Raw genomic sequence first — 72,089 nt, forward strand, 5'->3', positions numbered from 1 at the left:
TTATTACTTTTCCATGGCTGTAGAGAATAGAGGAGGAAAAGGCAGCAAGGAGTGTAGGTGTCAGGATCAGAGTAGGAATAAGTAGATCAAGTTCAAGTTTAACAAGAGTAGGGGTGGTATGACTTCCCAGCCTCATTGTTGTTTGAGAAGACAATAAGAAAAAAAAAACATGAATGATGTGATATGTACAATATATAAAAGGAATAGACTAAGGCAGAAAGTCTGAGGTCATTTGAAGAGTAGCAAGGCTTGGAAAGGTAGTGGGTGAAAAAAAGTAGTCAGAGACAGTGAGAAGGGTAAATTATATCACTGTCTATCAATCATATATGTAGGACATCAGTTTAGCAAACCTTTGTCTTTATCTTTGCATACGATACCTACCCATCAAAGACTTTGGAAATAAACCACGTCACGGCCACATTTTAGAGACTGAATGATGATTTTCTTTAGAGTGGATGACTGGAAGGCATGGGTAGAGGAGGAGACAATGTTTTCATAATCTCTAAAAGGTGTCTGAAAGGAGAATGTAACAGAGAGGTTATAGAGAAGTTCGAAGTACAGCATTGGGATTTTCTGAAGGATGGAAAATAACCTATAAAAGGGAAGGAGTAGAGAAAACCCCACAGTATTTATTCTGATTTTCCTATTAAATAAATGCTTTTACTTTGAAGACTGAAGTCACCTATGTTGTTGATGTGCTAAACTCAACTTGTTATCAGAATATTTTCTCTTGTAACACCAGTGTGCTAATGTGTTTCAGAGTCTATTAATGAGCACCACAAAACTAAACTTACTTTAACACCTGCCAAAGAAATTTGCTAATAAAACAAAAGCTGTGAAATCAAATCAACTTTAAAAACCTCTTTAAAAACCTATTCTGGTTCTTAACTAGGTTAAAAAACAGTGGTGTAATTCAGTTGTCTTGTTCAAGTTGCAAATATCCTGAACCTGTCTGTGTTTTGCCACAGTTTTGAGTGTAGGGTTATTATTTTGTGACTTAAAATTGACCTGGCTGTCTGAGAGTAGTTACAAAACTGATTCATCACAGTCTATAAAGACAAGTTATTCATTTTTGTCCTTTCAAGGGAAATAGTTTTTAAACATTTAATAAGAATATCACTGCAAAAAGACAAAACAAATAATTACCAATGGAATTGAGATAAACCTCTTTACTTTTAATTTTAAAAATTAACCCTCATTCGTTTGTATGACACCCCTGCCTTTACTTAGTAAAATTAAATTCTAAAACTAATTTTTTATTAATATGCTCAAAAATCATGGCCTGTAACTGCCACCAGTAAGGAAAGAGAATGCCACAATGTATAGACACTTCAAATTTATGACACTTAGGAAAGAATTTTTCACTCAGGGAAAACATATCTTAGTTATTTGGAAATCCAAGATTTTTGTCTTCAACATAGGGAGAACAACTTGGAGAAATGAGTAAATTTGTGATTCATTATATCATAGCAAATGTCCATTGTTCATAATATTTGCCATTGTCTTTCCTTGCCCACTCTCCAAAACAGAAACATCTGTTTGAAAAGCAGTGGGTAAATTGTTAATGGAGATAGTTACATTTCCTGTTTGCTACAATAAATCCCTGACAGAAAAGAGTTTAAGGGAGACAGGGATTATTGTAGTCACAGTTCCAGCTCACAGTACATCATGACAAGAGAGTCATGTTGGAGGAGCATGAGGAGAAGGTGGTCTTGGAGCGTCTATAGTCAGAAAGTAGGAGTGATGAATGCTACTTATTTTCTAGTTCTCTCCTTGGACTGAGAAACAATCTCAAAGGACAGTGTCTTTCTCTTTAATGTGGTCCTTCCTCCTCAAATAATCCAATCCAAATAATTGGTGATAGTTTATCAAATCTAAATATTTGTTGATCGGCATGCTAAGAGGTTTGTATCCTGGAACAGAATATATATTCTGTCAAATTGATGGTGTCAACCATCTAATACAGATATGTTCCCTATTTTTCCTTGGTCTCGTGTATGATTTTGAGCACTTAAACTGTTCAGAAGAGAAAAGAAGAAAATTAAAAAGGAAAACAAATATAAATAATGAAAGAAACATTATTTTTAACTTTTTTTATTTTATAAATCATCTATTGACTAAATCCTCAGTCAAGAATCAGCAATCTTTCATACTGTGTCCAAAGCAAGAATCAGACATGTGTTCTCTAAAAGAGACACATAGCAAATACAAAGCACAAATACGTTCATTGGAACATCATAAAGAAATAACCACTCTGTAGACAGTAAGCTGAATCAATTTGGATAAGTCATCTGTGTTTCAGACAAACTCACTGAGGAAGAGGCCACTAAGGAGTGACAATAACACTAGTCCATCAAAATATGATTACAAATGCATGAATGTTAAGTATTAAAGACAGAGTTGGAAAAGGATATGAAAACATTTGTAAGCATTAATATTAATAAGTATTAATATTTTCTAGAGCTATTCTCAAAGTAATGGAAGCAACAAAAACCACAGAAGTTCTAAAGACTGTGTACTGGAAGCTTTGGTTATTTTATTTAAACATGTGCAGGATGTGGAAATGTTTTATTCACAGCTGATAACAACTTCCTGATTTTGTCATCTGGACCCTACCTTGTGAGGGGGCGTGGATTTTGCCAGTTAAAAAACATCCTTAAGCGGACTCTGAGTAGGTATAAATAATAGCCCAGAGAGAGCAAGAGTGAAAGGATGCATTGCTTCGAAAGGCTCTTTGATAGAAATGCTTTAGAGAACACTTTAAGGGTTTTGCTTCTGCCCCTTTTGCTGATGGTTCTTGTTGATGCTTTTGTTATTGCTGCATTGCTATCTCCACTAAGGGTCTTTCTCTTCTACCTAGAGGATTTAGTCAACAGGTGATTTGTAAAATTTAAAAATATGAATGAATAATGTTCCATTTGTCATTTATAATTGTTTTACAAATTTTTCTTTTTCAATTTCTTCTTTTCTTTTCCCAAGTGTATTTTTTATTCAGCTACTTTTAATATTCATTTTTAATTCCTATGCTTGTTTTTAGCTACATTTTTTGTTTTAATGAACAGAATTAAAGTCTGTACCTTTTACATTTGCTGATCTACTTAGTATAGAATTATTCATGAACACACACACACAAACACAAATTAAGCAATGCATCCCTAGTTATGACACTACTATGAACATTATTGTACCATAACTATAATGTGTATATGTTATTAACATCTTAACAATATCACAGGTTTTTCTCTCATTATTTAAAATTTTAAGTGTAGTAAGAAAATAAATTATGAACACTAAGCCATAAAATATGTTTTCCCATGCATTTACCATTTATTTTCAATCACTATCTCCTGAAATTCTTGTTGGCCTTTGGTGCACATTCCAGTTTCAGCTTTTTTTTGTAAGTTTCCACTACTTCTTCCATATTCCTTAGTTTTTATCTTGTCTGATACACATTATTGATTAATATGCCACTATTTGAAAGCACTAATGTTCTAGTCCTAGTGTTTTTCCTTCTATTTATGGCTTTACAAGAGTAAACATCTCTCATTCTGTAAACTTTGGGATATGTTCCAGTTCCTCTAAATATTTTTTTAAGTAACCCAGTTTTAATGATTATTATACATGAGAAGGTTTGAAAGACTTTTTTTTTATTTGACACCTTAGCTGAGAATCAGATGTCTCTATTGTGAATCATTTCATACTTTTTTCAATATAAAAATGACACCTTACATGTAAAAGGAAAAAAGTGAAAGTTCTGAGAAAATCCAGTCATATGAACTTGGTTTAAAATTTTAATAGAAAATAATGTTTCAAAATATTTTTTTAACTTTTTTAAATTTTTTATTAATTACACTTTATTTATTTTGTATCCCCCCATAAGCCCCTCCAATCCTCCCTTCCTGATCCCACCCTCCCTCTCCTTTCTACATGCATGCCCCTCCCCAAGTCCACTGATAGGGGAGGTTCTCCTCTCCTTTCTGATCTTAGTCTATCAGTTCTCATGAAAAGTGGCTGCATTGTCCTCTACTGTGGCCTGGTAAGGCTGCTCCCCCCTTAGGGGGAGGTGATCAACGAGCAAGCCAATCAGATTATGTCAGAGGCAGTCCCTCTTCCCATTACTATGTAACCCACTTGGACACTGAACTGCCATGGGCTACATCTGTGCAGGGGTTCTAGGTTATCTCCATGCTTGGTACTTGGTTGGAGTATGAGTCTCTGGGAAGTTCCCTGTGTTCAAATTTTCTTGTTCTGTTGCTCTCCTTGTGGACCTCCTGTCCTCTCCAGCTCTTACTATTTCCCAAAATAAATTTTTAAACTAAAATTGATCCTTAAATCTGATAACATGTTCTGCTGATTTTAATTTTATTTCATTTTAAAAGTCAAATTAGATATATTTTAATCTGAGTACATTTTATTTTTTAATTATTTTTTCTTTGTTTTAAATTACACTTTATTCACTTTGTATCCTCCTTTTAGCTCCTTCCCTTCTCCCCTCCCAATCCCACCCTCCCTCCTTCTTCCCACCTGTGCCTCTCCTCCAGTCCACTGATAAGAGAAGTTCTCCTCCCCTTCCCTCTGATCCTAGTTTATCAGGTCTCATTAGGAGTGGCTGCATTGTCTTTGCAAAGTTTAAATTCAGTGTTACTGCTTAGCAATTGATGAAAGTTTAAATCAGTAGTCCCAAACCTATGGGTCACAATAGTTCTTTGGAGAGTTGAACAACCCTTACTTTGGAATTGCCTAAGACCTTCAGAAAACACAGATACAACAGTGTGCTTCATAACACTAAAATTTTACAGTTATAAAGTAACAAAAAATTTGATTTGGGTCACTATTGTATTAATAACTGTATTAAAGGGTTGCCGCTTTAAGAAGGTTAAGAACTACTAGTGGAAATGCTGTTAAATATACAATATTGAACATATATATATATATATTCAAATTGATAACAAAGTAAACTTTGCGTTAAATTATTTGCAACCAAAGTACAAGCCTACAGACAAGTCGATAATTTCATATTTTGTTGAGGAAATAGTTTCGCCCTTTTTCTGTTCCTACAACTGAAGACTGCTGTTTGTAAACAGAAACTCAAAAGTTCTATTTTACCAATAAAGAAATAAGAGCCAGATGCTGGGGTGAAAACCTAATAGTTCAGAGGGGCAGAGAAAGCACCCAGTTGAACTTCCTATTCAGTTGCATTCTCACTCTCTATGTTATTTATTTTCCCTATGTTCACTCCCTGTCAACTTTTTGATTGCTCTTCCTTTTGACCTATGGTTTACTTTATTTAATCAGGTTCACAGAAAGTTCTTGGATTAAAGGTGCGTAACTAGGGCTGAGCCACACTACAATAAGAGATAAGTATTTCCAGTACACAACTTTGGGGTTCACAGTGACATCAAACATCCTGTAACACAAGACCATACGTTAGGCTATTTATGAGAAACATATATTAAGTAAGCATACAGTTGTGTGGGCTGGAAGATAATGGTACCAGCACAGTGAAAAGGCTTTGCTCGTGCGAAATGACTTTTTCCTATAATTCTATTTTTTTGCTTTGAAAAGTGTAATGATTGCTTCAATGATCATGAACCTGTATCAGTAAACAGTGTTATATCAAAAATACAAAATAATGAGCTTCTTGTTTTGAAGAGACATAGTGTGGTATTGCACATACACACACTTCATTACACACAAACACATATGCACTCACAATGCAATGTTGTCTTGTTTATTTGACTTAATATCATAGAATGCTAAATAGTAGAGAAATCTTGAAGAATATTTAGTTCTTACAGCTTCGGTTGTTCTGAAGTCCAAGATCAAATTATCAGCAGTGTGTGTATTCAGTGAAATTGCTTTTATTCTGGTTCATCAGTGACATGTGTTCAGTGTGTCCTCATATAGAAGAGGCTATGTATGTCTATAATGATCAGTGACAAAAACATTGATCCCATCTTGGAAGATTCTATCTTCATGACCTGCCACCTCCCAATGATCCGACCCCTCAATAACATATATGTTAATGTCATATATGAATCTCAGGAGACCCAAACATTTAGACTACAATATATACACTTTTTCATATACTGAAATAAAAAATATAGATAATGCATAGGATTTTAAGTGGCTTTAATAAAGTATCCATTTTTATTATGCCAAAAGAAACAAATATGGTTCTAGCCAGTAAATTTGGTTTAAATGATTGTTACCTATTTGAGTGAGGGTTTATTGTAGATTGTTGTGCTTCACCTACTATGAGGAGGCTGCACATTGCTAAGGGGAAATCCTCAGTGACAATGTCTCCACTCTTTCAAAATTGTAGGACACTTTTGTTTTTAGCTCTTAGATTGTTGGTACCTAAAAGGATGATTTTATTTTTCCTCCTAAAGCTATTTCTCTCCTGTATAAATTTTTAATAGCTACAACTATATTCATATATCTGATAACATTTCTTGGCTGAGAGAATGATTTGTACAAGTTACAGCAATATTACTGAATCGTGATGCTGCTGACTGTGGGATATTCTCCAATGTGTTGCCAGGGATGGGGAAGGGCCATGTAAAACATCCTGTCATTCAAACTGTTACATACTGTTTTGAACCCTTTAAAACAAGCTTCTTCCCCAAGTCAGATGAACAGAAGAATTTCAGATATAGTTCTATAATACAAACATTATCAACTCTCAACACTTACTCCAGCATGCATGGGAACTTACTGGGAGCCTCCTCATCATGTTCAAACACAAGACTCATGCTGCAAGCCTATCAGAAGAACTATGCTGTATATCAAGTTTTGTAGTAAATTGGTAAAGGCAAAGGAAACACACATGAGCATAACTGCATTTTTAATCGTTTTCAGTTACTATTGTCACTTAATAATAAAGTTCCTGTAAGGAGAAATCCACACCAATCTTAATGCCTGGGAGATCTCCTTGAAGAAGCCAAATACTTTAATTTTTTAAACACTATTACGTATGATATGTATAAATATCTGTTTCCTGTTCTCTTTCCCAGAGTATCAAACAAAATGCTAGATCTTGAGCAATAGCTCATTTTCTTCCTCTGTCCTTTCCTTTAAGAAGACATTATTTTTGACAAGTCTTACTACGTGAGCCTATCTCTCTGCTGTGCCATGTCATCTATTTATTACTCATCTGAACACCATTTAATATATGTCCCTTGACACTTGAACATGGCTGATATCCTCTGGTGTCTAATTCGCCAGTCTCTCTGGCACTGAATGCCTATTGCAGCTAACATTAATATTGATAAAACGGGTGCCTCTCAGCACTCACTGCCTTCCCCTCACACCAGGCTGTCCACATTTCTATCCCCTTCCCTTGGAGCAACAGTTTGCCACTGTGGTTGCCCCAGCAGCCCTCCTTGAACATTGGACTGAGAATATGTAGCCGTTGTCCCTGAAGCCTCATTTGTATCTATTACCTAAAGCCTTTTCATTAACCAGAATCTAATGGCTCAGCAAATAGAAGCCTTACCTACTCTTAGTGATTTCAGCTTCAGTCTGGTTTTCACTGCAGCAGAACGCAGAGAATTTACCGAGCTTGAATTAGGAGAGCAAATTCATGGTTAAAACCATTACACTTGAGGATATACATGACTTTTACTCTAAGCTGTGCAATGATTGACACCTTGAAAGCTCCACATACATGTGTGTCTGCGTATTCATTATTATGATCAGGACAAGAACTTCGATCTAATAGATACAGTGTCTCAATTAAATGATGGAAAACATGAATATCAACTGTGTGCCACACTGTTGCTTGCTAGTTGTTTACTAAAGGAACAACTTATCCTTTGTGATTTAAAAAAAAAAGAGAGAGAGCTAGAGAGAGGTATTAATGACCAAAATACTTCCCTTTCTCTGAAGTGAAATGTAATAATTTCATAAATGCATGTATTATTCATCTGAACCTTCCGGTGTGTGTGTGTGTGTGTGTGTGTGTGTGCGCGCGCGCGCGCGCACGCGCGCATGTTTGGCATTCATTCTATTATATTTAAATGATTCAATGTGTTGAATGTATTAGGCATGTTTGAGAAGTTGAACACATTTAATAGAAGTCTACTTCCGATGATGAGAAGTGTTTTAGTTTTATCTCTACTTGTTGCTACATGAAGTGCTGTAACATCTATCAAATCTCTGGTTTTTTATATCTCCTTTTTACCATTGCCAATATAGGTGACACATTAGGCACATCAAGAGTGAGGTGAAGGAGACCTTGATGTGTTGGACAAACAGCAGTGGCCTGACATAAAGCCCTTCATTTTGTGGTTCTTGTAACATTTCAGGTACATCCAGTTGTTTGTTTGTTTAACGTATCCAATGTATTGCATGAGAAATTCTAACCTGTCTTTTCCCTCATGTCTACACTTAAGTTTGACAGAAGAACTTCACATCCTGGAGACGCCATGTTTTCTCTCAGACCAGAACTTCTGTAGCATGTCTCACTGTGAAACCTTAGGTATTGTTTTAACTCATTCAACTTGGTAATTGCATTTTCCTGGGCATTTTTCTCTGCATTCATCATATTATTAATTCCCAAACATGTACTGAGTCCACTTACCTTGTCTGTAACACACAAACACTGGAAATAAATGGTTCCCTAATGGCTGGCATTGAGCTCTACAGCACTGAATTACTTCTATAGTTTCAGAAATCAGCTTAATAGCTACATCTTAATATTTATTTTTGATATAAAATTTCAATTAATGATTTTTTCAGTTTATACTTTGAAAACTATTTCCTTTTTTCTTTTAATTAATTATTTTTATTGATTACAGTTTATTCCCTTTGTATCCTAGCTATAGCCACCTGCCTCATCCCCTTCCAATCCTATGTTCCCTCCCTCTTCTCCTCCCATGCCTCTCCCCAAGTCCACCAATAGGAGAGGTCTTCCCTCTCCCCTTCCCTTTGACCCTAGCATATCAGGTCTCATCAGGACTGGCTGCATTGTCTTCCTCTTTGGCTTTGTAAGGCTGCTCCTCCTCAGGGGGAGGTGATCAAAGAATAGGCACTGAGTTCATGTCAGAGACAGCCCCTGTTATCCTCACTAGGGTACCCACTTGGAGACTGAGATGTCATGGGCTACATCTGTGCAGGAGTTCTAGGTTAGCTCCATGCATGGTCCTTGTTTGGAGTACCAGTTTCAGCAAAGACCCTTTGCCCAGATTAGAGAAAATAGGAAACAGGACAGGCACCTACTACAGGGCCTCTGAAAGGCTCTACCCAGCAAGGTTACCAAAACAAATGCTGAGAGTCTTAGCCAAGCTTTGGACCTAGTGCAGGGAATCTTATCAAAGAAGTCGGAGATAGAAAGACCTGGAGGGGACAGGAGGTTCACAAGGAAAGCAATAGAAAACTGTTTTCAAGACAAAGAACCAGACTGTGAAACTATTCAAATAATGTGAGAAAATATAATTTTTATTGTTCAAGACTCCTATAAGAGTATACAGTTCTTTTAGGTTAAAGTTAAGAATCCGTTTTAGGTTCCTGATGTGGCTACTTTATTAAGGAATGTTTTAGATGGTAGCATATTAGTGAATTTTACAATTACATCTCACTCATTAAACTAATATTGATTGCTCATAAGTTAAGATATTAGTAATTTAGCATCCCCCAAAAAACTAGCCAGGGTAACATTACTCAAATAATAATAGAAAGCATAAAATTCAATGTATTCCGCCTGCAGCAGGTATGGCAATAGCTACTTCTTACAGCCAAGAGAATGCTTTTATCTATTGCTAGAAATGTCTTATGCTAGTAGCAATTTATATGCTATTGTCTTGGGAAAGTCATTAAGAAGAAAAAGGCATCAAGAAATAATGTGTCATAACAATCTACAATAACATTTTTATGTGTCAATAAAGGTGAAAGTCAATGCCTGGCACTGTGAATGCAGAAAAAAAAATATCTTTAATATGAGATGTGTTTGGTTTTTCTCACGTTTCAAATCAGTGACTATCATGTTTTCACTTGACTGCTAGCTTTTGGGTACATTTGTCCTCCTTTAATAGGCAACACATAATTATACAAATATCTATAAAGATGCCTACAATACACCCATTGTTTTGTTTAAACATTGTTTGTGTAGAAAGTGGTTAGAGGCTACATTTATTATTCCCTTTAAGAAGTTGTTATTTAAATGAAGGAAAGGAAATTCTAAGAATAACTTAGAATTTCTGGGAATATTTACTAAACATATCCTGTCGATGGTGAAGCTCAGGTATACAGTTTCATTTCAATTTAGATATTGCAAATCATTTTCTTACTACCATGCTACATGCTTCAGGGAAATTTTATTTGTTGTTAGTGTGTCTCAACTTTCATTTTCCAATAAAAATACTATGCATTTGTGATTCAACACCCCTCCCAGTCCTCACCACACACACATGAGTGCCATTGCACATATGTGTGAATGTATTTTGTAATGGTTGAACTGTAGTCCTCCATATATCTTCATATAATTAACATTTATTTTGTAGAAAACATAAAATTTCATCTTGATTCATAAGTATGAAATACATAGAAATGACTGTAAATTATGCTTAAGATTCTAAGCCTAATAACCTCCTCACTTAACATAGAAAGGAAGCATGAAATTTTTCTACAATACACCTGGCAAGTCAAAGCCTAGGACATACCTTGTGTCTTGAACTTTTTCTGTTTTTAATTAAACTATAATTACCTCTTTATACTCCAGTGTCTGTTCCTACTTTCTGCTTTCATGGAAACCCCTACTTTGTCTCTGTTCTATGTGTGCAATCCATTACCCCAACCCTTTTGCTACCAAGAACTGGCAGTGCTCCCCTGGATTGACAATATTGAGTTTTCCCCTGGAGCTCGGTCAGTTTCAAGCCCCAGGAACTCTGAAGTTCATCTGATGTCTGTTGTTTCCTTTCTTTCTTTCTTTCTTTCTTTCTTTCTTTCTTTCTTTCTTTCTTTCAACTTGTTCATCTTAGGTATTTTGTGTAGTATACAAAAAAGAACATCATTATATTCCATGTCCCTGCTTTATAATAAACATGCTCTTTGTCAGTTAAATCTGCCTTTGCCTTTAATTCAGAGATTAAGAAAGTAGTTAATGGGCACAGTTGTCATGCCAATCGTAATCATAAGAAAGGAGACATAAGAAAAAGCAGGAAGTATGAAATGGTTATGCATTATAGCTCAGGAACATGAACTCAACATGCTTTTAAAAGTAATGTTCTGTATATTTTATACAGTGTGTGGAAGGGAAACAGCATATTGCAAGAAGTGAATGTGTAGGTTTGTATTTACATATTTTATTCCAATTGTGAACATACATGCACAGAAACACAGAAGCTTATTAACATTCAAGCAGATTTATTTTTAGGATGATGAGAGTTTGATTAGCTTCATCCTGCCTGCCATGCTTTCAAGTTTTGTAAAATTAAGGAAGCTGCTTAATTTCTCTAAGGGGCAGATTTTGCTGACAAACTCAGGATAATTACACTAACACTGGAAGTCTAATTTCTGAGTATGAACTGAGATTATAAATACATTAGTAACTTCAACACAATTATGACAATTTCTATGGGTCTCTAACTACTGAAATATTTATAAAATTCAATGATATTGTTTAATTTTTAGTAATAAATTACTAGTAGTAATACAAAGAAAATATTTGCTATTTTAAATTAGTCAAATAAACCAAAAACATGTTGTTCATATTTTTCTTTTTTAATTAAATTTTTATTTTTTAATATTAATTACAGTTTGTTCACTTTGTATCTCAGCTGTAGCCCCCTCTCTCATTCCCTTCCAACCCCACCCTCCCTCCCTCATCTCCTCCCATGCTCCTCTCCAAGTCCACTGATAGGGGAGGTCCCCCTCTCCTTCTATCTGACTTTAGCTTATCAGGTCTCATCAGGGCTGGCTGCATTGTCCTCCTCTGTGGCCTGGCAAGGCTGCTCCTTACCTCAGGGGGAGGTGATCAAAGAGTCATGCACTGAGTTCATGGGCTCAGAGGTTAACATCACTGTCTGCTCTTGCAGAGGTCCTGAGTTCAATTCCTAGAAACCACATGGTGGCTCACAGCCATCTACAATGAGACTTGATGCCCTCTTCTGCTGTGTAGCTGTACAAACAGATAGAACACTGTATACATAATAAATAAATTATCTTACTTAAAAGAAGAAAAAAAAAGTTGTTGTTTTTTTCATTGAACCCATTCAACTTTTAGTCTTATTACCTGGATGGGTGTGAAGAAACTTAATTTTATATTCTAAGACCCTGAGATAAAAACTTAAAGAAATTCTTGCCAGTGTGAGAAAAGGGAATATCAGGTCACACTTTGAATATGGACTTCAGCCCAACACTGAGAATGCATCTTCCACATGAAAGTGTGCTTTCACTGTAATTTCTGGAGACTAATGACCATAGAGAAGGCACCTTAGCAGTAAACTGCTATGGATTATTTTTGATTTGTATGGACTTAAGCAACAGAGGTCATCAGATTCTTTTGTTTCTTCAATTACTGCTTGCCTCATTTTTATCAGCTATGCTAAAGGTTCACTGACAATTGCAACTTTAGTATAACTTAAATATATTAAAAATGCTTATAGGAATCCAACTTTCAATGCTTTCTCTTCATGTGTGAATATTGCTGAAGTCCTACTTTCATTTTACCCTTTTGTGAAATGCTTAATACTAGTCTATTTTTCACTTTGATTTTTATTTTGGAAAAGATCAGCAGAATACTGATTCTTTTCTAAGGCAGCAACATAACCACTGCCAAGGTATCCCATGGTATAGGGACTCAGGCATTCCAACTTCTAAAATCAGACAACAAACACCACATGCTTTTAATTTTGTCCAACATCTACAGTGTAAATGAAAACTAGCATTCTTGATTTAAAAAAAAAAAAATAATAATCTCATCACTTGATTCGTGAACTTTAAACATACCTCACAGGAAGCATGAGATTAAATATCTATATCTATCTATCTATATCTATATCTATATCTATCGAGATATATATATATATATATATATATATATATATATATATCACCTAATTATTTAAAGGCTGGTTTGTATTGCAACTCTTTTGAGAGGGAAGAGGGGAAAAAAGTTTCAAAATTCTCTGTAAATTACTCTTTTCTGACTATGTGAAATCTCACTTATGAGAAGGTTTGATTTTAAACAGCAAATACTATTGACAGAGTATGATGCTGTTGCTTCTTCCCAGCTCAAAATGGAAGAAAATCTTCATTTTGCCCTACCTAGGCCCTTAATTGTATATAATTCACTGCTGTTAAATGTTACCCAAAAAAGACCTCCTAGAACAGGTGGACCTATGCGTACTATGGAGAAAGAAGGCCATAGGAATTTTATTTCATGTGACCTTAAAAAGGTGCATTTTGTAACAGTTGATAGTCTAAACTGAGCATAGTTTCAGTGTTCAGGCTTTGATATATGGGATGAGCACATGAGTTTGACACGGACATCTGCATCCCAACCTTGGACACCCTGAGTATGTATGAGCTGAGGCATGAAGGAGAGTAAAAGAGGAAGGACAGAAAACTGATACTGTTATCTTTATTGTGATGTTTTGCAATATAGATTAGTTTTAATTTTCAAATTTAATGACTTAATACTTGTTTTTGATAATACACCCATAAAATATATTTATTTATATATTTTTTCCTTAAAATATTTTATATAAATAAACATTCCATATCTTTTTATAAAATTCTTGAAGTGCTGATGGCACTTTTTGGAATTGGCATTCTGTGATTATATGGTATATATTGGGGTGTATTGGAAGACATGCATTCACATGTCTAACGTATCACATCTCAATAACACAACCTAGCTTGGACTTACTAGAAATAGTGTCTAGATAACAACCTAGATAGGTTGTTCAGAGAAAGAACAGAAAACAATATTTTTAATTTTTATTCTAAATTATTATTGCAAGGAACTTTTTATTCTTGGAAAATTAAAAAATAAGGACCATCATAAATTGCAATGTCCACTGTATTCTTACTCCCTTCAAAGCATGAAAGTTTCAGAACTTCAAGGAATCAAGACAAATTTGAAAAAAAAAATACTACTGTTGTATCCTGCCAAATGCTACTAAATGTTCAACATTAAATAAGACCATTAAGAAAATTTTTATTGGAAGAAAGTATGGACTTAGATATATTTTTAAAGTTATTGTTATTTAATTATATTTCTTCATATAGTACTTGTTTCTTTTACTCTGTTTAGAGCTGGGGAGGAAAGCCAGGGTATTGTGCTTACCAGGCAGGCCTTTTACCACCCAGCTGCATACTAGAGCCTGTCTTTTTAGCTGTAACATTTCTAAGCTGATAGTACTGACTGTAGGGGCAGGGTCAAGTCTGCATTCCATCCTTGGAAACTGCTTTGGCTGAAAAGCATTCACTCTTCCCTTGTGCCCACAGGCCACAGAAGCAGGATAAAATTCTTGACATCCGTACTTCAGTGTTATGTCTGTTTGTCTGTCTTTTCCACTTTCGCTAAAGGCACAAAAATACATCATTGTCCCTCACCTTTTTCTTCTGAGTTGCCCTAAATTTCAGGATCAGCAAAACCTCCCAGGAAGGAACAGCCCACCCTCAAACGAACTGTGCATGCTAGTGAGGCTGTACTCTAGAACAGAAATGGCCCTTTGTTAGAGCCAAATGGATTCTCTCAAGAGATGACAAGGGTAAATATTTCCCCAGACTAATTTGTACAACCTAACAGACAATGGTAAATAACACAACACTTGGGCCCCCAAGACTTCTTACTTACACACACTCCTGCCCTGTTCGTGCCTCAGTTCTTTCTGTTTAAAATTTTTTTTTTTTTTTTTGCTCTCCTTGTAGAGTTCCTCCTTGTGGAGTTCCTGTCCTCTCCAGTTCTTACTGTTTCCCACTTCTTTCATAAGATTCCCTGCACTCTGTCCAAAGGTTGCCCATAAGTCTCAGCATCTGCATTGATAGTCTGTAGAGCAGAGCCTTTCAGAGAGCAACAGAACCAAAAAATCTGAGCACAGGGGTCTTTCCTGAGACTGATACTCCAAACAAGGCCTATGCATGGAGATAACCTAAGACCCCTGCACAGATGTAGCCCATGGCAGTTCAGTATCCAAGTGGGTTCCATTGTGATAGGAACAGGGACTGTCTCTGACATGAACTGATTGGCCTGCTCTTTAATTACTTCCTCATGAGGGGGAAGCAGCATTACCAGGCCACAGAGGAAGACAATGCAGCCACCCCTGATGAGACCTAATTGACTAGGATGAGAAGGAAGGAAAAGAAGACCTCCCCTATCAGTGGACTTGGGGAGGGGCATGTATGCAGAGGGTGGAGGAAGGAAGAGATTGGGACAGGAGGAGGAAGGGAACCACAGGGGGGATACAAAGTGAATAAAGTGTAATTAATAAAGAATTAAAAAAATAAAAAAAATTACATTAAATTTTAAAAAATTGATATAATTTTTTAATTTATTACAATTTATTCACTTTGTATCCCAGTTGTAGTCCCCACCCTCACCCTCTCCCAATCTTGCCCTCCCTCCCTCCCTCATCTCCTCTCATGCCCCTTCCCCAGTCCACTGATAGGGGAGGTCTGCCTCCCCTTCCATCTGAGCCTAGCTTATCAGGCAGGTCTCATTGGTACTGTCTGCATTGTCTCTGACATGAAATCAGTGGCTGGCTCTTTGATCACCTCCCCTTGGTAGGGTGGTGGGGACAGACTTACCAGGCCACAGAGGCTTAAATATTTTAACAAATCTACCCTGTTTAGGATATGTAAGCACTTTTATCTCCCTTCCAACCCCCTGCAACCTTAGGTAGTGGATTAGTAGGGAAAAGAGCTCTAGTCCTCTTTTTATCTACTTCCTGCTGATTATGGTCAATGAATCTTTAGGGTCATACCAGACTCAGCCTTCAGGAAACCAGCAGTCCAGTCCAAAGGGCAACAGGAAGAAACAAAACCTGAAAGGCTCATTTGGATTTCCTGGAGAAGCTCTCTAGAATGTTTCTCTCTTCAAAGCCAACTGTAGTAGCATGAAAATCAATGTAGCAATGTTGATCCAAAAAGCGATGTCTCACTCTGCCTGGACATACATAGATGTCCTCTCCTCAAAGTCCACCCACAGATGTTCTCAGCTGGCCAAAGTCACTCCCCTTGCATGTGAGGGGTCACAGCAAAACATCATGTGCCTTCTCACAAACCAACCAGGGCAAAAATCACATGCCCAGATTGCAGTAAAACATCAGATGACAAAACACTTTGAAAGGAGCAATTAAGGAAACACAGGTGAGTTTAGTGCCATAGAACTATTCTGAGAGATAATATAATGTCACACAGAATGCATAATATTAAGAATGTACCTTCACATCAACTGTGGAGTCTAGATGATAATCTTAGGTAAATACAAATTAAAAATGTTTCAACACATTGAAACCCCAGTGGAAACATAATTACAGGGACATATTTTCATAATAGAGGTGATGATAGACAGGAAACTTCACATTTTTTTAACAACAAAAAAAAATTAAGCACAATACCATCTAAAATTTTCTCAGAATCCTTCATAAAAACCAACAAATCCTGAGGCTATGAATTATAAGGTTTATTTGAGTATCTACTGGATATCTTCCGTTTATCAAACTAGCACTATTTCAGTTTTTGGCTCATTCTAACTGATAACTATTTTTTGCTAGTTATTTTTTTATTTTTATTTAACATTTATTAATTACACTTTATTCATTTTGTATCCCCCCATAAGCCCCTCCCTCCTCCCCTCCTGATCCCACCTTCCCTCCCTTTTCTGCATGCATGCCACTCCCCAGGTCCACTGATAGGGGAGGTTCTCCTCTCCTTTCTGATCTTAGTCTATCAGTTCTCATCAAAAGTGGCTGCATTGTCCTCTACCGTGGCCTGGTAAAGCTGCTCCACCCTCAGGGGGAGGTGATCAAAGAGCAGGCCAATCAGATTATGTCAGAGGCAGTCCCTCTTCCCATTACTATGTAACCCACTTGGACACTGAACTGCCATGGGCTACATCTGTGCAGGAGTTCTAGGTTATAGTCCTTGGTTGGAGTATGAGTCTCTGGGAAGTTCCCTGTGTTCAAATTATCTTGATCTGTTGCTCTGCTTGTGGAGTTCCCGTCCCCTCCAGCTTTTACTATTTTCCACTTCTTACATAAAATTCCATTTACTCTGCCCATCAGTTGGCCATCAGGCTCAGCATCTACTTTGACAGTCTATACTGCAGAGGCTTTCAGAGGCCCTCTGTGGCAGGTTTCAAGGTTGTTTCCTGTTTTCTTCTTCTTCTGATGTCCATCTTCTTTGCCTTTCAGGATGGGGATTGAGCATTTTAGTTAGGGTCCTCTGTTTTGCTTAGTTTGTTTAGATGTACAGATTTTAGCGGGTTTATCCAATGTTGTATGTTTATATGAGTGAGTATATACCATGTGTGTCTTTTGCTTCTGGGACAACTCACTCAGGATGATCCTTTCCATGTCCCACCATTTACCTGCAAATTTCATGATTTTCTTATTTTTTATTGCTGAGTAATACTCCATTGTATAGATGTACCACAGTTTCTGCATCCATTCTTCAGTTGAGGGGCATCTGGGCTGTTTTCAGCTTCTGGATATTGCAAATAAAGCTGCTACAAACATGTTTGAGCAAATGTCCTTTTTGTGTACTTGAGCCTCTTTTGGATATATGCCTAGGATTGGTATGGCTGGATCTTGAGGAAGCGCTATCCCTAGTTGTCTGAGAAAGCGCCAGATTGCTTTCCAGAGTGGTTGTACAAGTTTACATTCCCACCAGCAGTGGAGAAGGGTTCCCCTTTCTCCACAACCTCTCCAGCATGTGTTGTCCCTTGAGTTTTTGATCTTGGCCATTCTGATGGGTGTAAGGTGAAATCTCAGGGTTGTTTTGATTTGCATTTCCCTAATGGCTAATGAGGTTGAGCATTTCTTTAAATGCTTCTCTTCCATTCTATATTCCTATACAGAGAGTTCTCTGTTTAGCTCTGTTCCCCATTTTTTAATTGGATTACTTGGTTTGCTGCTTTTCAGCTTCTTTAGTTCTTTATGTATACTGGATATGAGTCCTCTGTCAGATAAAGGGTTCGTGAAGATTCTTTCCCAATCTGTAGGCAGTCGCTTTGTTTTGATGACGGTGTTCTTTCCTTTACAGAAGCTTTTCAGTTTCATGAGGTCCCATTTATTGATTGTTGCTCTTAGAGCCTGTGCTGTTGGTGTTGTGTTCAGGAAGTTTTCTCCTGTACCAATGAGTTCTAAATAATCAAACTCAGAGCTGAAATCAATCAATTAGAAACAAATAAAACAATTCAAAGAATCAATGAAACCAAGAGCTGGTTCTTTGAGAAAATCAACAAGATAGACAAACCCTTAGCCAAGCTAACTAAAAGGCAGAGAGACCACCCAAATCAACAAAATCAGAAATGAAAAGGGAGACATAACTACAGACACTGAGATAATCCAAACAATCATTAGGACTTACCTCAAAAGTCTATATGCCACAAAATTTGAAAATCTAAATGAAATGGACAATTTTCTTGATTGATTTGACTTACCAAAGCTGAATCAGGACCAGGTAAATCAACTAAATAGTTCTATATCCCCCGAAGAAATAGAAGCGGTCATCAAAAGTCTCCCATCCAAGAAAAGCCCATGACCAGATGGCTTCAGAGCAGAATTCTACCAGAACTTCAAAGAAGAGCTAACTCCAATTCTCTTCAAACTATTCCACAAAATAGAAACAGAAGGAACATTACCAAACTCATTCTATGAAGCCACAGTCACCTTGGTACCTAAACCTCACAAAGACTCAAAAAAGAAAGAGAATTTCAGGCCAATCTCCCTTATGAAAATTATGCAACAATACTTAACAAAATACTTGCAAACCAAATACAAGAACACATCAAAGATATTATCCACTATGACCAAGTAGGCTTCATCCCTGGTATGCTGGGGTGGTTCAACATAACGGAAATCCATCAATGTGATCCACCATATTAACAAACTGAAAGAAAAAAAAAAAACACATGATAATCTCCCTAGATGCTGAAAAAGCATTTGACAAAATCCAACATCCATTCATGTATAAAGTACTGGAGAGATCAGGGATACAAGGCACATATCTAAACACAGTAAAGGTGATATACAGCAAGCCTATAGCCAACATCAAACTGAACGGAGAGAAACTGAAAGCAATCCCACTGAAATCAGGGACAAGACAAGGCTGCCCATTCTCTCCATATCTCTTCAACATAGTGCTGGAAGTCCTTGCTATTTTTTTCTGTTTTATAACTTTATTTTTAGTTTTTTACTAATTGAAATTTATTCACTTTGTATACCAGTCTTGGTCTCTCCCTCGTCCCCTCCGAATACTACCCTCTCTCCTTCCCTCTTCTCCTTCCTTGGTCCTACCCCAGTACACTGATAAGGGTAGTCCACCTCCTCTTCCATGTTACCCTAGCCTATCAGGTCTTATCAGGATTGGTTGCATTGCCTTCCTCTGTGGCCTGGTAAGGCTACTCCCCTGTCAGGGGGAAGTGATCAAAAAGCCAGCCCCTGAGTTTATTTCAGAGACAGTCCCTGTTCCCCTTACTAGGGTAACCACTTGTATACTGATCTACCATGGGCTATATCTGCAGATAGGTTATAGCTTATCTCCGCGCATGGTCCTTGGTTTGAGTATCAGGTTCAGAGAAGACCCCTGTGCCCAGATTCTGTTGCTCTCCTTGTGGAGCTCTTGTCCCCTCCAGGTCTTTCATACCCCCTTTCTTTCATAAGATTCCCTGCACTCTGCCCAAAGTTTGGATATTTTTCTCAGCATCTGCTTTGATACCCTGCTGGGAAGTCTTTCAGAGGCCCTCTGTGTTGGGCTACTATCCTGTTGCCTGTTTTCTCCCTCTTCCAAAGTGCCTTTCTGAATGAGGATTGATCATCTTACACAGGGTCCTCCTTCTTGCTTAGCTTCTTTAGGTGTACAGATTTTAGTTTGATTCATATGTTTATCCTATATTATGTCTAGTATACACTTATAAGTGAGCATATACTGTGTGTGTCTTTCTGATTCTGGGATATCTCAGTCAGGACAGGCACCTTCCTGAACAGAACACCAACAGCACAGGCTCTATGAGCAACAATCACTAAATGGGACCTCATGAAACTGGAAAGCTTCTGTAAAACAAAGGACACTGCCATCAGAACAAGACAACACCCTACAGAGTGGGAAAGGATCTTTACCAATTTTATATCTGACAGAGGGCTGATATCCTGAATATAAAAAAAAAAATCTCAAGAAATTAAAAAGCAACAAATCAAGTAATCCAATTGAAAAAAATGGAGTACAGAGCTAAACAGAGAATTCTCTGTAGAGGAATATCAAATGGCAGAGAAACACTGAAAGAAATGCTCAATGTCCTTAGTCATCAGGGAAATGCAAACAAAAACCTAACACTCCTAGGCTTATAACCCAAATTTTCTGAAGTATACAACAAGGACTTTTGCTCAACCATGTTTGTAGCAGCTTTATTCATAATTGCCAGAATCTGGAAACAACCCAGATGTCCCACAATGTAGGAATGGATACAGAGATTGTAGTGTATTTACACAATGGAATACTTTACTCAGCTATTATAAGCAAGGAAAGCATGAAATTTGCTGGCACAGGGTGGAAACGAAAAAAGATTATCCTGTTTTCCTCTTTTTACTATTATAAATATCCCTTTCCTTAGCACACTTTTTAGTTTGATGCCATATCATGTCTTGATAGCTCTGAGGTTGAGGCAAGTGTTCTATTAAATGATAAGCACCCTGAACACTTTTCAATCCACAGGTACACTCAGCAGTGCATTTTGGACATCAGATCATCAATGCCAGGTTATATACTAAAAATCTGTTCTAGTAGGCCTTTCTAACTCAAAATTCCTGACTCTATAAAGCTGACACAGGACTTCCTGATTGTGTTTTCCCTGACTAAGGTGTGATGTCCTGTTCTCTGTTCTCCATTTTAAAATTATTTGCCTGTTTCAAATAAGATGTTGAGACTCAGCCAAACATTAGGTAGAGAGCAGAAAGTCTTGTGGAAGGGTGTGAGAAAGGGTAGAAGGACCCAAAGGAGACAGGAGTTTCCACAAGAAGACCAACAGAGCCAATTAACCAGTTCCCAGGTGGGCTTGAGAAGACTGAAGCACCAACAAAAGAACAGGCATGGACTGGACCTAGATCCCTATACAGATGTAGACATTGGGCAGCTCAATATTCATATAGGTCCCCTAGAAAAAAGAGCAAAGTTAATCTTTGACCTGTACTGTGTTGCCTGCTTGTTGATCACTTCCCCCTTGGTGGGGTTGCCTCACCAGGCCACAGAGGAAGAGGATATCCTCAGTCTTAATGGGACTTGGTGTGTTGGTGTAGGTTTGGGGTGGGCTCCACTTTTTTAAGGAGTAGACAGTGGAAGACTGGAGAAGAGAGGTTGGGGGGGGGGGCTGGAGAAGAAAAGGGAGGAGGCTAAGATTGGAATGTAAAGTTTAAGTAATTAACTAAAATTATATGTGTGCATAACAACTAGTAAAAAAAGAGACCCTGAATTTTAAGAAGACTAAGGAGGGAATATTTAGAGGAAAGGAAGGGAGGAAAGAAAGGGAGGAAATAATTGTTGTAACTGTATTATGATCTCAAAGTAAAAATTAAATAAAAGAATATTTTTCTTTTAATAGAACAAAGAAATAATGAAATGATTTTTCTATAAGCTAATTTCTACTGGAGAGACAAGCAGAGACAAACCCCTATGCTTGCTTATTACCTTAGTGTTAGTTCAGTGGAATCATGAGCAGATGAAACAAATGGTCTGGAAAGCCTTTCTAGTTAGCTGATTTGAGATTGTAGTAGGTAGCCAGCTTTCTATTGTCTTGTTTCCCCTATGACATATATATATATATATATATTACATATGACATATACATATGACATATATAAGAATTATATATTATAATTATTATACAGATATAAGAATTATATCTGCTGATGAGTTACTTTGGTTTTGGCATTGTTTTGCCTTTGGTTTTGCTTTGATTGGTCTATGCATACTTTCTGAAATGAGACAGGTAACTGGGAATCTTGTGTTTTGTTAGGTTTTTCTTTTTCACTAAGAAATAATATTTTATACTTTGTGCCTTCAAATAATTACATCATACTTTAATAAAATAGCTATCATTTATTATAATCAAAGACAATTAATTTTGTATGGAATAAAAATTAATTCAATTATAATAAGCATTGAAGTGAAGCTTCCCCAAATCAATATACCCATAACAAACTATTACTTGATATGAAATATAAATAAATATTTTCTATCCATCTTGCATATCTCTAGCATCTACTAACAGCTAAAAGTTAAACATTTGACAGTTATTCATAATTTTCTAAGAATTCTTTCAACACTGGCATTGCAAAGATGACGTTAGAAAGGATTATAAGACATGAAGCAAGGAATATTTTTGATCTTGTAAAAATATTTTTTATTTATTTTACATCACAAGGGTGCCCCTTTTCTCCTCTCCTCCCAGTCTCAACCTTAACACCTTTCCTTCACTCTTTCCCCCAGAAAAGGAGAGGTCCTCCCATCCCCCGTATTGACCTTCCTCAGAACATCAAGTCACATCAGGACTGAAGATATGTTCATTCCCTGATGGCAAGTAAGGCAGCCCTGCCAGACATGATTTATCCGAAAGCAGGCAATAGAGTTCATGTTAGAAACAGCCCACCCACACAATATTTTTGATCTTGAGAAGCATTTCTCAATTGCCTAGAGATTTCATCTTAATTTTTCATACCAGAAAAATTTTATTGTAATTGCATTATATCTATATACTGCTTTTTAGTAGGATAGACATTTTTTATCACTTATTACAATTAATTCAATTTGTACCCCAGCTGTGGGCTCTCTGTCATCTCATCCCAATCCCACTCTTCCTTCCTCTTCTTTGCCTATGCCTAGTCCACTCATAGGGAGGTCCTCCTCCCCTTGTATTTGACCATAATCTATCATATCTCATTAGGACTGGTTGAATTGTTTTCCTCTGTGGCCTGGCAAGGCTGCACCATTCAGGCAGAAGTGATCAAAAAGCCTGTCACTGAGTTCATGCCAGAGAAAACCCATGCTTTCCTTACTAGGGACTCCGCTTGGAGACTGCATCTATGGGCTACAAATGAGCTGGAGTTTTAGGTCCTCTCCATCCATTGTCCTTTGTTGGGATATGATTCTCTTCAGGGCCCCCAGGACTCAGGTATTTCCCCCCTTTGGGTCTCATTTTGGAGCTCCTTTCCCATTCATGTCTTTCTTTTTCTAATTAAATTAAATTTTTTATTAATTATTTTTACTTTTCCTAATTACAGTGTATTCACTTTGTATCCCACCTGTACCTCCATCCCTCCTCCCCTCCCAATTCCACCCTCCCTCTTCCCTACCCATGTACCTCTCCCAGTCCACTGAAAAGGGAAGTCCTCCTTCCCCTTTCCTCTGATCCTAGTCTATCAGGTCTCATCAGGAGTGGTTGCATTGTCTTCTTCTATGGCCTGGTTAGGCTGCTCCCCCTTCAGGGGGAAGTAATCAAAGAGCAGGCCAATAAGTTCATGTCAGAGACAGTCCCTGTCCCCATTACTATGGAAGCCACTTGGACATTGATCTACCATAGGCTACCTCCGTGCAGGGGTTCCAGTCCATCTCAATGAATGGTCCTAGTATGGAGTATTAGTTTCAGAAAAGACCCCTGTGCCCAGACTTTTTGGTCTGTTTATAGCTTCTGAATATTAAAAATAAAGCTGCTACAAACATGGTTGAGCAGATTTCCTTGTATACTTGAGCATCTTTCGGATGGATATATGCCTCCTAGGAGTGGTATAGCTGGATCTTGAGGAAGTGCTATTTCTAATTGTCTGAGAAAGCACCAGATTGATTTCCAAAGTGGTTGTATAAGTTTACATTCCCACCAGCAGTGGAGGAGGGTTCCCCTTCTCCACATCTTCTCCATCATGTGTTTTCACTTGAGTTTTTGATCTTGGCCATTCTGATGGGTGTAAGGTGAAATATCAGGGTCATTTCGATTTGCATTTATTTCCCTGATGACTAAGTATGTTGAACATTTCCCTAAGTGTTTCTCTGCCATTTGATATTCACCTGATCTTTGACAAAGACGCCAAAATCATACAATAGAAAAAACATAGCACCTTCAGTAGGGTGCTGATCTAACTGTATGTCTACATGTAGAAAAATACAAATAGATTCATACTTATCACCCTGCACAATACTAAAGTACAAGTGGATCAAAGACCTCAACATAAAACCAGACACACTAAACTGTTAGAAGAAAAAGTGGGGAAGAGCCTTGAACTCACTCACACAGGAGACAAGTTCTTGAACAGAACACCAACAGCACAGCCTCTAAGAACCACAATCAATAAATGGGACCTCATGAAGCTGAAAAGCTTCTGTAAAGCAAAGGACATTGTCATAAAAACAAAACAACTGCTTACATATTGGGAAAGGATCTTCACCAACCCTATATCTGACAAAAGGCTAATATCCAGTATATATAAATAACTCAAGAAGTTAAACAACAACAAATCAAGTAATGTTTCATTATTATTGTTTTTTTAACATAATTTAATTTTGGAACTGGAAAACTTTGAGGCAATAAAATGTCTTTTTGTATTTTAAGTTGATCTGGTAGATCCTGAGAATTAGAGTGAATTATACAGGTTAATACTTTTGAGAGCATCATTAAATCACTTACACTTGCCTGCTGTTGTCCTAAAACAAAATTTGAAAGGATGGATGGATAAGATATAAGGTATAGCTGTTTTAAGAAATCATAAACATTTACAAAATTAAAAGTAAAATATGTTAGAAACAGGTTTCACATTCCAGTAATGATGATTTAATCAGCTATGGCTTTGTAAGCCCCACTCCACACCAGAAAATGAGAGGCCTTAGACTCCATCAATATTGGTGAACATACTTTTATGCTCAAACTGTAGCATATATAGAATACACAAGGAAGCTATGCACCATGCTCTATAAATCCTTTCCTGGGTTATAGTATATAATAACCCAATTACGTTAATACTATTAACTCAATTATATGAATCATTCTACTGAATTATAAGACTTGAGTACGGATCTGTAAATTTACAGTTGCTGAAATGTTAATATAATTGGCAGCTAGGACTTGGAATTTGCATCACCAGAGGTATAAGCTGGTTGGATTGAGCTTTTAAACAGTACGGTTTAGTACAAATGTAGATATTTAATAGAATGATTGCACTGAATTGTGTTGTTTGTTTGCTGTAGTGCATCCTGAAGCTGAACCATATTTTAAGTGTTCACGAATATTCCTTAGTAATTACAAACCTGGTGTTTGTGAGCAACTTTCTATTTTCACTAAGGGGCTTTGAGGAAGAAAGTTATAAAATTATTTGGTAGGTCAAATATCAGTAATCCATGGAAAGTATTATGTCATTAATATTAAGATTTTAAGGGTACTCTCTTGTAACACCATCTCCAACTAGATTCCCCTGCAAAATTCTGTGCTCTTCCAAGTACATATTTGAATTCCGAGTATGTGTCAGGAAAAACTTTTACTTTGTTAGGACTATTTTTCTTCCCTGCTCCTCTCCTGGGACTCAGTCTCCCTTCATGCTTCTTGTAGCCACAGATCCCTCCATAGTGCCAACTTTGATTGTCATAGTAGTGACATCTATTGCTTCTTAATTAGCTCTTCTGTGAGAATATTTTTCTTGCTTTCACTTGACCCATTGTACACCTGAATCATCAAAGCTGGGTAATCCTCCATGACAGAAGAAGAAATAATCAATCAATTCTTTTATGTATGAACATTATCTCATGAGTCAAGCTTGGGTTTTGATATATTGCACAGCTTAATCAAAAAGTACACAGTATCCTCACTTGAATCCATCTCTTCTCAAAGACTGGGTTATTCACTATCAAGATTAGGAAAAGAACATGTTTCAATAAATGTCATAGAACTGCACACAGGATAACACTAAACCATGTAAAAATCTTGAGCTTGTTTCCTCACAAAATTGACAATATACAGCTACCTTTCAGAAATTCTCTCATGGATGCAAGACCTTGTGACTCTGTAAACAATAATACAGGGATATTTTTTTCAGTAATGTCAGATGAGAGTGAAGCTCAACAAGAGAATAGAACTTAGAACTTGCTGCAAATGTTCTGCAACTGTCAAAATGGAAGTCTCTGGATACTTAGTCTAATAATTCTGGCATAGCTCCTGATAACTCTAGACTTAAGTAGGCTCTTAGTACAAAGATTACTTGTACACATAATACTTGCAGTTTGCTCTATATAAGCAAGACTTCTTAAAGGAAGCCAAAATATTCCCTCTTGATAATTTCAGGGCACCATAAAGCTTATTAGCATACAAATAAGGACAGATAAGGAGCTGCAGATGTTTCACATCTGACAGAACTACCAGTTAGATTTCTGATAATGTGTGTACCAGCCTTAGTTCACCATTATTTTGGCCCTTCTCCTTTAGAGAAGGAACATCACAAGGTCAATGGAATCACTATTCTCTCTTCTGTACCACCAATGTTTATTTTTAATTTGAGGCTGGTAAATAAAGCTCTAATAGGATTTTAATGACATGTTGGACACACTTCAGTGTCCAGAGATGTGGCACAATATCCAAGATTGTCATTATCTAGATTAATTATCAATACCAGACAGTATCATCAGAGTTATGTGAAAATGAGAGAGGTTGTAAATGAAATTTTCTAGGCAGAGGGACCAGAGAAAAACAGCACTTGATATATAATTATTGAGTGTTTGTTTTTAATTCTTTTTTCAATATGTCCATATTTATTACTGTGCATCTGCCTAAAGAAATGTCATACTGTATTTAGTTTTTTATAAATTATAAGGTCAGTTTATCCTCTTTAAGTATGAACACTTCCAAATGCCCTTGTGTATGTAAAGAAGAAAGACAAAATGCCTTTCATTTGTTTTTGAATTTTTTTCATGTTCACACAAATAAGTGTTTGAAGTGTTCTTAAGGAAAGATTTTTGCATAATTGACAAAACTCACTCACAGCTTGGTTCAGTTTTGACACTTTTATAAAGCAGCAAAAAGAGGACATTTGAAGAGAAAATATTTTGTTCAGCCACATGACATGTATTTATTCTATAATACCTGAAAATCCATGCCATACTTTGTGTTTAATTATGCCTGTTTGCTTTTAAATATTATAATTAAAAATGTTCACATCAATGGCATCTGTAAAAACTGTTTCATATTGAGTTTGTGGTTAAAAATAATAAAAGTATGAAAACAAATAACTTTGAAGATTATTTCAGAATTTGGAGGCAAGCATGCATATTTGATTTTGTGAATCTAAATGCATCAATTACTTAATCCACTATTACTTTATGTACTCTATTGAAAGGAAAACTATACCAAACCACAGCTTTTAGTGCTGAACGATAGGGTAATTCATTCTCTCTGAAGACATTTTAAGTGGCAATTGCACTCAGCATCTGCAGATTTAACAATGTATATAACTCAATGGAAGGGGTGACATTGAGAGGGCCTATGACTAACTTTAATCAAATACTGTCACTAACAACTATGTCACCCTTGTTGCCTGACTACAAGTGATCATAAAATGGATCCTGATTTTAGTGATATGAAACAAAATGGGAAAAATTTCTTTCTACTTTGCTAAGCAAGGTATTTCGAATTCTTGTTTCTCCAGTGCTAGTCTTTATGCCAGTGGTTCTCAACTTGTCGTTTTCAACCCCAATGGGGTTGAGTGACTCTATTATAGGACTCACTTAAGACCATCAGAGAACACAGACAAGTATATTATCAGTCATAATAGTAGCAAAATTGGAGTTACGAAGTAGAAATGAAAATAATTTTGTAGTTGAGGATCACCACAACATGAGGAACTGTATGAAAGAGTAGCAACTTTACAAAATTTAAAAAACTGTTGTTTTATGCTGTTTGATATGCAAAAAGAATTAGATATTTGAATTTTTAAGATAGGGCTTCCAAAAAACACCAACCAAAAGTTAAAATTATAAAGAGCAATTAAAAACACTCTTGAAAGTTAATGATATTTTTTTTTACAAATTAAAACGGTTGCTACAGAACTTATGTTTAAAACCACATCAATAATCTGTAAAAATAAATATTTTTATATTTAAAAAGAAATAAAATAAATATTTATTAAAAATAATTTAGAGTACAAATGGAAAACCCATAAACTAATCGCCATTGTTTTAGAATGGCCATTATAACTGGATCAAATTTCAGTGAGATATGTAGGGTTTGGAATTGGAAAAAAGTATTTAAATAGTGGTTTAGCTACTTTTCTATTGCTGTGATAAAACACCCTGACCAAGGTAAATTAAAAAATAAAGAATTTCACTTGTGGCTAAGGTTTCAGAAGTTTGGAGTTCATGGTGTTAGAGTAAAGGAAATGCCAAGAGAGCTCAAATCTTTTTTTTTTTTTTGAGTATTTTATTTTATTGATTTATTGTTCTTTTTCAAAATTATCTTTTATTAGAATTTATTCAATTTGTATCCAGCTGTGGCCCCCTCCCCAGTCTCCTCCCAATTCCACCCTCCCTCCATTTTCTCTCCCTATGCCCCTTCCCTAGTCCGCTGATAGGCTATCTCATCTGATCTGAAAAATCAAGAGGAAGACAAAGAGAGGGAGGTGTGAGGACTAGGAATGTTAGAGGAAAATATCAAAGTCTACCTTCCAGGACACACCTTTTCCAAAGCACTACACTTCCTAATCCTTCCAAAGAATTCCTCAAACTGGGGACCAAAAATACAAATACGTGAGACTATAAGGAGCATTTTCATTCCAATCACAGCAAATGGCTTCCTTAATCTTGCTCTGGGTATGGTTCATTAATTAGAATAAAGTGATGATTTTAATTAAAGAATGAAATACTTTACACATGCAGGAAAAAACTAAAGTAGAATAAGCAATAGAATTCTAAAGAGTAGTGGAATAATTTCATGGACAAGGTGGTATTTCCTCTTCTTAAGCAAAGACTAGAAATCAGAATTTACCAAGAGTCTGTTTTTTTTTTAATCTATAGTTAAATACATAAACATTTTTACAATAAAAGAAATGTCTAATATTTGCCTATTCTTCAGTGAAAATCTTAGCTAGGAACACCAGGGCTAAGGAAATATAACCAACATTTCTTTAGAATTACCATCAAAAGAAAGGTGTTTCATTCAGCCCTTTCTTCATATTCTTTTTCTTGCTGTCACATCATTGCATAAAGTGTCACAGTATCTCATGTTTATCTAAGTTTAATTTATTTTCATTATTTTTATTTTTAAAGTTTTTTTTTAAGCAATTGAGCATACCACCTGGGCCATATACTTGAGTCTCCTTAATTTGCTTATTAAACTTTCTATAGGCCATTTCTGCAAAAGAAAAAGATCTATCATTATTTAAAAGAATATTTAAATATTCTATCATCCTGTCAGGAAGCATGCAAAAGTTAGTAAAAAATTTTGAACTTGTTTGCAAATAGTTATGGGGAACATATTTTAGACACCCCCACTTATTCATACACACACACACACACACACACACACACATACACATATATGTGTACAAATATATATGTATATTTCTCCCTAGGGCTGTCTGTGATAGATAATTTCACATGTTGGAATTGGACGTGTCTTATTTGGACTATGCTTCATATTATTACAATTTAAGGACATCTGCAAGTAATCACATCTGTGATTCTTCAGTCTCTCAGACCAGTGCAATGCCTGTTCTTCAGACCCAGCTGTTCTACAGCTGCACAGCTAGGCTGCTCTGCTCCTGATGCTGCTACAGAACACATGCGGAAAGCCCTGGATGTAGCAGCACTTATTAATTACTCAATCAATAAACTCTGTAAATGGTGAGCATAATTATCCCAGAAGGTCACTGTAATGAAAGGACATTGAGATCCCAGGGCAATGGGGTCTAGACTCAGATCTATTTATCTGAAATGACTTGACAAGATGCTATTTTTTTTCTCTGCCTTGAATTTCAAATTAACATCGAATTGAAAAGCTGAAGCTCTAAAGGAATTTGTTGAAAAAAAAATGAATCTATAATAAAGGAATTTACATTTTTCGCCTTGGAGAATTTCCTCTTCTATTGCTGATACTGATTAATGGAACATATGGACCTAAGGGAAAAAGCAATAAGTCTTTCTACACTCTCAGAGTGGTACCTTAGCTCCATGTGAATTGATGTCTTTTGCTTTTAAACACCTGGTAGTGAATCAAGCACTCTAAAAACTGTATAATTTACAAGATTCAGCGAACAGTACAAACCAAGTGCAGAGCAGGTTCCTATTTGTAAAAGCAGACACTATATGGAAGGCTCCTGTCTTCTCCTACTTCCGATGTCTATCCTGTTTGCCCTTCTGTATGAGGATTAAGCATCTTTCCTAGGGTCGTCCTTGCTTTTCAGCTTCTTTAAGGCTGTATATTTTAGTATTTTTATCTTATATTATATAGGATATGACTAATATCCACCTATAAGTGAGTATAGATCATGTGCATCTTTCTGCTTCTGGGATACCTCATGCAGGATGATCTTTTCTAGTTTCCATCATTTGCCTGCAAAGTCCATGATTTCCTTGTTTTTAGTTGCTGAGTAGTATTCCACTGTGTAAATGTACCATACATTCCGTATCCATTCCTCCTTTAAAGGGCATCTAGTTTGTTTCCCACCAGGCTATGGCTGAGACTCATAGCCAAATTTTGGGCAGAGTGCGAGAATCCATCCATAGAAGAAGAGGGAGCTAGAAAGACCTAGAGGGGACAGGAACTCCACAAAGAGAACCACAGAGCCAAAATACGTGGGCCCCGGGGGTCCTGCAGAGATGTATTCTCCAACTAAGGATGATGCATGGAGAGGACTTAGAACCCCTGTTCAAAGCAAGCCCATTGGCTGCTCAGTTTCCAAGTGGGTTCATTGTAAAGGGAACAGGTGCTGTCTCTGACATGAACTCAGTAGCAGGCTCTTTGAACACCTCCCCCTGGGGGTGGGGGGTGCAACCTTGCTAGGCAACAGAGGAAGTTGATGCAGCAAGCCTTGATGAGACATGAAAGCTAGTGTCAGACAGAAGGGGTCCTCACCTATCAGGGCACTAGGGATAAGAGCATAGGGGATGGAAAGGGAGGGTGGGTGGAAGTTGGAGGGACAAATGGAGACTGCAGCAGAGATACAAAGTGAATAAACTGTAATAAACAAACATATAAATAAAATTAATTTTTTTTTAAAAAAGTGGACACTACACATTTATTCGTGTTCCCTGCCGTCTGAACTTCTATTTATGGAAAAATTCTGTTTCCAAATAACTGGATTGATACCTGGATATTGACAGATATAAGTTAATAGATGATCATGGTGTATGTATGTGTACTCTTTGGTGCGAGCTGCATAACTCAGAATACATAGAGAATTTAACTGTTTTGGCATCATTTTTACTGGTTTTTTTTTTTTTCCTTCCTAAGGTTGTTTAGATTAACTTTTTTTTTTCGTTTGTGTAACTTACACACAGTGAAATGGGTAAAATTTTAGTGCACCATTTTGACTCTTGAAATCAATTCCATCCTCAGCGTGAAGGTAAATCATCAATATAAACTCACGGTACTCAACACAGCAGCATCAATTGCACGTGTGATGTGTATGGATCTACAATGCCAGTAGAAAAGAGAGTATGATGAGTTCCCATTTTTGCAACCAATTTTAACTAGAAAAAATAAATCTGCTCTTATCCAACGGATTGTTATGGGTATATCCACTATAGTACAGAGCAGTACAGTACGGTACAAGGCAGGCCTCATGCCCAGTAGTAGTTGTGGCCAGTATGGTGTAAACTCAGTTTTCTCTTTTCATTTTTTTTTTTTTTGGTATTTTTATCTTATTGGTTTTTTTTTTATTCTTTTATTTGTCAGTTTTGAAGTTTGTTTATTTTATTGTTTATCTTGCTATCTTTCCTTTCTGTTTCTGTTAATTTCTTTGCTTCTTTTGTGTTTTTCTTCTTCTTCTTTTTTTTTTTTAAAGAGAAAGAACCTGAAGTTGGGTGGGTAGAGAGGTGGGGAGGATCTGGGAGGAGGGAAAGGTGGGTGAAGGATATGATGAAATATATTATATAAAAATGTAAAGAAATGGAAGCAAACATGATCAAAATATATTGTATGAAACTCAATGAACTAATTCAAATATTTATCAGAATAAAGTTGGTGCTTTCTGAAGTTTAAAAAAATGTAAAGATATATAAAAGAATACTTTCAAAATTAAAATTGTCTCAAAAACTAAAAGAAGGGGAGTATGACTATAACAGTAATGTAAATATTTGGACACAGCTTTGAAGTTGATGATGAGTGGATACTGGTAGGGTCTTTCAAGACATTGGAGAAAAATATGAATCTAAAGGGAATTTTGATGATGATTAAGAAAAAATTACAAATATATTGGTGAAAACTGGCAAAGTTATAAAGCATTAGGGAATATGACTGGACTGTGTTCCAAGGTATTGTTAAAAGTGGAGTTTTCAAGGAAATAAAACTGATTGTACACTTATCTGAGAAAGACGCTCATTGGAGTGTATCATCATAGACTTGGTTCTCTCCCTTCTGTGTTTAATACAACATAAAAGAGGAGAAATATTTTTTGTCAGGGATAATTCATTCTTCTTCAATTCTGTTAGTAGAAATTCATTCTCTGATCTTTATTTTTGGTTTTTGTTTTATTTGTCACTATTATCATTGCCAGAGAATTACAATAATTTTTTAAAAAGTTTGTATATATATATATATATATATATATATATATATACACAAGATATATACAAAACAAGATCTATCTATCTATCTATCTATCTATCTATCTATCTATCTATCTATAAATCTTGTGAAAAAGGGTATTTACACAAAACAGACTATCCCTTAGAAAATAAACAACATTCATGGGACTCTAGGAATTTACCAAATATATCAAATAATGTTGATCATCTTCAAAAGGATGCTAAAAAACCCTCAGAGTTGTGCTGTGATGGGCATCCATGCCTACCAAAAATCTATTCTGCTGTGCAACTAACAACAAAAAGATAAAGTGGAATTGGCTCGGGATTTTTGTTTTTGTTACCAAAATTCAGCAATAACTTATGAATGAGTAAATGGCTCCTAGATTATTGTAAACCTTTGCTCATTTTTCAGTAATTATATAAAATTCTACTTTACTTGTCCAGTGTTATTGTTTTCATGACTGCATAGTGATTCTCAGGAACTTACTCCCTCACTGTTCTTGGTATACTTGTTAGCTTTCTCCACTGAATTCTTCACTTTTCTAAAGGGGTTTTGCCTAAACATCCCATACCGTATTCCATAGGTCTGATGCTCTATTAAGTTATAATTTTTATTTCAACTATCAAGTATGAATTAATACTGTACATGACATTTGATTTTGTATATTATCTTTAGACCTTGGGATCATGATAAATTTACTTGCTTATTCTGAAAGTATTTTCTGATGATTGGCCTTTATTGGTCAGTTTTAAGATATTGAGATATCCAGATTTTGTTATTTGTCTGGAGTATCTTGAGAAAATATAGATGCCATTGAATATTATATTGATGGATGTTGAACTTCATCATATTATTAAATGTTGTTCATCAATCTACAGACATTACTTCCAGCCAGTTTGATATTTTAAAGTCTGTTTTATTTTTATAGAATAAATGGTATTTTAGGACACCTCAAGAAACATTTTGTGTATGAAAGTGTATGTGATGAAAACCCTAATGTTAATACTATTTATATTCTTAGGCCTTTCAATCTTGCCTGGCTAAAATGACGTCTTGCAGACTAAGCTCTTGAATGTGTTGCACCTGTTTCCCAGTGGTTCTTTCCACAGTGACAGATAGGTCAGCTTCATGACTGGACAGATCAATATTCAATCAAAGCCTCGGGAATCTTCTAAGTCTACATATCCCTCTGGCTTCCTTGCCTTGACACTCCCGTTCTTTGATCTTTGCCTTTTCCACTTGGTCAGTTTTTAGAGTTTTTCTTTAGCTTCTTGCTCTTCATGTAGACCCAGAATATAAATTATAAATACTAAACTGAGAGAATGAGATGATTTTTTCTTGTACAAGCTGTCATAGTCACACACCTCTTAATTCTCATTGCTTAAAAGCTATTCTTTTTATACAAAACGTAGTTTTAACATTCCAGGGTATATCTCACATTTATTATAATGGCCCAATAGAATAATGTACTGAATAGTGCTTTTACCTGTCTTTTCTAAATAATGTGTCATCAATTTACTTTGTAGTTATATTTTAAAACTTGTATGCCTTAAAAAGATTACCATCAATATTTACAAGGAAAGCCCATGATGGTTTTTGTTATATCATACATTCAAGAAATACAAGATGGGGATTGATCATTTTAGTGAGAGTCCTCCCTCTTGATTAGTTTCTTTAGGTGTTCAGATTTTAGTAGGTTTATCCTATATTATATGTCTATATGAGTGAGTATACACTGTGTGTGTCTATCTGCTTCTTGAATAGCTCACTCAGGATGATCTTTTCCACATCCCACCATTTACCTGCAAATTTTATGATTTCCTTGTTTTTTTATTGCTGAGTAATATGTACGACAATTTCTATATCCATTGCTCCACTGAGGGACATCTTTGCTTTTTCTAACTTCTGGCTATTACAAATAAAGCTGCTACAAACATGGTTGAGCAAATGTCCTTATTGTGTACTTGAGTCTTTTTTGGGTATATGACTAGGAGTGGAATAGCTGGATCTTGATGAAGCGCTATTCCTAGTTGTCTAAGAAAGCGCCAGATTGCTAAAATGCTCAACTCCTATCCAGAAAGCAAAGAGGATCAACATCAGACGAAGGAGAAAAGAGGGAATAAGTCAGAGCCTGACACAGAGGACCTCGGACAGGCTCTGCCTGGCAGACTATCAACACAGATGCCGAGACTTATGGCCAAATTTTTGGCAGAGTGCAGGGAATCTTAGGAAAGAAGTTGAAAACAGTAAGATCTGGAGAGGACAGGAACTCCATAAGGAGAGCAACAGAACCAAAAATCTGAGCACAGGGGTCTTTCCTGAGTCTGATACTCCAACCAAGGACCATGCATGGAGATAACCTAGAACCCTTGCAGAGATGTAGCCGATGGCAGTTCAGTGTCCAAGTGGGTTCCATTGAAATAGGAATAGGGACTGTCTCTGACATGAACTGATTGGCCTGCTCTTTAATTACCTCCCCCTGAGGGGGAGGCAGCATTACCAGGCCACAGAAGAAGACAATGCAGCCACTCCTTATGAGACATAATTGACTAGGGTCAGAAGGAAGGAAAAGAAGACTTCCCCTATCAGTGGACTTGGGAAGGGGCATGCATGCAGAGGGTAAAAGCAGGGAGGGATTGGGACAGGAGGAGGGAGGGAACCACAGAGGGGATACAAATTGAATAAAGTGTAATTAATAAAGAATAAAAACAAATTAAAAAATAAATACAAGATGTGTCTTGAAACATCTACACATAGGACAATGGAACAGAAAGAACTGAATACTGAATTTCTTATGAACTATGGTAGTATTTACTGAAGAGGTCAATAACAAAACAGAAGCCTGCTTGAATAGTTATGATAACAGAAAAGAGAAAAGACCAAGCAAGTTTCATTCTCATAGCAGTTTTAAAGATTGCAAAGAAGATTAATTGGAACACATCCTGTTTTGAAATGTATCAAGTGGTTAGAAATCTGTATTGTTTGGCAAGGTGTTTGCTGTACAATCATGAGGTCCTCAGTTTCAATCCTCAACAATCAAGTAAAACCTTAGTATGGTGGAATATGTCATTATTCTTTTTTTGAGGAAGAGGGGACAGGATGACTTCCAGAGTTGCTGGCCTGAATAAACTGGTGCGATCCAGGTTCAGGGTAGGACTCTGTATCAGAAAGCAAGGATGCAAAGTGACTTCAATAGACTCTTGAAGGATCTATGGCCTCCACATACATATTTGTACATGGGAAAATATATATGCATATCATATACACACAGACATACACACACATCAAGACAACATAAAACTAAAAAAAAATTCACAAATAATTAAAAAGCAATGCATACCATTTTTGTGGTTTCTCCTACCCAACCCTTTCCCAAGTCTGAATATCTACCTGCCAATATAAGTTGGAGACTAGTGTTTTTATAAATATTTAAAGGACACTTGTTTTCTAAGGCAGAATGAACAGTTCATGTAACAAAATTAAAGGCATTTCTTATTTAACAATTAAACTGGAAAATGAAAGAGCGCACGGTAGAATGAAAGCCAGTTCATACCCGAATGCAATATCTTCTGCTTCTCTCGAGAGTTTTTTTTTCCTGAATATTTTTACTGATTATTTTTACTATTGTTGAGTAATGTCCAAATATTTTTTTCTTTCTTCTGTCTTTCATGAATTTCATCTCCAGATTTTCACCAAACTTTAATTACTTATTGGAGAAGAGACAAAACTGTGAGTGGCTGATTTAATAATTTGGAGAAAAAAAATCATTCATTGTTAAGATATTTTGTACAGCCTGACAATTTCAGGCTCTTTAATGTGTATTCTTTTCTAATGTACTCCATTTAATGCAGAAAAGTAGAGTAAGCATTTTGTTTATATGCTTTTAATGAAATATGTGATTAGCATATTTTTAGCTCAATATTACACTCTAGACAGCAGTATGCAGTAAAAAGACCTCAGGTGGAGAAGGGGGATGGAGTTCCAGTAAGTGTGGAACTTCAAAACGTTGTACATATCGCAATGTCTTAGTCCCATTGTTCCTGATAGTATCCAACCATTTATATTTTTTAAATGTATAAATATATGTTTGTGTCCTTATTTTTCTTTTTTTCTAAGCATAACTACAATGATTATTTTTTTAGAAACTGCAAGGATTTTTTCTTCTTTTTTTGTGTGTATTGCACTGTCTTGTTTTGTTTTTTTTTTTCAGTGACTGCTCTCATCATCTGAATCACTTATGTTCACATGAGGTGTGATTGCTAACAGGCATGTGACTTCAAGGTCACAGAGTTCCTTTTCTATTAGATGTAGGTTCATACCTTCAGGTCTCTTGAGTCCTCAGCTTCAAGCAGTATACAGAGGTTTAGTGAAACACTTTTCTGACTCATTTCTTTTAATATTTTTCTGATAAAACTGCTTTGTACAGAAGAAACAAAGGTTAGTAATAGTTGGAAAAGGTTGAAGACAATGGGAATGACACTATAGCTCCAGGATTGTCTCCTCATGACAATTTTCAGAAACCTACATTGAGTGAGCAAGGAGAGATTTGAAGAGTCATTATTCTGATTAAGCACAGCTTCAACTCAAGACAGATTTCTTGCTAAGGACGTGCTCAGAGCAGAAGGGCCATTTCTGTGGCTGAAACCTAACTCCCTAATCATTTCCAATGTGCATGTAGAGTTGACAAGATGGGAGGTAACTTAATTAGCTACAACTGAACTATTTTGATTCTCTGAATCACATGAGGTATGACCTTTTAGTTTACAGCTTTCCACTGGCCTTTTCAGCTGCTGGAGCTTATATATAATGTGATCTTTAGCAGCTTCAGAAGCAGGTACTCTCAAGAGGAATGATAATAGGAGTAGCAGGTACTTCATCATTCATGGTAAGAACCCTGTTACAAATCACACAGTAATGAGCCTGGTATGAGAAGCCAAATGATCGAAACTGGCATACTTTATAATATATGCAAATCACAGTATAAACTCAAAAAACATGATAAATAGCTGTCTTTGAAACAGCGATAATTATTTTTTACTCATGAAGAAAAAGCACCTAATTGTTAAACGGTGGGTGTACAATACGCTTTAACCCTAAGCTGTCTTACTTTGAATTAAATGTTGCAGAATCTTTGTATGTGTTGTAACCACAAATTCCCGATGAGAGTTATGAAAATATGCAGAATTGAGGCACTTAATATATTTTAGTGCATTGCTTCTATCATCGACACTTTTAAACTAATATCTGTACTTTATTTATTACTTAAGTTATTGGACATATTTACACTGATAAAATCTCATACTATTATTCTCTGAATCCAGTAGAAAAAAAACAACAAATATTATATATATATGTGTGTGTGTGTATATATAGTAATTCTACTTTAATTATCAAGATAAACATGAAAAAGTATTTAAAATGTATCTAGATAATTTAATTTTTAAATTTAAAGAATGTGAAAAAATACAAGTTTGGGAGTTTGAACTTTTGAAAGTGTTTGCCATTGTATCATACAATACCATAGTTGTCTAAATTTGCTAACTCAGAATCCATGTAAAAGACAAGTTGGATATAGTGCTAAAGAGATGACTCAGACAGACGTTCAGAGCATTTCCACTCGTAGGGAATCCAGAGTCAACTCCCAGAACCTACAGGATAATTGACAACCATCTGTAACTCCAATTCTAGAGGATCCAACACCATATTTTGACCTTGGTGGGCATACAGCACACATGTTGTGCTTAAACATATATGAAGGCAAAATACCTATAAAATAAAATAAAGAAAATTAAATAAACAAAATAAGCACAATGGTGCTTAAAATGCTAAAACTTGGGAATGCAGAGACAGGAGAATTCTTAGAGCTCACTAGCCAACCAGACCAGTCTAATTAGTTAGTCACAGACAAAAGACAGAAACTCCTATATCACAAACAAGATGGAGGGCCCTTCTGGTCTGATACTTGAGGTTGAACTTTTGTTTCCACATGGATGTGTACACATACCCACAAACAAAGGTACTACACATTCATGCACACAAAACAATGGAAATTGCAACTAAATTTAAAATTTCATATTCAAGATTCTTGATGTCTAAAAAAATGAATTACTTTAAAAATAAAGTAGTAAAAATACAAAGTGGGCCTGTATGATTGGCCTTCCATCTTCCTATGTGCTTTGCCTGAAGTTTATGTCCTATAAAATGGAGCTGTTTTAAACTCAATTCTACATTAAAAATGGACTCATATTACCTAATTCAGTTTCTAATATGTCCAGTTCTTCACTACACATATTTTGGTGCTTAAGAATCCTAAAATATAATTATTCCCCTAATATTTTGCCAAAGAAAATGAAAATAAATAAATGATTGGCCTTCTAATTTTTGTCTAATTAAATTAATTAGAATATTATTTTATAAAATGTTTGAATTTCAGGCAACCCTTTAAAATTCTACATATTTGTCTTAATACTTTATTTCTCTTAATAGTAGAGTAATATATTTTCCCTAATGTCATGTGCTCTTAAACATAAAAATCTCTGATTTACTGAGAAAATTCAATGAAACTATAATTTCAGTGTCCTTTTTACAGTTGGGAAACTATTTCTGCACTCTGCAAAACTGCAGTTTTGGTGAAAAAGGGAGATATAGGGATTTCCTACTAATCAACGAACATAAAATTATCATTAACATTGCTCGTAATTATTAAAGACAATCAACTGACACATGAAAAATTAACATAATGCAGAAACAAACAAACAGCAACAACCAAACAAAAAACAAACAAACAAACAAACAAAAAACCCAGACATTTTTCCAATCAGGAATGGCTGTACTCCCTGAAGAACACTGCTATTCTGGTTACATCAACTATTTGTACTCTGAACACTGGCATATTTATGGATAACTTTGGCTGAGAATGTAGATTACTACCCTAAGAGTTTGCATTACACATGCAAGGTCCTGAGGTTGATCCCAAATAAAAATGGTTGTGTGTGTGTTTCTGTGTTTTGGTAGCCATGTTGATTGCTTTAATCCTAAAATTGAAATTACATTATGGTAGAAAATTCTATTGAATCAAATAAAAGAGCTAAAACGTATTTAGGGTGTCTGGTGATATGAAGAAGATTTGAATTTTCAATGACTCTGTAAACGTACAGACTAATACTGAATGGTTTGTACAAAATTAGAGAAAAGAGCAGGTGTGTGCATTCCCCTGCTCACTCTTGGTGAGAAAAAGATTCTAGCAATATTTCATTCTACCAGGTGACCTTGGCCAAGCCATTTCATCTTTATTTAGCCTCTTCATATGTGTCAGCATTGTTCTCATTGCAAGCTGGTTTTATAACCATCAAATCAATGGCATTAAGCTTGGACAATATTAATAACTCTGGATATATGACAAAAGTAACTTCATAGCCTTAATAAATTGCTTCTTTAATTTTCTTTTAAATTCCTTTCATTAAAAAATATTGCGGCAGGCTCTCAGGTAGCCCAAGTTTGTCTTAATCTTGGTAATTATAACTATAGGCTATCCTTGGACATAGACTCTTCCTTCCACCTTGGTGCATGGATGACAGGAACTCACCACTGTTCTACTTTTATACTGTGATGAACACCAGATCCAGGGATCTGCACACTGAGTAATACTCTACCAACAAAATGATATGATGGTTCTTTAAAATAGTCTGTTATTATACCCGATAAGAATCAATATATGTCTGAAAGGAAAGCATAATCTTCAAATGAGAATGATTTTTTTTTTCATTTTTGTTGTGGTTCACAAACTTTTCTAGAGAAAGCACCAAGGAAAAGCACTGAGTCCACTTCAGATATAGAAGTTGGAAAAAATAAATTTAATCCCTCTATTTCCATGCCAATAAGAGCAATTCTCTTATACTTTTGAAATGCTGTTTTTTTTTTCAACATGGATTTATTTATAAGAAAACCCTTTTTCAAGGTTGATAATAAGTTTACATGTCACTGAAATCAATTGTCTGGAATGATCCTTTCTTCTTCAAGAGCAGTTAGTCTAGGCTTTTGTCTCCAAACAGAAAGTCTACTTTTTGAAATGACAGCAGGGTTTGCATCTATGTTGCTCCCATAAACCATCATAGTTTTCTTTAAATGACCTCTGTCCTTCAATAGCAGAATCAAGGGGAAAAAACTCACCTGAGCCCCACAGTGAAACATACCTTTTTATTCTGTTTTCAAACAGAGCAAATCAATTGTTTGTACTTTGACAATTTTTAAATCTATTTTTGAATTTTTTGTCACTTTTTAAAAGTGGGCCAGTGTCTGCCAACATATGGGATTTTGCTTCTTTTTACTCCATTGAATCATTTTGTACCCAAATAATCACACATTTTTTATTACTCATTTATATTGCTTTTAATATTGTGGGTCAAAATTTAAAACACAAAAGAATATTTACATGTTTTGGTTTATAAGTGAATTTTAATTCATTGCATGAAATCTTAAGAAAATAGTTATTCTATCCTTCATACATATATTTCACAATCAAAGAAATAATAATGACTCCCTTGGTAGCTTGTATAGTTCAATGTCTATTCTCCAAACCTCAGACTTCTGGCTATACTAAAAAATGTACATGGGATTTTCCAGGGATGCTGATGTACACTTTTAAAAATGACAGAATCACAAATGAAGACAAATGTGATAAGAGAAGGTAGAAACCCTTTTAAATATCTTCATAAAAACCAGCCATATATGTTTATATGTTCATATTGAAAACAATGTTTCACAAATATACCCACAGACATACATGCACGTGGGACAGTTATTCTCATTGCTAAAACTGTATTAATAAAATCAATGACATTAAGCATGGAAGATATTTATAGCACTAACAATTATATCATAGTAATTTCATTTTACAGCCTTGAAAATTAACTTTTGATTAAACCTGATGACTATAACTGTAACTATATGTTTCAAAGATTATCACACAGCTAGTCAAGGACGTTGGCTCAGGAGTGGTATAGAGGAAAAGTAACTAACTGAAGTCTCTGGCTGGCATATATGTGGATCTTATGTTTGCAATGATTGAAGTGGCACTGTAAAGGAAACTTCTATAGATTTTGATAGTATACAAATAATGTATAATACTTTTATTACTCTAGATGTATATAGAAAGAGCATACATGATGGAGAGTGATGTGTTGGACAACATGGATTTAACACATACACACACTCACAGACATCTAATTTTAGTGACGATACTATCCAAACCAAGTAATATAGTTTATCATCTTAAAACACTTAGTTGAAAGAAAATATTGATTTGCAGAGATAATACAACACCAATAATAACTGTACCTGTAATGATAGTCAGTAGAAGTATTTAATACATACAATGTTCCAGGAACTATTTTATACACTTATACTGTAATTATTTGATAACATGTAATAAGAAATAACAAACTTTATAAAATTATCATGAAATATGAAGTATACAATTATGAGGGTTTGGAATGTTATAGGTCTTTTATTTTATTAATTACACTTTATTTACTTTGTATCCCCCCTGTAGTTCCCTCCCTCCTTTCCTCCCAATCCCTCCCTTCCTCCTCCTTCTTCATGTATGCCCCTCCCCAAGTCCACTGGTAGGAGAGGTCTTCTTTTCCTTCCTTCTGATCCTAGTCTGTTAGGTCTCATCAGGAGTGACTGCATTGTCTTCCTCTGTGGCCTGGTAAGGCTGCTGCTCCACTCAGGGGGAAGTGATCAAAGAGCAGGCCAATCAGTTCATGTCAGAGACAGTCTCTGTTCCCATTACTAGGGAACCTACTAGGAGGCTGAACTGCCATGGTCTATCCCAGAAGCAGAAAGACATACACGGTATGTACTCACAAATATAGACATATAATATAGGATAAACCTACTAAAATCTGTGCACCTAAAGAAAATAATCAAGAGGGAAGACTGGCCAAAATGCTCAATCCCCATCCAGAAAGGCAAAGAGGATGGACATCCGAGGAAGGAGAAAACAGGGAACAAGTTAGGGGCCTGCCACAGAGGGCCTCTGAAAGGCTCTGCCCTGCAGACTATCAAAGCAGCTGCTGATAGTCTGGCCAACCTTATGGCCAACCTTTGGGTAGATTGCAGGAAATCTTATGAAAGAAGTGGGAAACAGTAAGATCTGGAGAGGACAGAAGCCCCACAAGGAGAGCAACAGAACCAAAAATCTGAGCACAGGAGTCATCCCTGAGACTTGATACTCCAACCAAGTAGCATGCATGTAGATAATCCAGAACCCCTACACAGATGTAGCCCATGTTATAGGTCATTTAACGCTGCATGTATTCTTCAATCACCACAGTGATTGGTAGTTATTTTCTGCCCAATGCGTGCAAAAAATGTGCTGCTTTCAAGGCAGAAATAAAGTAATATGTGCAGTACAATTAATAGAAAACACAGGAGATTTTTTTTTCAATAGTATGCTTTGGCTCCTTTATCAAAATTGAAGTGTCCATAGGTCTGTGTGTTTATTTCTAGGTCTTCAATTCAATTCCATTGAGCCACCTGTCTGTTTCTATGCCAGTACCATGCAGTTTTTATTACTGTTGTTGTATAGTACAGTTTGAGATCAGAAATGGATATACCTCCAGAAGATCTTCTATTGTACAGGATTGTTTTAGCTATTCTGGGTTGTTTGTTTTTCCATACGAATTTGATAATTATTCTTTCAAGGTCTATAAAGAATTGTGTTGGTATTTTGACAGGAATTGCATTGAATCTGTACATAGCTTTTGGTAGGACAGCCATTTATATTATGTTAATTCTACTGATCTATGAGTATTGGAGTTCTTTCCAACTTCTGATGTCTTCTTCAGTTTTTTTTTTTTTTTTTTTTTCTCCAGGGACTTGACTTTTTTTCATGGCTATTGTGAAGGGTTTTGTTTCCCTAATTTCTTTCTGCCTCTTTGACTTTTATACGAAAGGGATACTGAAAAAAAGAAAGCATCTTCAGCAAATGGTGCTGGTTTAAGTAGATATCTATATGTAGAAAAATTGCATATACACCCATATTTAAAACCCTATACTAAACTAAAGTCCCACTGGATCTAAGACCTCAACATTAAAACAGACACACTATATCTGTTAGAGCAAAAATTCTGAAAGAACATTGATCTCATTGGCACAGGCGGTAACTTCCTGAGCTTCAACACTGGTTCTCAGCTTGTGGTACTGCTTAGGGAGACTGTGGGACAAAGCATGTGTAGGTTAACAGTAGCAAGCCAGCCAGGACATAACTTTAAGTGCTGTGAAAGTTCGGTTGTCATTCATTTGTTTGTGTCTTGGATGAGTGAGCAGCTGCCTTAGCTCCCTTCTTCCAGCACCCACTGTAAACTAAGCTGCCTCAACCATGCCTTCTCCACCGAATTAGACTGAAAATATCTGAAACTGTGAACAAAAAATGAGTATTTTCCTTGTAGGTTGTGTCTGTTATGTGCTTTGACACAGTGTGGAGAACAGTTGTAACTAACCCAGAAGCCTTTCTACAAATTTATTTGATTCCATAGATATCTTAGCAATTATAAATATGGCTCCATAAAATGTATTTTTAACAGAAATTTTAGTTATTCAAACTGTGCCAGAGAAAGGTAAGTTAAGCTATTTTTTATTTATATTTTAAAAATTTAGCATTTCATGTGAATGGGCTTTTTGCCTGCCTCAACTGTGTGCCAGGTGTTCACAAAGGCCAAGATGGGCAATCAGATTCCCTGAAACTGGACTTAAAGAATATATGAGTAGTCCTGTCTACACAGAGAATCAGACCTAGGTCTCTGGAAGAGCAGCTAGCGCTCTTAATGGCTGAGACATCATCTCACCTCAAGCCTCTAATGGTGTTCATGAATGTCGTTCTCTTCTTGGCTGAGCCTGGATTTGGCAGGGTCCTTGAAATTGGCTTCTGGGCAGAGAGAACCGGGAGTGGAAGCTCAGTCATTCCAAAGTCTATAATTATACACAAGTGATACAACTTTTGGTTAATCCATTGTACTAAGTATGACAGAGGTGCGGGTGGAAGCCAGTACCTTGATACCTTACAGCCAAGTCATAGGCACAGTGAGGCCCAGGCCCAGCGGTCTGGAGGACAGGCCTGGTGAGGTGCAGCCGGTGATGAATGAATGATGAATCTCAGGTGGTCATCGCAGAAGGCTGATGGTATCATGCAGCCCGACAGCAGCATGCATACACCCCCAGCAAATTTATTTGAAAACAGGGATTTATAAAGCTTGGTCGTGGGAGGGATTTTGACAGTGAATGTGTTTGATTTCCTGAGGTCCATGGTTTTAGGGACACTTGTTTTGCAAATAGTTGTATAGTGAATTTTCCAAGCAGTAGCATGGCTTAATCCCAAGAAGGAAAATACAGTACTTAATTATCCTATGGATGAGGGGAAAATCTCCAAGTACAATCAAAGGTCCACTGCTTAAGACTCAGATCCTTAGCAGGGTGTAGCATGTCTAGGAATTCCCAGCTGCTTGTTAGAGTGTTTTCCTTATGAGTAGAGTCTGACCTGTAATCTGTTCTGAGGGCTATGTGACATTCCTTAAAAAACGTGGGGTCACCCAGATCAGGGGACACTTTAGAATCCTGCTGAGAAAAGGGAGTCTGTCATTATAGACCGAGTGCAAATAAATGGCTATCTGGAGATGTCAGACTTCAATCTTCTCCCGCAGAGCCCCGCACATGAAACCATCTCTTTTTCTAAAGTATGTTCTACAAATGGTCCAAAGCTCTCAGTTGATAGTATGACCTGTATGTTGGTATGGGCCATGTGAAATTGCTCGTTCATAATCATTTCAGAGTCATATAAAATACAATACATCATCACAATCAGAGGTTTGAACAGATACAGCTCACAGAAATATTAGATGGATAGTAAGTAGGCTTCTTGAAAGCTAATTATTAATATACTCTTTTTATATTTATAATAGATATTATAAATTTATTTATATACAGAAATAATATTTATACATTCAATATATTTATTCCTAATATAAACATTGAGAGTTTCATCATGTAATATACTCTTTTTTAATTTAATTTAATTTTATTAATTACACTTTATTCACTTTGTATCCCCCCATAAACCCCTCCTTCCTCCCCTCCTAATCCCACCTTACCTCACCCTTCTTCACACATGCCCCTCCCCAAGTTCACTGATAGGGGAGGTTCTCCTCTCCTTCCTTCTGATCTTAGTCTATCAGATCTCATCAGGAGTGGCTGCATTGTCATCTTTTGTGGCCTGGTAAGGCTGCTTCCCCCCCCCCCCCCGCCAGGGAGAGGTGATCAAAGAGCAGGCCAATCAGATTATGTCAGAGGCAGTCCCTCTTCCCATTACTATGTAACCCACTTGGACACTAAACTGCCATGGGCTACTTCTGTGCAGGGGTTGTAGGTTATTTCCATGCCTGGTACTGGGTTGGAGTATGAGTCTCTGGGAAGACCCTTGTGTTCAAATTTTCTGGTTCTGTTGCTCTCCTTCTGGGGTTCCTGTCCTCTCCAGATCTTACTATTTCCCACTTCTTACATAAGATTCCATGCACGTTATATACTCACTCATACAGACATATAACATAAGATAAACCTACTAAAATCTGTACATCTAAATAAACTAATCAAGGGAGAGGACCCTGACTAAAATGCTCAATCCCCATCCCAAAAGGCAAAGAGAATGAACATCAGAAGAAGAAGAAAAGAGGAAACAACCCAGAAACCTGCCACAGAGGGCCTCTGAAAGGCTCTGCCCTGCAGACTTTCAATGCAGATGCTGAGACTTATGACCAACGGTTGGGCAGAGTGCATGGAACCTTATGTAATATACTCTTTTATTAGGTTAGAAGTCATGTGGTTTTTTGGCAGTGTTGTTATTCATGATTTCAAGCCAAAACTTGCCTATTCATTTACGATCCTTTATTTTGAATATTTCAAAATTTGTAAATATCACAGGGTTTCTTTCTGTGTGTTGCCTGATTCTATGCACTCAATTTTCTTATTTTAATTCAGATATAGGAGGGGATTTCCACATGTAAACATGCAGAAAGAATAGGGCAGCTACCTGGTGTTATATGACCTAACAGTTACTGCTATACACAATATGAGGAATCTCTCATAAGCAGTCACTCTCCCTCTTGTTCTGTTTCTGCAGCTGTTGTCGCTGATCTATCAATCTTTCCTGCTGTGTTCAACTGTATGATACTGGAATTGAAATTTTGCAAGCTACTTTATTTTCACTTAGGGAGCCTCTTTCTTATCTTTTGCCAGTGGAGTCACAGGTTGGAAACGTAAGACATTAGCATGAACACGATAAGTGAATTTTGGTATTTTTTGCTGAATCTGAATCACTTATTTTTAACAAGTACTCCTCACCAAGGAGCTTCAATTGTTAACAGTAGAAGCTGGTCAAGTTTGAAGTTTTCTCTACCAAAGTAATTATTCTGGAAACAATTAAAAGATACCAACAGTAAGAGTGTCTTCTACCTATAATAAACTCCGAGATCTGGAAGTCTTCGCTTTATACCCTTGTTCAAGCCAAACACCAATGTTTCGTGAAAGCTGCCCTTTCTATTCTCTGTGCTCTTAGGACTTTCTCTTCTGTTTTCAGCATTTCCAAACAATTTGATATTGGGTATTTTGTGTCCTGAAATGGTGTGCTTTATGTTTTTCTATATGATACTGCCAAAGCTATTCTTTTTTTATATAAAAAAATGTGTTTGTTTCTCATTTTCTATCATAACCTGGCTAGTGCACAACTAGGACTCTATTATATTTGTTTATTAATAAGTTTCACAACACAATAACTGCGCAGTTATTGCCCTGTTCTTAAACCTCTACACTAATCTGGTTCCCTCCCCTTACGCATCCCAAGGATACTTGCACTCTGTATCTTCCCTGCTCCACCTCACGTCTGATGATGTCTATTAGACATCTGCCCAGCATTGAGTCTACTTCCTCTTCTAACTCCTCCTCCCATGGCTGGCAGGAAGTCCAGCCCTGTTCTCTTCCTCCCCTCATCATATTGGCTATAAACTGCTTTATTGCCACATAGTGACAATTAGGGAGCAGTGTCTACACAACATTGAGACAGTTGATTGTCAGAACAAGGATTGCAAACAGATACTGGTGATACAGAAATCAGCATTTGAAATACACAGTGACCTTTTGTCTACATGATATATGCCAGTGTTTCAAAATATGTTGATAATAAGCTGTGTTGAGTGTGAAGTACTTTGAAGAAAGACAACAATAGCCTAATTCTCCAAGATGCTTGTGATTTAACAGTTTTTTAAATTAAATTTTTATTATTATTTTTTTAATTTTTTATTAATTACACTTTATTCATTTTGTATCCCCCCATAAGCCCCTCCCTCCTCCCCTCCCGATCCCACCCTCCCTCCCCTTTCTGCATGCATGCCACTCCCCAAGTCCACTGATAGGGGAGGTTCCCCACTTCTTTCTGATCTTAGTCTATCAGTTCTCATCAAAAGTGGCTGCATTGTCCTCTACTGTGGCCTGGTAAGGCTGCTCCCCCCTCAGGGGGAAGTGATCAACGAGCAGGCCAATCAGATTATGTCAGAGGCAGTCCCTCTTCCCATTACTATGTAACCCACTTGAACACTGAACTGCCATGGGCTACACCTGTGCAGGGGTTCCAGGTCATCTCCACAAATAGTCCTTGGTTGGAGTATGATTTTCTGTGAAGTTCCCTGTGTTCAAATTATCTTGTTCTGTTGCTCTCCTTGTGGAGTTCCCGTCCCCTCCAGCTCTTAATATTTCCCACTTCTTACATAAAATTCCATTCACTCTGCCGGACAGTTGGCCATCAGGCTCAGCATCTGCTTTGACAGTCTATACTGCAGAAGCTTTCAGAGGCCCTCTGTGGCAGGTTTCAAGGTTGTTTCCTGTATGCACTGACCTAAAAACTACATTCTCATTAGCTCTTTTATACTGAGTGGAGGTCAAGGGGTGGTTCACTCAGCAACTTGAATCTGAAGGTGATTAGTACATCATGTATATGTACCTTATCTTCAAAATTGTAATTTCTATGTATTTTTTTTATTTACTTACCTATGCCCTTTTGTATGTGTGAGCACATGTGTGCCTGTCATAGGTCAATATTCAAGAGCTGTTTCCTTTTTCCATATGGATTTTGGGGCTGAACTTATACCTGTATTAGATGAACATCCTTGGCTGGCGCTACCTTCTTTTTCTTTTAAGATAGTAAACATTTGTTCAGCTTCTCACCTTTGTTGGCTATATAAGGAGACTTTTATTTGAGTTGTTTCCTTAAATCATAAAGTTCTTCTGAAGTCACATAAAGGGTGACTATTTTTCCTTGTTGATATATGGTAAGTGAAATCTGATTGGCAAGAAATTAAAATAAAAGAAAGCCCCTTTGTATGGCATGAAGCTACCCATGTCTTGCTTTCAGATCTTTTTCCTGTGTCCTTCTGCCACATGTGAACAATTAGGCCTGGGAGGATGTTTCTCTTATCCCTGTTTCCTGGTGCATGCTTCTGATTCTTCCTGGAAATCCTTGATGCTCCATGTCTTCTTTCCATGAAGGAACAACTGTGTGATAGGTGGGGAAAGAACGTAAATAAACACCTAGGATTCCTTTGAGTCTCTCTCTGGAGTTGTTAGCACAAACATTTTAAACTTTCATGTTTTGTAAACGTAAATGTTTTGTACCATATTGTAAATGAGATTGTATGTTTTCCCGAGGGTCAAAAATAATTGCATGTATGTGGAAAATGGACTAGAACTCACAAACAGAACCAGAAGCTAAATTAATACTTAATATTTTAATTTTTTATATTAATTACAGTTCATTCACTTTGTAGCCCAGCTGTAGCACTCTCCCTCACTTCCTCCCAATTTCACCCTCCCTCTGAGGAGACTTAATATATTTTAATCATGTGCTGGCTTTTATCACGTCTCCTTTCTCCAAAGAATCTGGTAAATAAATTATTTTTATCTCCATTTTGGTTTACAAATGCAAAATTTTAATCATTATAAATTTAGCTTTCCTTGGAAATCGCATCATATTAGAAACACACATAAATGTATGTTATGTGTTAATGAAAATGTGTAAATATTCTGAATATTTTGTTGAGCATTTTTGAGATTGTTTTATATATATATATATATATATATATATATATATACACACATATATATACATGTATAGAATCCTACCATATGCAGTAAATTTGATTCTATTGTGTAAAGATTTTAATCATTCTTGAGACATTCTCTTGTTAATGGGCATCTAAGTTGTTTCTTACTATACAATACTGTTATCAACAGGGTTCCCTAAATGTCCAAGATGGTATATTCAAGATATAATAAAGATGTATGAATTTTGTATGTAGGGTATATGTCTAGGGCAGAAATTTTTGGTTTCAGGATAAGCAAGTATTTCAAAATTTAAAATCACATTTAAATAAGCATGTACTATATTAATAATATATCATTAATATATATTAATAATATTATAATATATAATATAACATATTATAATATATAATATTATAATAATATCAATATATTATTAATACATTGTATTAATGATATTAATAATGAATATATTATATCATTAATAATAATAAATAAGCATGTAATGTATTAATTATTATCTTTTGCACAAATTTATTGTTGGTAATTCAATGGCTAAAACATTATAAACATTTTAAATATTTTCATTATTCTTATTAAATTAAAGCTTTTGTATACTTTTATAGGCATGCGGTCCATTTCTTTTTTTTTCCCTTCACCTACCCTGAAGTTAAGTGAGGTTGTAATAGATTCTAGTCAATGTTCAATAAGCAAAATGAGCATGTTTCTTCATGGCTCCAATTCTTCATGAAGCAATAGAGAAACTATGTGAGCTCCAAATGTGTTCTGACCCCTCTTTCATCCGACATGAAACAAGGACTGAGGAATCTGAATTGCTTTGTGTTCCTGAGAAACTGTGTCCGGGAGGGCTATTCAGACATGTGGTAATATGCATCATAAAATTTGATTTTAAAACAATTTAGAATTAGAAACTTTTAGCTTGCCATAGAGTTATATTATACCTTCCTGGAACTGTGGTTTTAGAGGCATTTCGTTCTGTCTCAAGGGTTATGATAACTTGCTGTACTTTCAGAGGTCCTAAATTTCGTATTCAGAATGTGTGCTGAGCTGCTCAACACAACTGTCTGTAACTACAGCAACAGATCGTTCAGCATCTCTGGTCTCTATGGGCTCCTGCACTCATGTGCACATAAACGCACACACATGTACACACACACGAGCAATTGAAAATAATTAAAAGACAGCTATGTAAAATGATTTTGTTCGCCAGGCACAAGGGAGCACACCTGTAATCCCAGCACGTGGGAGGGCAGAGGCAGGTGGATCTCTGTGAGTTCGAGGCCAGCCTGTTCTACAAAGCGAGTCCAGAAAAGACAAAGCTACACAGAAAAATTTCATCTCAAAGAACTGGAAATAAGAAGAAAAACAAAGAAGGAAAGAAATAAAATAAAATTATTTCTTTCGATGAAAATTCTTAGTAAGGAGAAAATGTTGGCAGCCACTTGTTCTTGGTTTGGGGGAGACCTAGAATTGGGGTACTAATTCTGGGTAAAGATTTTATAAGATACCAGTATCCAGCAACTTACCCGAGTTCTTCATGTTTTGTAACTTTCTTTTAGATGAAATTATTCCATTTACTTATTTCTTTACTTTCTTATTTTCTTTATAGACTTAGGCTGATAATTGTCTCCATTATGCACAGGTGGAGTCTAAAGTAAATAATCTCTCTTTTTCCAATAAAAAGACAAATTTTAAGTGTTTTTTTTTCAAGAAAAAAATATCCTGCAAGCTAATATCAGTTTTCTTCTTGGTAATATTAATATTTAAATAATACTGTGCGGACAGTTGAATTTATTGCCATTCTTGAAATGTCTTCAAGGATTTATCCACTACCATGCAAAAACAACAACAACAAACTCAATACAAACACCAACAATCTTAATTTTTTTTCTATGAATGAGTAAGATATACTTGACATTAAGAACAGGGCAATGATCAAACCTGCACAGTAATACACTAGAAACTTTATCATTTAAATTTCCATTTTGAAAACTAACTCTTCCTAAAAATAACTTTTCCTAGTACTGTATTTGGTATTCACTCCTGTACCATTATTCACTGGTCTACTTAACATTTTTTTTTCTGATAAAGATGTAAATTATTAAACAAAATCTCACTGAAAGGATATAGACATTCTCTTCTATTTAGTACCTCCTTTCCCTTCCCTCTCTCTTACCTCCCCCCACATTGTGTGTGTGTGTGTGTATACGTGTGTGTATGTGTAGTTGTATACTTGTGTGTGTGTGTATACGTGTGTGTATGTGTAGTTGTGTACTTGTGTGTGTGGTCTTATAGTAAAAATACATCAAATTGTTTCCTTTGATTTATTCTATGTCTCATTTTTGTGCATGTAACTTCAATTGTATAGCCATTGTGATATTTAAAAAAAAATCTGAGTATAGTAATCAGTTTTTCAGTTGCCCTTAATACTGGAATGTTACTTTTTTCTGGCCTTAGATGTTGACAGAGACAGATTGTATTATCTCATTACATTGTGTAATTTAGCAGGGCTATGATCTTCAGAAGTATGATTTTTTTTCCTACATGAGATTATAACACAACAAATATAATGTACACTGTTTCCAAGAACCTGAGTTACTGTGATGAAAAAGAAACCATGAACACAGCATTAATTCTCCAGTAGAATGTTCCTGAGTATACATGGTGACAGCAACAAAACATTATGACACCTACTTTCGGCAACTAATAAACTAAAGCCTACAGACAATGATTTGAAGCTACTATGTAACAGCCATAGGACACGTTTTACTCTTCTTTAATTTGTAATATGTGTTTTTAAAGGAACACTTTAAACAATATTCTATTAATAATTTTCCTTTTACTATTGAAAACCATCTAATTTCAGAATTGTCAGGGACCAAATACATATATTTCAACAAAATCTCCTCACAAACTTTCAATATTTCTCCCTCTTGGAATGGTGACCCCTACTCTTTTGAGTCTGAAATTCTACTTTGAGAATGATGTGCCGTCTCTCTCAAATTGACTACAGATCTATGAACCAATGTGGCATGAACTTGTGTGGACACTCTAATTCCATCAGACACATTCATTTTATCCCAGAATAGCAACAAGGATTTTAAGAAAATGGAAGCAGGGGACTGTTATGACATAGGATATATTTTGTATTATAGAATTATTACAGGGTTCTCATTAACATACTTTCCTCAGGGGCTTTTAAGTTGTTTCAGATACCTGGACAATGCCCTTACATTCCTTGGTGCACAGTACACTGTCTGGTAGCCAATGAAGCCGACTTTGGAGACCACCCCATTCTGTCTTTCTGAATTTTATGGCTATTTTTCTCTCAGGGTAATCTTTGATCATCTTAAACCACCAGCAAATTTTGACAGATCCACTTTAAACAGCTGTTTGAATCGCTTCATGTTTTTCTAATCAACAAAGTAGACAATGGAAGATAACCATTATGCAGCTTTTCACTGAAAAAAGCATGGGTACCCGATTTGAAAAATGCACCCATAATCAGAAGAAGATGGGAGGTGATGGAAGAAAGATTCTAGGAGTCACACCAACCAACTTCAGTGGGCAAGGTTTTCTTAAAATGTTTCATCTGTGTCCTTTAAACTATGATTATAAATTCTTGAGGGAGAGGGAAAACTGCTTTCTGATGTTTTGTGTCCTTTCTTTCTAGCAGATAAAATGGTCAGTAAATTTTAAACTTTAGGAAGACAATAATCATATTTTAACATGAATTTGTTTTTTGAAATATTTGTACCCTAAACACAAAGAAGAAGGTACCACTTCTATGAAGATTTAAATTAACAGAATATTCTGTATATTGCAATTTCTAGCTCAAAAGCACTTTTGCTGTAGGCACTCAAAGAATGCTTGGGAGACAGAAAGCCTGACTTTGACCACTGATAGATTATTTATACTGAAATTTGCCAAGGACTCCAAGAAAGATTTCTGGTCCTCACAGACCTTTCTGTCCAGAGAGGCACTGGTTCACCACACTGGTTTGGAGAGCTCTGTGAGCTTTGACTATCTGTTCTGTCTTCTACTATCTTCCTAGCTTTCATAGATTAATGTCTTATTTTGTCTTTCTTTTTCTCAGTGTCCTCACCTGTGAAATAAGTGTTAAATAGAATTCTGAGGTTAGAAGACACAGAGTTCCTAACTTTATTTGACATAAATAAGACTTGCATGCAAGCACTTATTTTCCCCTTTGTATTCAAAGTTACTTGTCAAAGTCATACAAAATCCAAGAAGCTCTCAGAATTATGAGCAAAATATTCATCTTAAGAATTTCAGAAGGTCACAGAGCCTCTTTAGCTAAGTTCTCTGAAGACTGAATAAATCTAGTATAAGTTTTACATACATTTTAGAACACTTCACATTCAAAAGAGACTGTTAAATGAGGCAGCTTCATAAACACAATGGTCTTCTCTTATACTGGAGAAGAGCTATCATTTCTAACCTTGGGTTCCCCAATAATTCTTTTTTATAAAGGGCTGAGGAGGTAAACTGTGCTGAGTTGATGGCATTTTCTGACTGATATGCTCTTGAGAGCCCTTCAAATTCACTTACAACACTTTGCTAGTTGGGCACACATTTAATTTTCTTGGCATTGTATTCAATGATCTGTAGCTTTGAACTCTAAAAGTGGGTTTTTCTGGAGTATTCATCATGTGCTTTACACAGCAGAAACATACTACAAATAGTGGCATTCTTCACAAAATAGCCTGAGAGTTTAATTGGACACAGGAATATAATTTTAGGATATGTAGTTTACATTATATAAATACAGTTTGCCTTGTCAAATACCTATATTACTTCACCATTTGTTTTTTGCCTAAGGGATAAGGTAAAATAGAGAATACATGAAAAGGTAGACACTATGTGTTCATTTACAAACACTCGTAAGTACTAGTATGACTTTGGGTGACACTAAATTGCAATGGTAGAAGCCAGAACAATGGCGTATGGCTTAAGAATCCTTCCTGGGACAGGAGCTCCACAAGGACAGCAACAGATCCAAAATGTCTGGGCACAGGGGTCTTTTCTGAAACTAATACTCCAGCCAAGGACCACTCATAGAGATGGCCTGGAACCCTGCATGGAGGTACGCTATAGCAGTTCAGTGTCCAAATGGCCTCCATAATAAAGGGGGCAGGGACTGTCCCTGACAGGAACTGTTTGGCCTGCTCTTTGATCACCTCACCCTGAGGGAGGAGCAGCCTTACCAGGCCACAGAAGAAAACAATGTAGTCACTCTTGATTGAGACCTGATAGACTAGGATTAGAGGGAAGGGGAGGAGGACCTCCCTTATCAGTGGACTGGGAGAGGGACACAGGTGTGGAAGAGGAAAGATGGGATTGGGAGGGGAGGAGGGAGGATAGTACATGGGGGATACAAAGTGAATAAACTGTAATTAAAAAAATAAAAATAAATTAAAAAGAAAAAAGTTAAGAAAAGAATCTTTCCTGATTTTCTGATAGATACGTGTTCAGATCACAAAGCTCAAATTGGGTAATTATCAACCACTTGTAACTGCAGTTCCACAGGCTCCAACTCCTCTCTTCTGAGCTCTGTAGGTCTCACTCCCCATAACATGGTAGAGACACAGAGTCAGACATATGCACAAAGATGAAAGTAAATTAAAAAACATACGTCGAGTGTTACAAAAATGTGACTCAAAACTTAACATATGAAGATGTTCAGCTGGAGAGCAATGCTGGGCCATTTCTTAAATTCACTTTTAACAAAGCCTGATGACTTAGCACCCCAAACTTACACTCTTGAGAGGAGAATTTACTCCATGAAGTTGTTCTCTCTTCTACATGAGGTTTATGACATGGTAATAGGTACATTCACACCCATATAACCTTAAAGCCCTGAACAATTCCAATTCCAGTTGAAATTCTAATGTGGAAGGCAGGAAACCCACAAAGTTCCATCCCTGGAAGAAGAAGAGTTACAAGTAATTATCACGTTCTGAAAGCTAGAAAGAGAGAAACAAAGGAAGAATGAATTAATCTTATGAAAGAAGTGGAAGATAGAAAGACTCGGAGGTAACAGGAGCTCCACAAGGAGAGCAACAGAACCAAAAATTCTGAGCACAAGGGTCTTTTCTGAGACTGATACTCCAAACAAGGACCATGCATGGAGATAACTTAGATACCCCAAACAGAAGTAGCCCAAGGCAGCTCAGTGTCCAAGAAGGTTCCCCAGTAATAGGAACAAGGATTGTCTCTAACGTGAACTCATGTTCAGGCTCTTTGATCAACTCTTCCTGAGGGGAGAACAGCCTTACTAGTCCACAAAGGAACACCAAAAAGCCAGTCCTGATGAGACCTGATAGACTAGGGTCAGATGGAAGAGGAGGAGGACCTCCCCTATCATTGGACTGGGGGAGGAGTATAGGAGAAGATGACAGAGGGAGGGTGGGATTGGTAGAGGAGCTGAGTTACAAAGTGAATAATTTGTAATTAACAAAAATAAAATAAAAATTAAAAAGAAATATATTGGAGAGAGAGAGAGAGAGAGAGAAAGAACACCTCCAATTCTCCCAAAACAGCAAAGGAACATAGCTTCATTATTTAGTTACTGGTTCCGCTTAAAGTGTTATGGGAAAGCTTTCAAGCTCATGTGTAATTATGAGATGATATCATTGAGCACAGGGAGGTTCAGCAAAATTTCCAAGCACACCTCTTAGTAAGCTGCAGAGCAGAATCATTAGGGAAGCACACTGAAGCTAGTGTAAGTTTGCTGCTGCTGCTGCTGCTGCTGCTGCTGCTGCTGCTGCTGCTGCTGCTGCTGCTATAAAACATCAAGTTTTATACACAGTTTAAATTCAAAGTTTATCTCTTACCTTGCATTGGAGAGCGTATGTGTGTGCGTGCACACATGTATGAATCTGTGTGTGTGTGTGTGTGTGTGTGTGTGTGTGTGTTTAGAGATATTTTCATTAGCTCAGTTTGCCTTGCATACAGTTTGGCTGAGGGTGGTCTTGATCTCCTCTTCTTTCTGCTTCCACCTCAAACGTGATGAGAGTATAGGTTCTCATTACTACATCCAGGTTATCATTTACACTTTAAGAACTTTTTAAAATTTCTTTGAGAATTTCTTTCAAGTAACTGAATCACCTTCACCCCAACCTCTTCCTAGGCTCGCTGAATCATTCCCTATTAGCCATCCTTTGTGATCTCATTTTTCTGAACTCCTTGATTCAATCCATGAGCTCTTGGGTGTGTGGTCAAGCAATGAAGAAAGCTCAGTCTACCTGGGAACACACCTTAAAGAACTGACTCTTCAGCTTCCTTTGTAAGACTACTGAGCCTTAGGAGGAAGGCTGTGTGTTCTATTTTGTGCTGAGCAACCCACAGTCTTATTTTTTTAGAAGTTGACTGGTTGAATGGGTGACCTTTTATTTTTATTTTATTATATTATTTTATTTATGGCATCTATAAGAAAGTGTTGGAAATATTTTCTTAGCCCTGGAGTCCCTAGCTAATATGTACAGTGAGGAATAGTCAAATGTTGGATATTTATTTTATTGTACATTTTTTAATGTATTGAACAAAGGCACCAAAAAAAAAAAACACAAACGAATAATTTTGCCTCAAGAAGAGGAAATATCATCCTGTGCACTGCTCCAAACCCTTTAAGAGAAAAATACAGAGTAAATGGACAAGGATATGAGGAGAGAGCATGACCCAGGAAGTCAGAAAGCATTGCTCCAGCTGTGCAGCAATATAAAGCTCTTCAGGGCTTCATAGGGCATATCTGACATGCATTTGCCTGTTCAGACTCGGGATGAGTGAAAGCTCAAATATGTATGGTACAGAGGACTGTGATATCAGTGTGGTCCCAGTAGCTAAGAAAGGTTAGAAGGCAGGCAGTTAGTAATCTTGGGGACATGCAAGGGAGCTTTATGCTAAAGACCCAGTTTTGCCTTCTTTCCATTCCTTAATATGTATTTATTCACATGCATTTTTCTTAATCATAAATTACATCCGATTGCAGAAAATTCATGTACTAAGATGACTAACTATGATGTATCATCTGCTCAGACTAATTACCCTTAGTTGGATGCTGTATTTGTTTTGTGTTATTCTTATTACATTTCTGGGGAAAGTAAAACCTTATAAATACAGATACAACCTTCTGAGTCATTTCCTAAACATATCCCTAGCTTACTCCAAAGAGTTATAACTAGAGTTCTTTATTCTCCATGCTTTCATCGTTTAATGCAAAATTATAATCTACAACATTGTCTGGCATACATCCTTACAATTTTCATAAGCACTCCTACATTCTGACAGTTATCATTCTACAAACTACTGACTTTAACCTCATATTGTTCCATAATTTCAAACACTGATTCATGCAGCTCTACTTCATTAAATCTCACTGTTGATTGGAGTTGTAATTTATGAAAGCTTCATAATATTTATAAATTCGTCAGTTAGGATTTTTATGAATTTTTTATTACAGCAGGCTCTGACTAAACATTTCATGATTTTGTTTTAAAAATTGACTTTGTTATGAAAACTGCATGCATCCGCTACAAACTATACCCCCAAATTTGAACTGGAATATTGTCTTGGTGGGTTAGTCAATAAACAGATTGTGACCCATTGACGAAAGCCAAGGCAGGAATTCAAACTGGGCAGAAATATGGATGTAGCAACTAATGCAAAGCTCTGGTGGATTCCGGTTTACTGGCTTGTTCCACATAGTTTGTTCATAGAACCTGGAATCCCCAGAGGAGGGATGGCAGCAGGCACCGTGGTCTAGGTCCACCTACAGCAATAACTAATTAAGGAAATACTCTGTAGGCTTTCCTACCCTCATAACTTATGGAGGCAATTTCTCAATTTACTATAGCTTGCATCAAATTGATATAAAACTAGCAAGCACACCATGAATGGTATTAGCCCTTTATATTTTGAAGTCAGAATTTATTTTACCTCATTGAAATCCCCTTGCAGTCTTATGGAAAATAGAATATGTGTTTTATTTTTTTAGCCATCCATTCACATCACTTAATATGCCCTTAAATGCATCATATCTCCTATCATCTCTAGTCTTTTATTGTCAGTTCAGATGGCTTTAACAACTTTTCCAGTTTGGATTCTTACATTTATTCATGCAAAAGGAATTGGGTATGCATTTCCTACTGATCAAGAATCCATATCCATAATGATATTATCGGTCTAAAGTTGAAATTCAGTTTTATTTTAAATCACAACAAATGTTTTTATTTTTAACGGTTAATCATTTATTTAATTCCTGAATATTCTGTATCCATTTTGTGACTTATTGTTTATATTTTTAATACTTCATCAAGTTACTTCTCCTTGTTTGGTTATTTTTGTTTTTTGACTGTTCACAAGTTGTTCCAGTCTTTAGATTAGAAGCAGATTTTTTTTTATTAATTACACTTTATTCATTTTGTATCCCCCCATAAACCCCTCCCTCCTCCCCTCCCGGTCCCACCCTCCGACCCTTTCTGCATTCATGCCCCACCCCAAGTCCACTGATAGGGAGGTCCTCCTCTCCTTCTTTCTGACCTTAGTCTATCAGTTCTCATCAGAAGTGGCTGCATTGTCAGGGTTGATTTTTATACTGATAAGCAGTGGTTCTTGCCCTAATGTTTATGTTGGAAAGATTTGATTATTCCAGGGTATGTAACCATCTTTTCTCAGATTATAATCAGCATTTGTATATTGGTTCTGCTGCTCTCTAGGATATGCTTTGCTCTCTGTCTGAACCCAAAATCACACATAATACTATATTCATCTATCACACATAGATACATGAACACTAGATAACTTCATTTTGTTCATGGAACAAAAGTTTCAAACCTTCTAATTACTCAAAAAATAAGTATTTTTTAACTTGTACAAGATTCTGCTCACTCAATCTTAGTTGGGAAGCACAGGGGCATTTCTAACTTTTATAAAGTTTCTAGTTAGCTGGCCGGCGCTCAGCTCCACCATCCTTTCAGCAGTGTTCATTGTTATTTTTCCTCAAGAATTGAGCTCCCATCTGCTACCCCCTACAGCCTCATCTCCTTTTGGTTTACTTGAACATGGGATATAAATCTTTCTGAACCCTTTTGTTGTTTGCCTTTCCCTTTGTATATGTTACCTGCCATTCAAAAATGCTTAGAGCAAAATGGATCTTCAAAGTGAATACTTCCTGAATCAGAATGAGCATATTTAAATTCCTCCCTGAGTTGTCTTTAAAGCAGTATCTCCATCCACTCTCTGATATAGTGTCTGCACCAACCTTCTTTGGGAAGCATCATCGGTTCACACCACATGTCACAGGAATCATGTTATGTTTTACGTAAAGGAAACGTGTATGTGTTTGCCTTTGTTGTTCATAGATACTTTCCAAAGTCACTGCATTAGAAACACTGGACTCTGCTTCTGGAAAATATGGGAAGACACATTAGAATCTAGTAAATTCAGTAATCATAATCAAAATTGTTTCTTCCTGTTAGGTATGCAAATGCTGTTATACATAAAATACTTTTTTTTCAAAAGAAAAGATGAACACTGTATGATACATGGAGGAAACCTACAACTCTTTTTCCTCCTTTGCCTATTTATCCTCCCCTCCAATGGCTTTGTGTGTTTATGTCTATGTAGTTGAGTGCATAAAAACAATTGTGAATGATTGTGGTTGAAATTGCCTCTCATTCCTTAAAATATGTATTTCATTACAATTCCTTCTATTACCTAAGAATTTCTAAGGTTGACATATCTTAGTAGGATTACCTAGGTAATCAAACAACTCTCCTAGAAGTTGGAAGAGATCATTGTTAGAATCTTCTGCATTCTGTACTTGTAGGCTCATATACACACTTCTTTATTTTTTCATTCACTTATTTGCTACAGTATAAGATTTAAATCTAGAGCCTCAGGGATCCTAGGCAAGGATGCTACAACTGTGTTCTCACAGCTACAGTGCTTCTGAAGCAAATATGAATCTGCTTTATGAAACATGAATATTGGATTAATTTTAAATGATCATTGAATATTTGAATACTGGATGAAATCTAAATATGGATATTGCATAGGTGATCATCCATGGTACTCCCCCATAATGACATTTGTGTTTATTATTTTTTCAGATGTCCATCTTCAATGTTCATACTTGCCACAAAAAGACTGCTTTAACACCTCTATTATACAATTCCTGAAAGTTAATATTTCAATTCTACTTTCTATCTAGGCTGAGAGACCTGGAGAAATTCTACCTTTGAATAAGAGCAAAATAGCAAGAGCATATTATGATAAGGAATTTGCATAGTCAAATGTCAAGTGAGACATATGTTGACCTGTTTCCAAAACCTAATTAGAGATAGAGAGAAATGAAGACAAGAAGTACTCTCAGGTCTCATGAATTTAACTCATACACTGATAACAAAAAATGAACATTGGCAGGAGGTCATGTTTGACAAGACATTTGGTGACTTAAAACCTGCCACGGACTTGTGTTTTCCATTAGTAAGTGTAAACTTTTTGTTGCTGTTGTTGTTGTCCTGTAAGAGGACATTTAAAAATGAGATCATTCTATCTACCAAATAAGAATACAGAGGTTTTCTTTCTTATATCAAATGCACATGTATGTGCTAAGTGTGTCTACGGTTTTGTGTGTGAGTGTGGGCCCAGGCAGTATGGCACCTGTAATGGTCAGAGAACAACATTAGTTTACATACCATCATTTCGAGACAGATCTTTTTGTTTCGTAATACATGCTACAGGATAGCTGACCTTGAGTTTCCAGACAGTCTTTTGCTCCACCTTTAATTTTATAGTAGTAGTATAAGCATTACAGACATTCATTATCATGCATGAATTTATGTATATTCAAGGGATCCAAACTCAGTTTCTCATGAATATTCAGCAAGTACTTTGCTCACTTAGAAACTTCTCCGGCTCAACAGCATAGACTTACTTATTTTCCAATTTTTAAAAATTATGTTGTGACATAGGTCCACACAAAATGTCTTTCAAACATACCACTTGCTTTGAAATGCTTATTTCAGTCAAGCCTCCTTACACAATTGATGTCCTTGATGGCATAATCTAGACTTCTACAAAAATGTCTTGGCTGACCTTGAACTCAATATATCAGAAGATGACAATGAGCTAATTCTCTTTCTGCCCATACCTTGCAATTGCAGAGGTTACAGCTTGTACTTCATCAAATCTCTGTCCATAAATTTTCTATAACACATAACCAGAATTTACATTAGACTAGTATTATCCTTTCTTTTTTCTAGATTTTTAATTATTTTTTATTTTAATTACAGATTATTTATTTTGTATCCTAGCTGTAGCCTCCTCCCTCATTCCCTCTCAATACCATCCTCCCTCTCTTTCTTCCCCTATTTCCTCCTAAGTCCAAGGATAAGGAAGGTCCTCCCCCCCTTCCATCTAAACCTAGCTTAGTACTGGCTGCAATGTTCTCCTCTGGGGCTTAACAGGGCTGCTCCTCCCACGGTTGGGTCAGGGAAGGTCAAAGAGAGGTCATGTCAGAGACAGTCCCTGTTCCCCTTACTATGGTATCCATTTGGATACTGAGCTGCCATGTGCTACATCAGAGCAGAGGTTCTAGGTTATATACATGCATGGTCCTTGGCTGGAGAATCAGTCTTAGAAAAGACCCCTGTGCCCAGATATATTTGGTCCTTGTGGAGCTCCTGTCTTCTCCAGGTCTTACTAACCGCTCCTTCTTTCATATGATTCCCTGCTTTCTGCCCAAGGTTTGGATATATGTCTCAGCATCTGATTTGATACACTGCTAGGAAGAGTCATTCAGAGGCTATCTATGGAAGGCTGGGAAAGGATCTTCACCAACCCTATATATGACAGAGGGATAATATCCAGAATATATAGAGAACTAAAGAAGTTAAAAAGCAACAAATCAAGTAATTCAATTAAAAGAAAAGGGGTACAGAGCTAAACAGATAATTCTTTGTAGAGGAATATAGAATGGCAGAGAAACACTTAAAGAAACAATGTCCTTAGCCATCAGGGAGATGCAAGTCAAAATGACCCTAGTATTTCACCTTGCACCCATCAGAATGGCAAAGATCAAAAACTCAAGTGACAACACATGCTCAGAGATTGTTGAGAAAGGGGAACCCTTCTTTTTGCTGATGGGAATGTAAACTTTTATAACCACTTTGGAAATCAATCTGGCACTTTCTCAGACAGTTAGGAATAGTCCCTCCTCAAGACCCAGCTATACCACTCCTAGGCATATATCCAAAATATGTTCAAATACCCAACAAGGACATTTGTTCAAACATGTTTGTAGCAGCTTTATTCGTAATAGCCAGAACCTGGAAACAATCCAGATGTCCCTCAGCAGAGGAATGAACACAAAAATTGTTATATTTACAGAATGAAATATTTTTCAGCAATTAAAAACAAGGAAATCATGAAATTTGCAGGCAAATGATAGGATCTAAAAAGAACATCCTGAGTGAGGTATTCCAGAAGCAGAAAGACACACATAGTATATACTCACATATAAGTGGATACTCTACCTATAAGATACGATAAACATACTAAAATCTGTACACCTAAAGAAGCTAAGCAAGAAGGAGAACCCAGGGTAAGATGATAAATCTTTACTTATCCTTTCTTTCTATGCTATTTGTGTAGGACATACTTCTACAACATGAGGAAAATAAAATATGGTTCCCACTACACTTAGGACCACATTAAAAGCTCTCATTAGGAACTCATACATGATACTCAAGTGTCAGATATTGACTCATAAAATCCAAGAAGGTAAGAAGACTCAGAAGATTCAAAAAACTTCACAGGAATTTGGAAGCTCAGAAAGTTGCATGATTTACACAGTTCCTTAGCAGGATTATATAAGCAATCAACAAGTGCTGTGGAGATAGGCCTTTTTTCTGAAGCTGCCTGTAACTTCAGGAATAATGCTTTTGTGAGTCATCACTCATGATATGGTGTGGGTTCCTAACCCAAATCGGTCATTGCTCACTGGTGATCTCAGGATACATGATCTCCCGCAGTGAGTAAGGCAATTCTAACACCAAAGCCGTGCCTGGGGAAGTGTTGTAGAGGCAGGATGCAGGGACTTCGCAAACATATCAGTTAAAGTAGCAGACTGCTGGTCATGTGATTTCTGAGATGACAGTTCTCCGGTGGGGAAACATGAAGCTTAACTGATTGTAATATGACCTGGCTTTTGTCTCTGTGAAATTGAGTAGGTCCAGGCCTGATTTGGGTGGGGAATGCCCCATTCCTACTGGGTTCTCCGAGAGAAGTCCTGGGTAGAGGTGATGCTCTATATACATTCTCTGGCTTAGGAGCCCATCATGCCACGGGAGCTTTAGTGGTGCAGCTGCACTTGAGTCACTTATGCTCCTATAAATAGCATACAAAAACCTGACTGCCTCACCCTGCTAGGCTTGATTGCAATAATTTCTTTTCTCTGTTTCTCATGCCCCAACTGCAATGCATACATGCTTGTTCACATGTCCTGAGGAAAAGTCAGCCAACACTTAGGAGAGGCAAATGCTGGGCTGTCGATCAGTGAAACATTGTGTAAGAAAAACAACTTCCAAGGATCTACTGTAAAACGTGTTTCCTAAACTCAATAATACTATATCACTCACAAAGAGTACATTAAGGGGAGAAAAAATATTTAAAATATTAGTTTATAATTAATTGTATATATTTTTTTAATTTTATTTTTTTCTTATCAGTTACATTTTTTTAACTCTGTATCCCAGCTGTATCCCGATCCCTCATTCCCTCCCAGTCCCTCCCTCCCTCCCTCATCTCCACTGTGCCCCTTGCCAAATCCACTGATAGGGGGGACCTCCTCTTCATTCATCTGATCCTGTTTTATCAGGTATCTTCAGGACTGGCTGCAAAGCTCTCCTCTGTGGCCTAACAGGACTGCTCCTCCCTTGGGGGGTGGGGAGGCCAAAGAGCCAGTCATTGAGTTCCTGTTAGAAATAGTCCTTGTTCCCCTCACTATGGGAAACCAATTGGTTACTGAGCTGCCACAGGCTATATCTGAGTAGAGGTTCTAGGTTACATTCATACATGGTCCTTGGTTACATGTCAGTCTCAGAAAAGACCCTGTGCCCAGATATATTTGGTCCTTGTGGAGCTCCTATCCTTTCCTCATCAGACTAACTCCCCTTCTTTCTTATGATTCCCTGTACTCTGCCAAAGGTTTGGTCATGAGTCTTTGCTTTGAAAACACTGTTAGTTAGAGTCTTTCTTTTTTTTTTTTTTTCTTTTTTCTTTTTTAATTTTATTTTCCTTTTTAGTTACATTTTGTTAACTTTGTGTCCCAGCTGTATCCCGCTCCCTCATTCCCTCCTGTGCATCCCATCTGTCTTTCTAAATGAGGATTGATAATCTTACCCCATGTCCGCTCTCTTGATTATCTTTTTTAGGTGTATAGATTTCATTATGTTTATCGTATCTTATAGGTCTATATAAGTGAGTATATACCGTGTTTGTCTTTCTCCTTCTGGGATATTTCACTCAGGATGATCTTTTCTAGATCCCACCATTTGCTTGCAAATTTCATGATTTCCTCCTTTTTGATTGATGAGTAGATTTATATGTTCTCATTTTCCTATACCATTTAGCCTAATAGCACACTTCTACTGAATTCCTAACCTATTTCTGTCTACAATACACTTGAAAAATAAAATATTACCTTCATTCCATTTATCCAAGGGAAAAATCAACCACATCTCTCAAATGTAACAGATGCTATACTAATAATCTGAAGAAAGTTAGGAGTAGGAGAGGTGGTCTTTCCCAAAGAGGAACACAACATTGGTTGTCAAATGCCAAATGGTTAGCCCTGCAAACAAAGAAGTTACATTAAATGGACTAAGAAGGTTGTAGATAGGTATAGATGTATATACATATGTGTGTGTGTGTGTGTGTGTGTGTGTGTGTGTGCGTGTGTATGCGTGCCATAGAAATCAATGGAAAAAAGGAGCCATGAATGAGTTTGAGGGAGAAAAGAGGAGGGAGAAATTTTGTAATTACATTATAATCTCACAGATAATATTAAAAATAGCAGAGAAACAATAACACAAAAAATAAATTGTTGTTGAAAATGAAATATGGTAAATGCCAATATCTCAAGTCACTGATAGTGAAGATAATCCTGCTCTCAGTTCCACTTCTCACAAGCTTGCTAAACTTCTCTTGCATTCCGTTCTCTCACATGCATTTAGTTTTTTTTTTTCTTTTCTTTTCTATACAGCTTCAGCATCATAAACACTGTTTTACTCAGAGTTAAGCTTCACAGAATCACACCTTCCCTGTGTCAAACTAGTGACACATACATCAAACAGTGTGTCAGTGTATGCCCCTTTTGGTCATCAGGCTCTTGAACTTTGCTTGCAACAAAAGCCTTCCCAACATAAAGGATGCTGCTTTGGAGAACCTTGGATAAGTCACTTTCTTAGTCAGGGATTCTCCAATGTTATCTATGGGGAAAGAGCAGAGTGGTGTAAGGATTTACGGTCCTCTACTCAAAAGAATAAGGGAGAGGCTCCTCTCCCAGTTATATTAATTCACTGAAAGAGGAGATTTGCCCTTTAAGAAAGCTGATAGTGTAAAACCAACCACAATAATGGCTTCTTTTACCAACGGATGAATTCTGCCCCTTCATTCATGCACTGAAGCTGAAACTTTAAACTCCTCTCAAGATTTTTTTCACCAAACAAAAATAGGAATAGGGTCCTAGAAATTTAATCATTCGTACAATAAAATTCCTCTTTTATTAAATATAAGTCACTATACCTAGTTATGTTAGCAATTTTATAGCACTTAAATATCAATAATTATTCAAACAGATTTATTGAAGTTTAATGGCAGTGTAATAATAATGTCGGTATGTTTTATATGCAATAGTTGTTACACCTCATTAAACAGGTTGGTAAATGATCCATTGCTGTTCAATTAACATGAAATGACTGTGTTATTAAATCTTAAACTGTAAATTAAATCCTGATTTAAGACACTTAATTTTAAAGTGTGATTGAAACTTCTTTGGGCATGAGCCTCCAGTGTCCCTTTTATTTCCTAAGTTCTTTCTGCCTTTCTCATTGCCCACAATATACATACATTTCAAAGTAGAAAACAGGCTTCACTAGATTTACATGGTTGAATGTTTTCTTAACGGAGAAATGTTTCTTTCTAACAGTTCTGCACATTTTGAGTACAGATTATTTTCTAATTTCAGATCCATTTCCTTAATGATGGAAAATTATCTTTTTTAACTTTTAGGATAAGAAGCCTTATAGACAGTCAGTCATACTAGCAGAAGAAAATTCTTTATATTTGAAAGGCTTACTAAGTTAATTCATAGCTAAAAATCCATCTATGTGTCTACAAAGAGAACCATGTAGCAAGTTCTTTTCAGCCTTTGATGAACCAACTGGCTAAAAGTTATGAACATGATGTTAATTGGGAAGCAATCATTAATATTCTTAGGAAGAACTGAGTACTGTTAAGCTTTATATGCATTTAAAAACACATAGAGTCTAGCTTTTCTGGAACATAAAGTAGAGTTTTGTTACCAAAAGGCAAAACGTAATTTGTGGCTATTGTGAAGTGTGTTATATCTCTAATTTCTTTCTCAGCCCTTTTGTCTTTTGTATACAGGAGTGCTACTGATTTTTTTGAGTTAATTTTGTATCTGGCCATTTTGCTGAAGGTGTTTATCAGCTGTAGGAGTTCCCTGGTAGAATTTTTGGGGTCACTCAGATATACTATCATATCATCTGCAAATAGTGATAATTTGACTTCTTCCTTTCCAATTTGTATTCCCTTGATTTCCTTCAACTGTTGTATTGCTCTAGCAAGGACTTCGAGAACTATGTTGAAGAGATATGGAGAGAGTGGGCAGCCTTGACTTGTCCCTGATTTCAGTGGGATTGTTTTAAGTTTCTCTCTGATTAGTTTGGTAGTGGCTATAGGCTTGCTGTATATTGCCTTTACTTTGTTTAGACATGTGCCTTGTATCCCTGATCTCTCCAAGACTTTAAACATGAATGGATGTTGGATTTTGTTAAATGTTTTTTCAGTATCTAGGGAGATTATGATGTGGTTTATTTCTTTCAGTTTGTTTATATGGTGGATCACATTGATGGATTTCCGTATAGTGAACCACCCCTGCATACCTGGGATAAAAACCATTTAATCTACCATAGTACAAGACTACATACAAACAGTATTACTCTGCTCTGTCTTCTAAGTCATGGTTATCTTTCCTTCCCTTCTGCAAATGTCTACCATGTTCATTATTTGCTCCACAAATCTATTTTATCTAAAACTTCTCAAAAAAAAAAAAAAAAAAAACAATAACAGACAAGCCGTCTTCCATCCCTTTACCCTCAGGTAATGTCTATCTTTGTGACTTAGGTGTGTTTCTTGTATACAACAGATTGCTGGGTTTTGTTTATGCATCCATTCTGTTAGTCTGTGTCTTTTTATTAGAGAATTAAGTCCATTAATATTGAGAGAGATTAATGACCAGTGGCTGTTAGATCCTTTGAATTTGATGTTGGCTGTGTTCATATAGTTGTGTGCTTGGTTGCTTTTTGTTTTACTGTAGTGGGGCTATTTATATCCTGTGTTTTCTTGAATGTAGCTAGTTTTCTTGGGTTGTATTTTCCCTTCTAGTGTATTCTGTAATGCTGGATTTGTTTGCAGGTACGGTTGAACTTTGTTTTTGTCATTGAGTATCTTGTTTTCTCCGTCTATAAGGACTGAGAGTTTTGCTGGGTATACTAGCCTGGGCTGACATCTGTGTTCTCTTAGGGTCTGCATGATATCTGTCCAGGCCCTTCTGGCTTTCATAGTCTCTGTTGAAAAGTCGGGTGTGATTCTAATTGGTTTGCCATTATATGTTACTTGGCCTTTTTCTCTTGCAGCTTTTAGCAGAGCTAAACAGAGAATTATCTGTAGAGGAATATCGAATGGCAGAGAAGCACTTAAAGAAATGCTCAACCTCATTAGCTATTAGGGAAATGCAAATCAAAACAACCCTGAGATTTCACCTTACACCCATCAGAATGGCCAAGATCAAAACTCAAGTGACAACACATGCTGGAGAGGTTGTGGAGAAAGGGGAACCCTTCTCCACTGCTGGTGGGAATGTAAACTTGTACAACCACTCTGGAAATCAATCTGGTGCTTTCTCAGCAACTAGGAATAGCACTTCCCTAAGATCCAGCCATACCACTTCTAGGCATATATCCAAAGGAGGCTCAAGTACACAAAAAGACATTTGCTCAACCATGTTTGTAGCATCCTTATTTGTAATAGCCAGAAGCTGGAAACAATGCAGATGCCCCTCAACTGAAGAATAGATGCAGAAATTGTGGTACATCTATACAATGGAATATTACTCAGCAATGAAAATTAAGGAAATCATGAAATTTGCAGGTAAATGGTGGGACCTGGAAAGGATCATCCAGAATGAGTTGTCCCAGAAGCAAAAAGACACACACGGTATATACTCACTCATATAGACATACAACATAGGACAAACCCACTAAAATCTGTGCATCTAAAGAATCTAAGCAAGAGAGAGGATCCTAACTAAAATGGTCAATCCCCATCCTGAAAGGCAAAGAGGATGAACATCAGAAGAAGAAGAAAACAGGAAACAACCTAGGAACCTTCTACAGAGGGCTTCCAAAAGCCAGAAGAAGAAAACAAGAAACAAACTAGGAACCTACCACAGAGGGCCTCTGAAAGCCTCTGCCCTGCAGACTATCAAAGCAGATGCTGAGCCTGATGGCCAACTGTTGGGCAGAGTGAATGGAATTTTATGTAAGAAGTGGGAAATAGCAAGAGCTGGAGAGGACAGGAACTCCACAAGGAGAGCAGCAGAACAAGAAAATTTGAACACAGAGCCTCATACTCCAACCAAGGACTATTCATGGAGATAACCTAGAACCCCTGCACAGATGTAGCCCATGGCAGTTCAGTGTCCAACTGGGTTACATAGTAATGGGAAGAGGGACTGCCTCTGACATAATCTGATTGGCCTGCTCTTTGATCACCTCCCCCTGACGGGCGAGCAGCCTTACCAGGCCACAGTAGAGGACAATGCAGCCACTTTTGATGAGAACTGATAGACTAAGATCAGAAAGAGGAGAACCTCCCCTATCAGTGGACTTGGGGAGTGGCATGCATGCAGAAAGGGGAAGGAGGGTGGGATTGGGAAGGGAGGAGGGAGGGGCTTATGGGGGGATACAAAATGAATAAAGTGTAATTAATAAAAAATTAAAAAATAACAGACAAGCAAAAACTTTCTGTTACTCAATATTTTACATTGCTGTGAATGCTGTGGCATTTTCAACCGAAGTCATCCATACCCCATCTTTCAATAAGAGCAAGACTTCCTCCGCAGAGACTCTAAAATCATCCTCTGAACCAAGCAATGCCTTAACTTTCTTAAAGTCTAGCAAAAAAAAAATTATGAATGATAAATACACTAAGTTTGTATAAGATGAAACTCTCTATATATAATTTATATATTATATAATTCTATATGTATAAAATATTCTATATTTAGATGAGTTTCTAGGCTAGCGTTCCTTTCAGCACATCTTCTGTAAGGTAGATACTGCAATGTCATATCAATTTGTTCATATGAGCCCTCATAGTCTGTTATGCTTCAACTTATAACGGAGACTAAAATTAAGTTATAATTTAATTGTATGTAAATATTTTATGCTTTGTATGGGTCAAAATAACTTTCATTAGTAATTGATATTCAACACTGAAAGCTGTTTTTCTAGGATCATGGTTTTTCAGTGAATATATGTGGATTTCAGAAAGATCTGTGACCTGTTTTTGTTGACTCTCAGTAAACACATGATGGATATGACACTGTATATTTTTGTGGTATGTTTACATTATTGCTCTAAATGCCTAATGGTTGGGTAGGTATGTAACTCGGATTTAATTAATCTAATTTTATACATAAGGAAGCAGATGATTACTCTGAATTGGCAGAGACAGTTAGTTGCAGCAATAAATTCAGCGTGCCCTCATTATCAATTCAGGGCTGCCTATATCTTACCAAGATAAACAAATACAATTTTATTTTCATTCATCAAAGTGGGACTCATTCCTCTTAAAGATTCCAGTGAAGAACCTGATACAGATCCCAATTTCAGATACATCCTTAGAAAATACATCTACTTTTCTTTCAAATCCATCATAAAACTTTTATAAATGTAATTCAATCATCCACATATACATATACTCATACATAGCATGTATGAAGTTTAACATTAAATTTTTTAACAAAGGAAGGTTAAAAAACATAAAAATATAAAACCTTAAATCACATTAAAAACATTTAAGTGAAATAATAATTAGAAAGGATCATAGATACAATATAAACAAACATTTATTAGAAAGCTAAAAGAAAAATAAATGAGAATTTCTTGATTACCTTTTAACTCTGCCGCTGCATTTTTTTTTTTTTTAAGTAGCAACAAATGAATGATTCAGGAAACCATTCACTGATAAACTTGACTAATTGAAATTTAAAACTCTGCTCTTGGAAAACAAACAAACAAAGAAAACAGAAAAAAAAAAAACCAACGAAGCTAAGAGTCAGTTTGGTTGGATATGAAATAACTTAAAACACACACTTAATGTATCATTTGAGGGTACTCCTAGATAGCTATAACTGAAGACAATGGAGTCACATTAATGATGGGGATTACAATCCCAGAAATTGGGCTTCCTTGCTGAATAAGAGGGAAAAGCTGAACTGAGTATGCTTATCCATCTTTCTCTGTTTCCTGACTGCAGAGACTAGGTAATGAGTCACCAATACTCCTACCCTCAGACCATACTGCCTGTGATGGACCTTTGACCCTCCAACATGAGCCAAAGTGAACCTTTCTTCCATTAAGGTGCTTCTCTCAAGGTCTAG

This window comes from Psammomys obesus, unplaced genomic scaffold (assembly GCF_907164565.1).
Source record: "Psammomys obesus unplaced genomic scaffold, mPsaObe1.curated_primary_1811, whole genome shotgun sequence".
Classification (NCBI taxonomy): domain Eukaryota; kingdom Metazoa; phylum Chordata; class Mammalia; order Rodentia; family Muridae; genus Psammomys; species Psammomys obesus.